The following is a 72,089-nucleotide window of genomic DNA, read 5'->3' as shown; positions in this document are numbered from 1 at the left end:
GACAAATTTGAAGCATGAGGTGTTTCTTTGATTGCCTTCCTTATGAGTGGCGGTCGGGGACGAGCGATGGTCTTTTCCTACCAATCTGTCCCCCTAGGAGCATGCGCATAGTGCTTGGTTTTTGTTGACTTGTAGATTTTTGCAATAAGTATGTGAGTTCTTTATGACTAATGTTGAGTCCATGGATTATACGCACTCTCACCCTTCCATCATTGCTAGCCTCTTCGGTACCGTGTACTGCCCTTTCTCACCTCGAGAGTTGGTGCAAACTTCGCCGGTGCATCCAAACCCCGTGATATGATACACTCTGTCACACATAAACCTCCTTATATCTTCCTCAAAACAGCCACCATACCTACCTATTGTGGCATTTCCATAGCCATTCCGAGATATATTGTCATGCAACTTTCCACCATTCCGTTCATCATGACACACATCATCATTGTCATATTGCCTTGCATGATCATGTAGTTGACATCGTATTTGTGGCAAACCCACCATGCATAATTTATCATACATGTCACTCTTGATTCATTGCCCATCCCGGTACACCGCCGGAGGCATTCATATAGAGTCATACTTTGTTCTAGTATCGAGTTGTAATCTTTGAGTTGTAAATAAATAGAAGTGTGATGATCATCATTAATAGAGCATTGTCCTGTAAAAAAGGAGAAAAAATAAAGGCCAAAAAAAGAAAGGCCAAATAAAAAATAAATAAAAGGGGACAATGCTACTATCCTTTTTTTCCACACTTGGGCTTCAAAGTAGCACCGTGATCTTCATGATAGAGAGTCTCTTATGTTATCACTTTCATATACTAAGTGGGAATTTTTCATTATAGAACTTGGCTTGTATATTCCAACAATGGGCTTCCTCAAATGCCCTAGGTCTTCGTGAGCAAGAAGGTTGGATGCACACCCACTTAGTTTCTTTTTGTTGAGCTTTCATACATTTATAGCTCTAGTGCATCCGTTGCATGGCAATCCCTACTCCATGCATTGACATCAATTGATGGGCATCTCCATAGCCCGTTGATTAGCCGTGTCAATGTGAGACTTTCTCCTTTTTTGTCTTCTCCGCACAACCCGCATCGTTATATTCTATTCCACCCATAGTGCTATGTCCATGGCTCACGCTCATGTATTGCATGAAAGTTGAAAAAAGTTTGAGATTACTAAAGTATGAAACAATTGCTTGGCTTGTCATCGGGGTTGTGCATGACGGGAGCATTTTTGTGTGACAAAAATGAAGCATAGCCAAACTATATGATTTTGTAGGGATGAGCTTTCTTTGGCTATGTTATTTTGATAAGACATAATTGCTTGGTTAGTATGCTTGAAGTATTATTGTTTTTATGTTAATATTAAACTTTTGTCTTGAATCTTTAGGATCTGAATATTCATGCACAATAAAAATAATTGCATTGATAAATATGTTAGGTAGCATTCCACATCAAAAATTCTGTTTTTAACATTCACCTACTCGAGGATGAGCAGGAATTAAGCTTGGGGATGCTTGATACGTCTCCAACATATCTATAATTTTTTATTGTTCAATACTATTATATTATCAACCTTGGATATTTTATATGCTATTTTATATGATTTTTGGGACTAACCTATTAACCTAGAGCCCAGTGCCAGTTTTTGTTTTTTCGTTCTTTGAGTATCGCAGAAAAGGGAAACCAAACGGAGTCCAATTGACCTAAAATTTCACGGAGATCTTTTTTGGACCAGAAGAAGCCCACAGAGTATCGAAGATGGTCCAGAAGAGTCCCGAGGCCACCACGAGGGTGGGGGCGCGCCCCCCTACCTCATGGCCGCCTCAGGGACCCCCCTGACTTGTTCCCGACTCCAACACCTCTTATATAACCCCAAACTTCCAGAAAGAAACCTAGATCGGGAGTTCCACCGCTGCAAGCCTCAGTAGCCACCGAAAACCAATCTAGACCCGTTCCGGCACCCTGCCGGAGGGGGGAATCCCTCTCCGGTGGCCATCTTCATCATCCCGGCGCTCTCCATGACGAGGAGGGAGTAGTTCACCCTCGGGGCTGAGGGTATGTACCAGTAGCTATGTGTTTGATCTCTCTCCCTCTATCTCATGTTCTTGATTCGCACGATCTTGATGTATCGCGAGCTTTGCTATTATAGTTGGATCTTATGATGTTTCTCCCCCGCTACTCTCTTGTAATGGATTGTGTTTTCCCTTTGAAGTTATCTTATCGGATTGAGTCTTTAAGGATTTGAGAACACTTGATGTATGTCTTGCATGTGCTTATATGTGGTGACAATGGGATATCACGTGATCCACTTGATGTATGTTTTGGTGATCAACTTGCGAGTTCTGTGACCTCATGAACTTATGCATAGGGGTTGGCACATGTTTTCGTCTTGACTCTCCGGTAGAAACTTTGGGGCACTCTGTCAAGTTCTTTGTGTTGGTTGAATAGATGAATATGAGATTGTGTGATGCATATCATATAATCATAACCACGGATACTTGAGGTGACATTGGAGTATCTAGGTGACATTAGGGTTTTGGTTGATTTGTGTCTTAAGGTGTTATTCTAGTACGAACTCTAGGATGGATCGAACGGAAAGAATAGCTTCGTGTTATTTTACTACGGACTCTTGAATAGATCGATCAGAAAGGATAACTTTGAGGTGGTTTCGTACCCTATAATAATATCTTCGTGTGTTCTCCGCTATTAGTGACTTTGGAGTGACTCTTTGTTGCATGTTGAGGGATAGTTATATGATCCAATTATGTTATTATTGTTGAGAGAACTTGCATAGTGAAAGTATGAACCCTAGGCCTTGTTTCAACGCATTGCAATACCGTTTTTGCTCACTTTTATCATTAGTTACCTTGCTGTTTTTATATTTTCAGATTACAAAAACCTATATCTACCATCCATATTGCACTTGTATCACCATCTCTTCGCCGAACTAGTGCACCTATACAATTTACCATTGTATTGGGTGTGTTGGGGACACAAGAGACTCTTTGTTATTTGGTTGCAGGGTTGTTTGAGAGAGACCATCTTCATCCTACGCCTCCCACGGATTGATAAACCTTAGGTCATCCACTTGAGGGAAATTTGCTACTGTCCTACAAACCTCTGCACTTGGAGGCCCAACAACGTCTACAAGAAGAAGGTAGTGTAGTAGACATCACTAAACAATCCACTTGTGTGTCTATGGGGTGCCCCCTCCACCGTATATAAAGGAGTGGGGGAGGGGGAGGGCCGACCCTCTCATGGCATGCCCAAGGGGGGAGTCGTACTCCTGGTGGGAGTAGGATTCCCCCTTCCCTAGTTGGAGTAGGAGAGGAAGGAAGTAGGAGAGAGGGAGAAGGAAATGGGGCCGGCCCCCCACCCCAATTCGGATTGGGCTTGGGGGGCGCCCCCACCTTGGCTGCCTCCTCCTCTCTCCCACTAAGGCCCAATAAGGCCCACACACTCCCCGAGGGGTTCCGGTACCCTCCCCCCCCCCAGTACTCCGGTAAATGCCCGAACTCACCCGAAACCATTCCGGTGCCCAAACATAGCCTTCCAATATATCGATCTTTATTTCTCATCCATTTTGAGACTCCTCGTCATGTCCGTGATCACATCCGGGACTCTGAATAACCTTCGGTACATCAAAACACATAAACTCATAATACTGATCGTCATTGAACATTAAGCGTGCGGACCCTACAGGTTCGAGAACTATGTAGACATGACCGAGACTCATCTCCGGTCAATAACCAATAGTGGAACCTGGATGCTCATATTGGTTCCTACATATTCTACGAAGATCTTTAACTGTCAAACCGCATAACAACGTACGTTGTTCCCTTTGTCATCGGTATGTTACTTGCCCAAGATTCGATCGTCGGTATCTCAATACCTAGTTCAATCTCGTTACCGGCAAGTCTCTTTATTCGTTCCGTAATGCATCATCCTGTAACTAACTCATTAGTCACATTGCTTGCAAGGCTTATAGTGATGTGCATTACCGAGAGGTAGAGATACCTCTCCGACAATCGGAGTGACAAATCCTGATCTCGATCTATGCCAACTCAACAAACACCATCGGAGACACCTGTAGAGCATCTTTATAATCACGCAGTTACATTGTGATGTTTGATGGCACACTAAGTGTTCCTCCGGTGTTCGGGAGTTGCAAAATCTTATAGTCATAGGAACATGTATAAGTTATGAAGAAAGCAATAGCAACAAACTAAACGATCATTGTGCTAAGCTAACGGATGGGTCAAGTCAATCACATCATTCTCTAATGATGTGATACCGTTAATCAAATGACAACTCTTCCATGGCTAGGAAACTTAACCATCTTTGATTAATGAGCTAGTCAAGAAGAGGCATACTAGTGATAATCATTTTGTCTATGTATTCACACATGTACTAAGTTTCCGGTTAATACAATTCTAGCATGAATAATAAACATTTACCATGATATAATGAAATATAACTAATAACTTTATTATTGCTCTGGGGCATATTTCCTTCAGGGGAAACAAATTACTATTGTGCAATTGATAGAAAAGCACATAGTTATGACATATTCATGGCAATGTTCATGTATATCAGCATCACGTCTGTGACAAGTAAATCGACTCCTGACTGCATCTACTACTATTACTCCACCGATCGATTGATATCCGGCACTCATCTATGGTATTAAGTTCATGACAACCAGAGTAACGCTTTAAGAAAGATAACATGATGTAGACAAACTAAACTCAAGCAATATGATTAAACCCCATCGTTTTACCCTTAATAGCAACAATACAATAAGTGTCTCTCTACCCCTTATGTCATTGGGTGAGGACACCGCAAAATTGAACCCATTAGAAAGCACTTCTCCCACTTAAGATAAATCAATCTAGTTGGTCAAACCAAGCGGACAGATCAGAAAGAAATACAAAGCTATAACAATCATGCATAATAAAGTTTAGAAAAGACCCAATTACTTTCAATGAATAATCTGACCATAAACTCACAATTCATCGGATCCCAACAAACACACCAGAAAAGAAGATTACATCGGATAGAACTCCAAGAAGATCGAGGAAAGATCAAAGAGAGTGAAGAATCCATCTAACTACTAGCTATGGACCTGTAGGTCTGTGGTCAACTACTCACGCACCATAGGAAGGCAGCAAGGATGATGAAGAAGCCCTCCATGATCGATCGCCTCTCCGGCTGAGTACCGGAAAAGACCTCCAGATGGAAATCGTGGAAGAACATAAGCTTGCGGCGGTGGAAAAAGTATTTCGAGTGACTCTCTTTTGGTTTGGGAATATATGTGAATTTTATAGAGAATAAATTAGGTCAAACATGCCTGCATGGGGCCCACGAGCTCGTGGGGCACGCCCTATGAGCTCGTGGCTCTCCCGTATCTCTTTTGGCCTCCTCCCAAACCTTCTAGGGTCCCTTCTGGTCCAGAAAAAATCACTGTAAAGTTTCATTATGTTTGGACTTTGTTTTGTATTGATTTTCTAAAAAGCCAAAAACAAGAAGAAAAAAACATAAACTGGCACTGGGCACTGGGTTAATAGTTAGTCCCAAAAAATGACATAAAATAGCATAAAATGCAAAGCATCCAAGATTGATAATAATAGCATGAAACAATCAAAAATTATAGATACGTTGGAGATGTATCAACATCCCCAAGCTTAATTCCTACTCATCCTCAAGTATGTAAATGGTAGAAACATAATTTTTTGCTCCAGTCAAAAAAAAGAAACATAATTCTTGATATGAAATGCTACCTAACATGTGTATCATGCAATCTCTTTACGATATAATTATTAAGAAACAATGATGTATAAATATCAACATAATAATATCCATGAATATAAGAAACATAATCATTACTTGTTCAAAATATATGATCCTTAATGAATGTTATCCCCACTCATTTTTATCATGTTAGCATGGCATGACTCCGCCTTCACCGCATAAATATAAATCATGAGCACCCCGGTGTCGAACAAGGTAATTAGATCGCACTTCTAACACGTTTCAGCATTTTCAACTCAATGCTATAGTTGAGCGTGAGCAATGAATATAGCACTATAGGTGAAATAGAATGCGAAGACACTACTGCAGGATGCTGCTAACGCGACACATGAATCAGAGACCCCTCGACCAAACTATGTGTGATGCATTAATCACAAATGGTGTTGTAATAAACTATCACCCATAAGACAAACTGTGTGCGATGGCGGAGACATCAAGTACGATTCAGATTAGAGTTGCATGTGCGATTCGTGGCATACAATTAATCCATATGAACTGTTTGCGATGAGCCGAAAATCAGAAACAGTAAGCCATATCAAGGTGTGTGCGGTAGACGGTATATATACAGTTCACTCGGATGAACTGTTTTCGATTAAGCAACACAACAGAAACGGCCTGCCAGATCAAAGCGTGTGCGATAGACGGCATATAGTTCACTTGGATGAACTGTTTGGGATGAACGAGAACAACACAAATGGTCCGCCAGATCAACGCACATGCTGTCGTGGTTGCCATGTTTCTGCGATGAAGTACCTCGCCAGATGGAACGGAGTACTGCGCGGTTCGCCAAATGAATACCTGAAGCTTTGATGGAACCTGAATTTTCCAAATCGCCGTTCATTCATTACTCTCTGATGTGGCATGTGAGGATCCAGCCCTCTCTTCTATCGATCCTTCTCTATTAAGCTTTGTTTGCATTATCATTCGATAGGCCGAGCGGGCCGTAAAAAAGCCTCGAGGTTCTTCATGGCATGCATCAAAAGGTGTGAAGAACGAAAGAACAATATCCTCCCTCCATGGTGCAGTGGCATTCTGAATGAGCTCCGCAACCATTGTTGGAGAATTTTGTACAGCAAAATCAATTGGTTTCTAGTAACTAAATTATTTTATTGACTTGAGGCGTAATTTGGTTAGAAAGGTGAAGTTTCCTAGGGCACTAATCCACCTCGGGGAGATTTACATGGTTTTGGGGGATCCCCTCTTCAACCACGAGGAGACCACCAGCCCAGTTTGGACGAGATGCCAGAGGGGAGGTCGGGGGCGGGGCGGGGGCATCCCTTTCAATTCAGCAGCGTGAAGCACGGAGACTGAGGCTGAAGGGTTGCATGTGAGAGCGAGTGAACGAGTAGAGGGTTTTCTCCCCGACCAGTCGATACAGGGGAGATACCCGGGGATGGGCCGTGGAAAGGTCAGGGTTCTTCCTCCCTCGTGCGAAACCAAACGGCGCTGTTTGCTTGCCCGGGGCGAACTCAACACGTGGTCGAGATACATGGCCTCGCGGGCTCAAAAGATTGCATCTTTCCGGCCTGGAGGTGAAGCTGAAAGATATTGCGAGCCACATCAGCTCCGGCTGCCCTGCTCTAGAGGATGTGCAGCTCGAAACATGCTGCTTCTTTCTCACCAGCAATATCAAGATCGCCTCCCCGTCACTCAAGAAATTGGTTGTCCATGGCGAGTGCACGGCGGACGAGGAGGATGAATTTGAAGTTTTCAAGTTGATTATAGACGCCCCTGCTCTTGTTTCTCCCCGCCTCCGCGCGGAGCTCCATCACATTATTGATACAGCTGAACCACATACCATGCCGTCTCTTGTCGATGCGTCGATTCATCTACGCTGGATCGAGCACGACGTTAAGCACCAATTGGGCATTCTTGGCGCGCTGTCTAATGTGACAACCTTGCACTTGTTGCATTTTGCGGTCACGGTAACTTTTATTTATTCAGTTTGTATCTTCTTAATTTATCTGGAGGCATTCAAAGATAACAAAATGACTGTACATATCTGCGTTTCAGTTGTTGTTCAATGAGAGTCATGAGAATCCTCCTCTATTCAAGTTTGAGAACCTGACAACATTGTTCCTAGATGAGTGCCGAATCAGCGACGACTTCCTCGGGCTGCAGCAATACCTAGAGAACTCATGTAACCTGCAGAAGCTCACTTTGCGCCATTGCAAGGTGCTACCACTTCTAATTTCATCAACTATTATCTTAACTCAATACATTGCGTAATATTGATTCTTTTGTGGTGTTCAACAGGTCTTGGATTTCCATCCTACAAATGAGGTGATGGAACGCTGCCAGTCATATTCCAAGGACCTGCCACATTTCAGGTGCAAGAACCTTAGGCTGTGTAAAATCATATACCGAGACGGCGATGTTTCTGTCCATCTATTGGTCAAGTTTTTTGTGGGCATGTGGAGAAATCTGCCAAACAACAAGATCGAACTTACTCCTGTCAAGGAGGAGAAACAAAAGAGTGGCGAACTCAATGAAGTCGATTAGCAGAACAGTATGGCAATACACTATGTCGTCTATCGTTTGCTGATGTATGCCCAGGTTGCATGTCTAAGCATATGTATCAACGGCTTTACTCCTTACTAGTATCTCAGCATGTGCAAATATATATATATATATATATATAAACTATGCACTTTGTATATATATATATATATATATATATATAAACTATGCACTTTGTAATAAATATACACCGAGTTGTGTCAGATAGAAGATTAATTAATTAACTATATATGTTAAGTGAGGGTTGACATAAAAAATAAATTGATGAATCCTTGGGTTTGATTGTATCAGATGGTTGGATCGTCTTGATTGACTCGTAACTTTTATACTAGTGTAGACTAGGTTCTTAGTTGAAGTGGAAGTGTGTTGTATAGCATCATCCATGTGATCTTTTTTTCTCATTTGGGATAACATTTTCTCATCTCTGGCTGGTTGTGTATGTCACTGATTCAACTTAGTTGGGAAATTCTTTTGTCCGGCCGATGATGTGCGTTCAGTAAAAAGAGACGTGATGACTTCCCCAATTTCAAAATGATGTGCCGGCTAAGTCTCTCGAAGGTGTTGTGCATGTGTGTTCATAGGGGTGAGTGTATGAGTGTATGCATGAGCATTTATATTTGTACTCTATTAAAAATGAAAAAAGATAAATGACCTGTTTAATGATTTCTTGTAAACATATGAGATCAAAAAATTCATTTATAATGTTATTGCAGAGCTGGTTTCGACGCCCCGACGTTGATACCACGCATGTTCTAGAAAAGCAGAATTTTCTTTAGATGACTCATATGTAGACGGTCCCAAAACAAAAAAATATTCTTTCGGACTGCTAAAAATCAATTAACTGAGATTTAACCAAGTCTCAGTCAACCATGCAACATTTTATGCCATTGTTTGCAACATTTTTTTCCTACCAACTGCAACATCTGTCTTGCTGGTTGTAGTATGTCGTCTGGTTCCGATGCGATACGGGCGGCAACTACGGGTCCGGTGCGACGCCACCTGTCGCCCATCGCGCAGCGCCGCCCTTCCGGCCCCGCGCGTGGACCTGCTAGGCCTGCCTGATCTGCTCCTCCTGCCCGATGGCCTCCTCCACCTCCGTCCGATGCTCCGCTCGGGCAGCGCTGGGTTCCAGTGCCAGCTTTGCCGCCGCGAGAGGCAGAGGGCAAGGGATATGGCGGGCGAATTTGGCGCATCTGCGCAGTCTGCCCGACGCCGCCGGGTGCCCGAGGAGGATGATCGTCTCCTCGAGTGGGTGTGTCGTCGGTCACTGATTGAGTTGAGGACGAATGTCCGACGGCTCCGGAGGATCAACGCTAAGCAACTCCGGCTCAACATTGAGCAATCCGAGCGGGAGGCGGCGGAGGCAGTGGCAGAGGCGACGAGGGTGGCCAAGCTTAAGCGCAAGGAAGACCACGATGTCCGACGCTTGCAAGGCTACATCGTCATCTCTGATTCCTCCGACGACGACAGGTCTGACGGCTCCAACATGGACCCGCCTCCTGCCACGGACTCCTACAGCTGCGCCGGCGACCAGAAGGGCAAAGGGCCGGCGAGGAAGTGGTGCAGCTCGCCCTCTCCTGTTTATAATCTAGTTGTTGTATGTAGTTACAATGTGCTGGATCGTTTAACTAAGACCTGCTCGTTTGGTGATCTTTTGGGTAATGTTTATGTGAATTATGCCCGCTTGGTACCAGTTTATATGTCTGTTTTTTATCGATTTTGATCGTACGTGATTTACGTACTAGTTGTATGAATTTGTATGGATATAGGATTTGGAATATGAGATATGCAGATGTGAAGATCCAGATTTAGGGAGTGCCTGATTAGTATCCGTGAACGTATAGGACCGGTTTGGCAACTTCGACTATAGATGCTCTTACGGTACTCCATCGTACTGATGCAGAGTGAGATTGAAAACGACCTTTGACCATGCCCATGCCTATGCCCAGTACCCGACGGTAGAGATCGATCTGCAACGACGCAATCGATGTCCATCCAACACGTACACGTACCATCAATTTCCATGCCATTACTCCATCTCAAAAAAAAAAATCCATATCACTCGCATGTGCGAGACCTGGCAGGCCTGTTGACCTGCACTACTTACAACCAAAATTGTTCCATTCCATTTACTTCCATCCCTCGTGCGTGTATATATGCGCACCATCGGTCATGTCTTTTGTTCTGAGGGTTACCATTGATCATGTCATGCCGTCCGAGCTACCAATATTGGACGGGAGCCCCTATCTATCTATCAATCTATATCATGTGTATGAAGAAGAAATGGGTAAACTGGTCGATAATGGCTTTCTTCTTCCTCTCATGATCTTCCTAAAACGGCCTACGGCCGTCGCCAGGCTGCCTGCTGCCGCAATCCGCTGCCCACGGTGCTCTAGCACGCGCCTCGCCACCCCTCACCACCGTCCCGACCATACCTCTAAATTTCCTTTGGAGGTTCCGATGAAGATCGGATCGATCATCAGTGAAACAGATTTATTCTCATGTATATGTATGTTTTTTTTTGCATGAACATGTATATGTATGTAGCTAGAAAAGAAGGAAAGAAAGAACGGAAGAGATCGATCAGCGACGATGCGTACACGTACGTAACACTATCATCAACTCTCTTTTTTTTTTTGAGAATCCCTATCATCAACTTCTATAACGCCGCCGCCAACCCTCCCGGCGACCACCTTATTTACCGCCTTGCCTACCCGAGCGTCGTTTGGATCTGCCGCGATTCACGTCGATCGCTGCCGCCGTTCCGCGTGAAGACGCATAGATCCCTGCCTGGTACGGTGATGACCTAAATTTTCTCTCTGTATATTTTAGGGTTTAAATGTGTGAATAGTTAATTATCTTCCACATCTGGTACGTCTCTGCATGGTTATTATTACCTAAAATTTCGATTCTAGGGTTAATCTATTTCGCATCAATTGTTTGGTGAAACATGCATCTGCTACGTACGTGCAGCGAGAGCATGTCATCGTCGAGATACAAGGGGCGGCCGGTCGCCGATGCCGACGGCGCCATCGCTAGGTACGCATGGTCGTCCAATGGAGGGTTTCAAGCTGGTTCGCCTCCCAAAGTTGTCGTCCAATCTCGTCCCAAGGAAAGATATATGCGGTCTGTTTTACCACAAGTTTCGCCTCACCAGAGGTGCTAGAGATCGTACAGCAACAGGGGGTGGAAGTGGCACCACCAAGGTCGATTGCCAAATGTCCAGCAAGCACACCCGACACCTTTTATACGTACTACCATCTGGTAGAATGTGGCCCGGAGATCCTGGTGGTCGTTCTAAGCCACAACTACAAGAAGATTTTAGTTTACAGACTAGCTGACCTTATGCTGGGAAGGTTTGTGCCAATGACATGCATCGGCGGCAACGCCCTCTTCATCGAAGGGAGGACGCTGTGCGTCAGTTCCAAAGCGTTTCCTACCATTGTGGGTGACACCATCGTCTTCCTACCATTGTGGATTTTAGTTTACCATTGTGGGTCATAATCGTTTCTTTCCAGGGAACATTTTGTGCTTCTAGGTAAGCTCATTGTTTTCCCCCTCTATGCATGTAGGAACAAGGGACAGATAGTGTTTCGGAGGAAGCAGAACAAGTGGCGGGTCAACGGAAAGTGGCGAATTGGGGTAAGTAATCTTGCATATGATGGTATGATCTTTTTCTAGAGTATGCATTTTTGGTTTGTTTACATTTACTGATTATCCCCCAAAGGGTGACTATGGCCAACTAGTTAATTCCCGGGGAAGGGACGACGCGGGGGCTCACCTATTAGTTTCCTTCTCGATAGGCCTTGCACCCATGCATGTGAAAAATCTTGCACTACTTATATTCCATAAATAATTTACATATATACAACGATCTAATATTAATGTTCTGGTGAGCAATTCAATACTTAAAACAATTTCATTTCATATGTATGTATACTAATTATGTAGACATACAATGATACAATGCATGAAAATCATAGTCAAAGTTGTTCAAGAAAGACTAGAAAGTCAACCGATGCTTTTTATTTTTGGAAGGAGGGAGTAGTTTGTTGTATTGTCCACCAAAGCAAACAAAAATAATTCATGCTGATTTCACATTTAGACCACTCTTTTTTCGCCTTTTTGCATATATAGAATTTCTTAGATTATGTATCTCAATACTTCATTGTGTATGTGTCTTCTACTATTTTATTGGTTCAGGTTTATTTTCAGTTGGTATAGTCACTGCATTGACGCCTGCTTTTTGTACTTGTATCATGCTAGGCATGAACGGCTCTTGTACCATGCATGGTGTATTGGTGGTGGTGCCTGCTGTTCCTTGTTCTTCAACAACTTTATCTCAGTGTTGAATGATTATGCCGGTGGCATTTCATATTTAGCTAGGTACTCTTTCAAGTTCAAACAAGTAATTTGGTTATTATAATTGACATGGAGCAATTTATATAAATGCCTAGCAAGGTTAACAAACAAATGGCAATGAACATGATGGTTTAGGGGCTCTGCAACTTGAAGGCATGCTCGTTGCTACTACCTCCATCCCATAATGTAATATGTTTTCGTCACCAGTGTAGTGACAAAAAAACATGTTACATTATGAGACGGAGGGAGCATATTACATCAATATGTAACTGTGGTCTTAAAATACAAATTAAGGTGGCCAGGTGTCTTGAGACAATAAGGTGTATGCATGGGAAGAGGCACGCACGCATGCAGCCAAGAACCAGAAGTGAAAGGGACTTGACAGGCGATGGAGAAGTGATATTTGACACGGACGAACCTTAATTTCGTTTGTTATTATTCTAGCAGGTCCTCTCTTTTGGAGCTACGTACGTGAGAAATCTGTTAATCTCAGTGGTCGATCATCAATTCATCGTCACATCGATGGATGGATCAGATCATGAGAGATCTACAACCATACATAGCAAAAATGAGCCCTCTCGTATGATCCGCACGGTCTAGGGTTTCCTTGCCGCCGGGTTTAAATAGCCGGATTTAGTCTCTCGAATGACGCGCTGGAGCGACGTCAAACATAAATAGCCGGATTTAGTCTCTCTCGTATGAGCCACAACTTTTTTCAGCAACACGTAGCTCTCCGCCGGTGCACATAAGGGCTGAGTATGAGGGCTCTTGGGCTGGGTTTGCCCGATTGTAAATTCCTGGTCGGGCAGGCCGCTCGAGCGTTTGGTGAAGATATGAGACGTCCGGTCCGGTCTAGATGCTCCGAGAGACCTCCAAAGTGTGCCTGTGTTCTGCGCGCTCGTCGTCATGACACGATCGATGGTACGTATGCACCAGGCCAGGGCATGCACGGACGCCTGGAGGGAAATGAACGGGATGGAACAGCGTTGGCACGTTGCGCTTGCAGTTGCAGGCGATGAGTGTGATGAGGCCGGCGGCGGTCAGCTCGCACATGCACATGTCAGCCAGAGAAATTGACGGGTGGACGGACGTCGATCGTACTCTACGTTGCAGATCCATCTCTCTGCCGTAGGCCGGCCGGGCAGCATGGGCATGGCTGCTGTGCGTCTGCCCTGCGCGCCTGCTCCAGCTCCAGCAATGGATCACTGCATGCCAATCTCTACCTACCTGCACAATTTAACGCCGCGCCGGACGTACGTACGGCCGGCCGGCGAGTGCGTGCACGCACACCGAGGCCGGCTGCTGGCAGCAAGCACCGGCCGCAGTCTGCACGATACCATTGTTATTGAATGCCCGATCGATCGATCGATCGAAATGAATCGTCTCACCAGCCAACACAAACATACTGCGACCGTACGCATCATATGTTGCCACGGTACGTAAGTGCATACGTGCACGCGGGCTCAGTCCGTACTGTTAGACTATGTATAGCTTCTGTACTTATGTACATATTGTAACACAACCATTATATATAATGAGATAAGCCATCCCTAGAGGGTTGTGCTGGTTCCCCAAAACTTATTGTCTTACATGGTATCACGCTAGGTTACGATCGCTTCCGCTTCTAAACCTAATACCCGCACCGCCGCCGCAGCCGCCGCTCCACCGATCGCGCCGCCGCCATGTCGAGCGCCGCCACCACTGGTTCCACTGCTGCGGGCTTCCTCCCGGCCTCTCTTGCGGCTCTGCTCAACCTCCCGCTCGATGCCGTCTCCGTTCCGGCTCCGATCGGGACAAGGAGCATCGGCTCCGTCTTCTCCACGCCGCCGGCGCCCTCGCTTGGGCGTGACCTCTAGTCCACACCGCGGCGCCGCCGTCCGCTGCGGACTCCGCAGGCGTCGTCCCGCCGCTCCTGCCGCAAGCGGATCACACCGCCCCGCTGGCGGGGTTGGCGGCGTCCGCCCCGGCCGCCAGCCTTGCGGCGTCCGAACCGGCCGCGAGCTTTGCGGCGCCCGCCCTGGCTGCGGTCCCGCCTCCTCCCGCATCGGCTTCGGTGCCTCTGGCTGCCTCCATGGTGTTTGCACCCCAGGCAGCCTCCTCGATGGGATCGTCTTCGCCGCCGCCGTTTCACTTCGGTCATCTCATCACCATCAAGCTCTCCGCCGACAACTACATCTTCTGGCGTGCGCAGGTTCTCCCGCTCTTGGGGAGTCACTACCTGCTAGGCTACGTCGACGGATCGCTTCCCTGCCCACCCGCGTTGGTAGACAACGTGCACGGTCCGGTCTACAATCCGGCCCATCGCGTCTGGACGGGGCAGAACCAGGCGAACCTCTCCTCCATCCAGGGGTCGCTCTCGCCGGCAGTTGCCGGCCTTGTTGTCTTCGCGAAGACGTCTCATGAGGCCTGGACCATCCTTGAGCGCACCTTTGCAGCGCAGTCTCAGGCTCGTGTCTCTGCACTCCGTCGTCAGCTTGGAGAGTGTCAGAAGCTTGACTCCACTGCCACTGAGTTCTACAACAAGGTCAAGGGCCTCGCCGACACATTGGCCTCCATTGGACAGCCCCTCACCGACTCCGAGTTCAACTCGTTTATTGTCAATGGTCTTGATGAGGAGTATGATGCCTTAGTCGAGATCATCAACGAGCGGGGCAACTCGACAGCCATGCTGGCACACGAGGTTTTCTCTCGGCTCCTTCTCACTGAGCAACGGGTCGAGACTCGCCGCACCAGGGGCACTGGCTCCCTCTCGGCCAACGCCGCCACCAAGGGTGGCCGCTCTTCTTCATCACCCCGGTCTCCCTTGGGGCTGCCACCGTCGCCCGCCTCGGCCCCCCCACCTACTGCGACCTTACCGGGGGCTGGCGGTCCACGTGTGTGTCAGCTTTGTGGCCGCGATGGGCACTGGGCCTCCAAGTGTCATAAGCGCTTCCAGCGAAGCTTCCTTGGTCTTGGCAATGACGGCAAAGATACACGCAACAATGCCCGTCAGGTCGCCATGGCTGATCGTCCCGCGCCGCAGAAGCAACAGGGACACACTCAGTCCTACTCCATCGATCCACACTGGTACATGGACTCTGGGGCGACAGAGCATCTGACCAGCGAGATGGGGAAGCTTCACACTCGTGAACCCTATCATGGCTCCGACAAGATCCACACCGCCAATGGAGCAGGTATGCACATCTCTCATATTGGTCAAGCATCTCTTCTCACTAGACATGCCAATAGGAATCTTCAGCTTCGCAATGTTCTTCGAGTTCCATCTGTGACCCGTAATCTTCTTTCAGTTCCTAAACTCACACGTGATAATAATGTGCTTTGTGAATTTCACCCTTTTGATCTTTTTATTAAGGATCGGGGCACGAGGGACATTCTTCTTAGTGGGCGGTTGTGCCAGGGCCTCTACCGTCTGGAGCATCCTGGCGTCGCTCGCGTTTTCAGTGGAGTTCGGGTCTCTCCGTCACAGTGGCATGCTCGTCTTGGTCACCCGGCCACACCTATTGTCCGTCATATTTTGCGTCGTCATGAGCTTCCTAGTTTGTCTAGTAATAAAGATGTAGCAGTGTGTGATGCTTGTCAGCAGGGGAAGAGTCATCAACTTCCTTTTTCGGAGTCCAGTCGTGAGGTGAAACATCCTTTAGAACTTGTGTTTTCAGATGTATGGGGTCCTGCTCAGACTTCTGTCAGTGGTCATAATTACTATATCAGTTTCGTTGATGCTTATAGTCGCTTTACCTGGCTTTACCTTATTAAACGCAAATCTGATGTGTTTGATATTTTTGTTCAGTTTCAAAAACATGTTGAACGTCTTCTCAAGCACAAAATTGTTCATGTCCAGTCGGATTGGGGGGGCGAGTATCGCAACCTCAACTCTTTCTTTCAGTCGCTTGGGATAGCTCATCGTTTAGCATGTCCACATACACATCAACAGAATGGTTCAGTCGAACGTAAGCATCGTCATATTGTTGAAGCTGGTCTTACTCTTTTGGCCCATGCATCTGTTCCGTTTCGGTTTTGGAGTGATGCTTTCACCACTGCATGCTTTCTCATCAACCGTACTCCTACTCGTGTTTTAAACATGAAGACTCCCATTGAGGTTCTCCTTAATGAACAACCTGATTATACCTTTCTCAAGGTATTTGGGTGTGCTTGCTGGCCGCATCTTCGTCCATATAACAAGCGCAAGCTTGAGTTTCGTTCTAAGAAGTGTGTTTTTCTTGGCTATAGCTCTCTTCATAAAGGTTACAAATGTCTTCATGTTCCCACTAATCGTGTCTATATATCTCGGGACGTCGTGTTTGATGAGCATGTTTTTCCCTTTGCCAACCTTCCTGTGTCTACTGTCGAACCACCATCCCTGCATTCATCCTCTGTTGCTTCTGACCAATTTGATGATGTTGCATACTCTCCTTTGCTGTTACCTAACCATGGTGCAGGAACCGGACGTGGAGCTCGTTTGGAGCTGTTGGAGGATTCACCATCATCATCGTCGTCTTCTGGTGGGCACGTCGATCGCCCTATGTTGCATGGCGTCGATTCGCGTGCTCATGCATGGTCACCCGACGAGCCCGTCGCGCCGAGCATCTCCACTGCTCGGTCCGCTACGCCAGCGATCGCCGAGTTTCCAGCGGCTCGGCCTTTTTCGCCAGCGGCCGCCGAGTCGCCCGCGGCTCGACCCGTCACGCCGTCTTCGCCTGCGGCTCGGCCCGTCACGCCGTCTTCGCCCGCGGCTCGGGTCCTCACGTCGCCTTCATCCGCGGATCGGCCCGCGACACCGGCCGCGCCACGGCCCACTATGCCGAGCTCGCCAACGGCCCGGTCTGTGATGCCGGAGTCGCCAGCTGCTTCGTCTGCTCTGCCGGTTTCGCCGGTGGGCCGGCCTTCTTCGTCGACCGAGTCCGAGGCTACCGTGACTGGCTCCTCGTCACCGGCTGACTCGTCAACGTCGCCGTCCTCCAGCCCGTTGCAGGCTGCTCCGTCGACCTCGGTGGTTCCTGTGTCCCGACCACATACACGCAGTCGCAGTGGCATTTTCAAACCTAAGGAACGTAAGGATGGTACGGTTGCTTGGTTGGCTGCTTGTTTGGCTGCTGCTGTTGCGGATCCATCTTCTGAGCCTCGCTCATATCAGGCTGCCCTGCGCATTCCACATTGGCGAGAGGCTATGGAGCAGGAGTTTCATGCTCTTCTTCGTAACAAGACATGGACTCTCGTTCCTCCACCACCACGGGTAAATGTTATTGACTCAAAATGGGTATTCAAAGTGAAGAAGCATTCGGATGGATCTATTGAGCGTTACAAAGCGCGACTTGTTGCTCGCGGTTTTCGGCAGCGTCATGGTCTTGACTATGAGGACACCTTCAGTCCTGTCGTCAAGCCTACCACTATTCGGCTTCTTCTCTCCATTGCTGTTTCTCGTGGTTGGTCACTTCGTCAACTTGATGTGCAGAATGCTTTTCTACATGGATTTTTGGAGGAAGAGGTTTATATGAAACAGCCGCCTGGTTTCTCTGATCCTGATCGTCCTGACTATATCTGTCGTCTTTCCAAAGCACTATATGGTTTGAAGCAAGCTCCTCGTGCCTGGCATGCCCGCCTTGCCTCTGCCCTTCGTGCTCATGGGTTTGTGCCGTCCACTGCTGACACTTCATTATTTCTTCTACAGAAGCCAGAAGTCACTATGTACCTTTTGGTATATGTCGATGATATTATCCTTGTCAGCTCTTCTCAGTATGCTGCTAATGCTCTTGTCTGCTCTCTTGGTGCTGATTTTGCGGTCAAAGATCTTGGGAAGCTTCACTACTTTCTTGGAGTTGAGGTCACTTCTCGTGCTACTGGTCTTGTCCTTACGCAGAAGAAGTACTCCTTGGAGTTGTTACAAAGAGCTGGCATGCTGAAGTGCAAACCGACCACCACACCCATGTCGTCTACCGACAAGATAACAGCTGTTGATGGTGAGCTTTTGTCTCCTGCGGATGCCACAGAGTACAGGAGCATTGTTGGTGGACTTCAGTACTTGACGATCACGAGACCAGATATCTCTTATGCTGTTAACAGGGTTTGTCAGTATCTTCAGGCTCCCAGAGATACTCATTGGGCTGCTGTTAAACGCATTCTTCGTTATGTTCAGTTCACCCTGACATTTGGTATGCATATTCGGCCGACTTCCTCTCGGGTCCTTTCGGCCTTCTCTGATGCAGATTGGGCTGGTAGCCCAGATGACAGGCGATCCACGGGGGGTTATGCAGTATTCTTTGGCTCTAATTTGATCGCCTGGAGTGCTCGGAAACAGGCTACTGTGTCACGTAGCAGTACTGAAGCTGAGTACAAGGCTGTGGCTAATGCTACTGCAGAGATTATTTGGGTGCAGTCTTTGCTTCAGGAGTTGGGTTTGTCTCAACCATAGCCTCCTATTCTTTGGTGTGATAACATCGGTGCTACATACCTTTCTGCAAATCCAGTATTTCATGCCCGAACGAAACACATTGAAGTTGACTATCACTTTGTACGGGAACGTGTATCGCAGAAGCAACTCCAGATCAAGTTTATCTCATCTAAGGATCAACTTGCAGACATCTTCACTAAGCCTTTACCGCTGCCACAGTTTGAGGCTTGTAGGCGCAATCTTACCCTTCTCAGTTCTTTAAAAAGTGGCTAAGATTGAGGGAGGGTGTTAGACTATGTATAGCTTCTGTACTTATGTACATATTGTAACACAACCATTATATATAATGAGATAAGCCACCTCTAGAGGGTTGTGCTGGTTCCCCAAAATTTATTGTCTTACACGTACGTACTTGGTACTCGCTACGACTAAGTTACAACGCTGCATGCAACACGTGCGTGCGTGCGTGCTCGCATCTTGTTTCACATCAGGATCGATCGATCAGTTATCTCTAACAACTAGGATTCATTATCTATCTTCTAAACCCGCAACTATAAATATGGACCATTCCGCATCCACTTCCTCCATCCCATTCAAATCGATCTTCCTCCTCCTCTCCCACGTACAATCTCATCTTGACAACGAAACGATGGTGCAGCACACTTCCAACGCCGAGGTCATGTCCATGGACCTGTCGCACAAGAAGCCCGCCAAGGCCTACGGCAGCGACGGCGGCGCCTACTACGACTGGTCGCCGGCCGACCTGCCCATGCTCGGCGCGGCCTCCATCGGCGCCGCCAAGCTGCACCTCTCCGCCGGCGGCCTCGCGCTCCCCAGCTACTCCGACTCGGCCAAGATCGCCTACGTGCTCCAGGGCGCCGGCGCCTGCGGCCTCGTCCTCCCCGAGGCGGCCAGCGAGAAGGTGATCCCCGTCAAGGAGGGCGACACCCTGGCGCTCCCCTTCGGCGCCGTCACCTGGTAGCACAACGCCGAGGGCGCCGCCGCGGAGCTGGTGGTGCTCTTCCTCGGCGACACCTCCAAGGGCCACACTCCCGGCCGCTTCACCAACTTCCAGCTCACCGGCGCCACCGGCATCTTCACGGGCTTCTCCACCGAGTTCGTCGCGCGCGCCTGGGACCTCGACCAGGACGCCGCCGCCAAGATCGTCTCCACCCAGCCTGGCTCCGGCATCGTCAAGATCGCCGCGGGGCACCGGATGCCGGAGCCTCGCGCCGAGGACCGCCAGGGCGTGGTGCTCAACTGCCTCGAGGCGCCGCTCGACGTGGACATCCCGGGCGGCGGCCGCGTGGTGGTGCTCAACACGGCCAACCTGCCACCGGTGAAGGACGTTGGGCTGGGCTCTGACCTCGTGAGGATCGACGGTCGCTCCATGTGCTCGCCGGGATTCTCCTGCGACTCGGCCTACCAGGTCACCTACATAGTGCGCGGCGGCGGCCGCGTCCAGGTCGTCGGCATCGACGGCACCCGTGTACTGGAGACCCGCGCCGAGGCGGGCTGCCTCTTCATCGTGCCTAGGTTCTTCGTCGTCTCCAAGATCGCAGACGACACCGGCATGGAGTGGTTCTCCATCATCACCACGCCAAAGTACGTATTTTACTCTAGTAGTTGACCAGCTAGAACTTTTGATATGCATGTGTACATCATATTTTCTAGCATTATTTTTGTTCGGTATATTATGTTTCAATTTTGCGAAATTCAAGTATATATGGCCCTAATTAGTTGCACAATTTTGTGTCATTCGTTGCCCTGTCTGACATTAAAGTTTCCTGCTACATATTCAAGTTCATTCAGTAGTTGTGGATTAAAAAATGCCACTGTATCTTTTCTGACTGCATTTTGATAGTAAAAATGTAGGTAAACATGCATGCGTATATCAGATCTGATGCATTATTTTTGTTCCACATATTCTGTTTTAGTTTTGCAACAATCAAGTATGAACTTATTTCTAGTTCCAACTAGGAAAGTTTCTTACAGACTAGATTCCTCCCGTTTGTTTAGCATTTTTGTATATGCCCTTAGTTGCACAATATTGTGGCATGTTTTGCATTTTCTCAAAATGTAATTTTCCTACATATTCAAGTTTAATCAATAGTTTTGCATTTATCTAGTTATATCGGTCGATTTGACCAACTAATGTTTGTGTTGTGCAAAACAAATGCAGCCCGATCTTGAAAGAAGTGCATATTTCAACCACGAACTCTCGCCCTGGTCTAGTTTACAACCCCAAACTCCAATGACGTCTAAATTACAACCCCCAACTCTCAAAACCGGTTAGGATTCAACCCTCTCCTCTCTGTTGACCGGTTTCGACCAGTCAACAGGTCCAGCCAGCATGCCACGTCAGCAAAAAAATTTGAATCTGTAAAATCGAAAAAAAATCCAGGAAAAGAAATAAAAAATCAAATTTGCAGGAAAAAATTAAGGAAAAATAAAAAACGAATTTCCGAAAACAAAATTATCAATATTTCCATGAAAAACCAAAAAATACTTAAAATTAAAAAAACTCCAGGGAAAAATTTAAAATTCCCAAGAAAAATATTTAAAAATGTAAAATAAAAAATTTAAAATTTCTAGAAAAAGTAATTTCCAAAAAAATTATTATTTTTATTTTTTCCTGAAAATTACAGGAAAAGTTCTTGAATTTTTTTTGCAAACTTTTTCCCCAGGAAATTTTATTTCGGATTTTTTCTCGATCTTACAGATTTTTAATTATATTTTCTTGAAATTTTGAATTTTTTTTCTGATGTGGCATGCTGATTGGACCCGATGACTGGTCAAAACTGGTCGCCCCTGGTCAAAACCAGTCAATAAGGAGGGGAGGGTTGAATCCTGACCGGTTTTGAGAGTTGAGGGTTGTAATTTAGATGGTATTGAAGTTCGGGGTTGTAAATTAGACTAGGGCAAGAGTTCGGGATTGAAAAATGCACTTCTCTCCCCGATCTTTAGCCACTTGGCTGGTAGGATGTCGGTGTGGAAGGCGATATCGCCGGAGGTGCTAGAGACGGCCTTCAACAGCACGCCAGAGATGGAAAAGATGTTCCGCTCCAAGAGGCTCGACTCTGAGATCTTCTTTGCTCCCAACTAGATCATCCGCACATCTGTCCATCTCTGGCTTGGCAACACCTTAGATTATGTTTTGATTAGGGTCGCCAAGGGTTAGTTAAATTGAAGTTTGTCGTGTTTGATGGATTATGTAATAATAAGCCTGAGATGGATTTGTCACGCTGGTTAGTTTTTATTGAAATCTGTGAGATCAGTTAATGTTTGATCAATGCAAGATGTGTATCGATATATTCCTGCAGTGGGTAATTTGTTACTGTTGTGTGTGTGTGCGGATAATCAGTCAGTGACGGGTTATAGAGAGATCAAATTCATGCAAACCAAATGAAGCTTTTCTATGTTTGGCTGATAGTGATAATAATAACACAAGAAGAAAACCTCTCTTCTGTACGAATTACATTTTAGTACTACTAGCGTGGTTCGATCAAGGTTCAAAAGAGCTCGTCACAAGAATCTGCCTCCTTATAGGTAAGTATGGTTCTCAATATATCTGATATTTGATTAGAATTAGTTGAGCCTCCTTATGAGGTACAATAGTTCGGCACCGGAAATAAATACTGACGTTTGAACGATGCTGACCAGAAGGACGTCATCAATGTACATACATACGGGTAAGACGGAATGTATTATTTTCATGGACATCTATCAAGATTATTATTCATCTGTTAGTTGGCACAAAGTTTAAGAAGAAATTTTAATGCCTTTGTCTGAAGTGCCCTTAAATAAACTCGCTTTCCCTTCCGTACCAACAGCCTCAAAGCACGCATCAGAACACCACGATCAATTCCCGCGAGTTCTGGAACAAAAGCCATAACATAAAATGAGGATTCAAACTAGCCACAATTAATATCATAAGACCACCCGCAAAAAATGATATATCATAAGACAACTTTTATTTATTATGAGCAAGGGGCATACATGGTCTTTGCTATGTGTTACTGTGTTTTCTTTTTATGAATTATATATGGCCTGTGTATGTATTACTGATGAGGTATCGCCACGAACTTATGTCACGACATAAGCTTCGGTTGCATCGTGTGTTGATACATGCAGGAGTGGGGTTTTCCGAGGATTACCTCTGGTTTATCCATTCTTCGCACAACATAGCTTATCCTTAGCTTTATATAATATCCATCCCCAAATGGAAAACTCTAACAGGAAAATTCCAATAGATTCTTATCCAAGCTAATCATCACTAAGCCTAGGCTTAGCTAGATGGTTCGTCCTGAGGCTTGTGGAGACTACAATAATTCCAACCCAAATGGCAAGGAGAGAATTCCTTATTTAACACCGTGTTTAAATTTTATGCTCTATTTGAAATTGACAAATGATTTCTTCCTTATCTAACAACCGGTCTAAATTTTATGCCTTTTACGACACTTTTGTCTATTTTAAGCCTAAATGACACCTGAAAAGATCCTTTTGCCCCTCATGTGGTATGTTTGTCCACACGTGCGTGTTATGCTGTGTGTGTGAGCGCGCACACATGTGTTCTACTAATGTTGTGTGTGCGCGCATGTGCGTATGTGTTGCTGCGTGCCTGCATGTTTGTGTGTCCGTGCGTGCGTGTGTGCTGCTGCGCATGTTGCTCGGCGTGTGCTGTTGCGTGACTGCGTGTGCGTGCGTGCGTGCAGCTGTATGTGTGTTGATGCGTGGGTGTGTTGATGTGTGCTGCGTGCGTGCGTGTTGTGTTCTTTTGTATGTGCTGATGCGTGTGTATGTGCTGCCGCTGCATGTGTATGTGTTGATGTGTGTATGTGTTGCCGCTGCGTCTGTGTGCTACTGCCCCGTACTGATGTTGTGTGTGTACTACTGTCCCGCACACACACATACCACATGTGGGGCAAAAGGATCTTTTCAAATATCATTTAGATTTAAAATGAACGAAAGTGTCATAAAGGGCATAAATTTTAGACTCGTTGTTAGATAAGGAAGAAAAAAAATTCAGTGTCAAATAAGGAAACAAAATTTAAGATAGTGTTATATAAGGAATTGTTTCAATGGCAAGTTGGGTAAACATGAAAATATTTATCCAATGGTTGAGTCTAAATCCTACATGTATATTATTGTTTCTATCTCAAATTTCTTTAAAGCAAGAAAATAAGCTTTGCGTTACAAAAAAATGAAAATGGTAAATCTAATCTCATCTCCTTCAAGTTTGTACTTACCCATCCCATGCTTCAGTTCCAGAGCGTATATCTTCGATTGTTGTTACTTCTTGCTTTACCTATAAGCATTACACAGAGAAAAATGTTTTTCGTTGATAATTTGATAACTTCGACAGAAACATGTTTAACATCATACAAACTCTTAAAAAGTTTAATATGTAGTTAGCCCAATCGTTGAATTCGCTGCCAAAGAATGAGACACTTCTCGTGACTTTTGTCAATCCACTCTACACAACCTGCTTTGAACTTGGCTTTAAGTAGTTTCAGGACACAAAGTTGAACACAGGCCACGGGTAATAAAAGCATCCACCCCAATCGCCATATTTTTGGAGCTCCCTCCATATGTAGTCTCCTCCATATCTGGAGGTTGTGGAGGTGTCATTTTGTGACGCCCCCGATTTGACTGTACACTAATCATACACACAAACGTGTACGATCAAGATCAGGGATCCACGGGAAGATATCACAACACAACTCTACAAATAAAAATAAGTCATACAAGCATCATATTACAAGCCAGGGGCCTCGAGGGCTCGAATACAAAAGCTCAATCATAGACGAGTCAGCGGAAGCAACAATATATGAGTACAGACATAAGTTAAACAAGTTTGCCTTAAGAAGGCTAGCACAAACTGGGATATAGATCGAAAGAGGCACAGGCCTCCTGCCTGGGATCCTCCTAACTACTCCTGGTCGTCGTCAGCGGGCAGCACGTAGTAGTAGGCACCTCCGGTGTAGTAGGAGTCGTCGTCGACGATGGCGTCTGGATCCTGGGCTCCAACAACTGGTTGCGACAACCGGGTAGAAGGGATAGGGGGAAAAGAGGAAGAAAGCAACCGTGAGTACTCATCCAAAGTACTCGCAAGCAAGGAGCTACACTACATATGCATGGGTAAATGTGTAAAGGGCCATATCGATGGACTGAACTGCAGAAAGCCAGAATAAGAGGGGGATAGCTAATCCTGTCGAAGACTACGCTTCTGGCCACCTCCATCTTGCAGCATGTAGAAGAGAGTAGACTGAAGTCCTCCAAGTAACATCGCATAGCATAACCCTAACCGATGATCCTCCCCTCGTCGCCCTATGAGAGAGCGACCACTGGTTGTATCTGGCACTTGGAAGGGTGTGTTTTATTAAGTATCCAGTTCTAGTTGTCATAAGGTCAAGGTACAACTCCAAGTCGTCCTGTTACCGAAGATCACGGCTATTCGAATAGATTAACTTCCCTGCAGGGGTGCACCACATAACCCAACACGCTCGATCCCATTTGGCCGGACACACTTTCCTGGGTCATGCCCGGCCTCGGAAGGTCAACACGTCGCAGCCCTACCTAGGCACAACAGAGAGGTCAGCACGTCGGTCTAAATCCTATGGCGCAGGGGTCTGGGCCCATCGCCCTTTGCACACCTGCACGTTGCGAACGCGGACGGAAGCAGAACTAGCCCCCTTAATACAAGAGCAGGCTTACGGTCCAATCCGGCGCGCGCCACTCAGTCGCTGACGTCACGAAGGCTTCGGCTGATACCACGACGTCGAGTGCCCATAACTATCCCCGCGTAGATGGTTAGTGCGTATACGCCAGTAGCCAGACTCAGATCAAATACCAAGATCTCGTTTAACGTGTTAAGTATCTGCGAACGCCGACCAGGGCGAGGCCGACCTCTCTCCTAGGTGGTTTCAACCTGCCCTGTCGCTCCGCCACAAAGTAACAGTCGGGGGCCGTCGGGAACCCAGGCCCACCACTACCTGGATGGAGCCACCTGCCCCTTCAGCCCCCATCTCCAAACAGTTTCTCCGGTAATGTAACAGTGTAAAGTATATAGTATATGCCCGTGATCACCTCCCGAGTGATCACGGCCCGATAGTATAGCATGGCAGACGGACAAGAATGTAGGGCCACTGATGATAAACTAGCATCCAATACTAAGCATTTAGGATTGCAGGTAAGATATCAACAGTAGTAGCAAGGATAGGCTATGCATCAGGATAGGATTAACGGAAAGCAGTAACAAGCTACACTACTCTAATGCAAGCAGTATAGAGAAGAGTAGGTGATATCTGGTGATCAAGGGGGGGCTTGCCTGGTTGCTCTGGCAAGAGAGAGGGGTCGTCAACTCCGTAGTCGTACTGGGTAGCAGCGGCGTCGGTCTCGGTGTCTAGCGAGAGAAGAGGGGGGAGAAACAATAAATATTTAAGCAAACAGATGCAAGACATGACAAGGCGTGATGCTAGGTGTGCCACTAACGCGGTACGAGGTGGTACCGGTGAAGGGGGAAACATCCGGGAAAGTATTTCCGGTGTTTCGCGTTTCCAGACAGATGAACCGGAGGGGGAAAGTTGCGTGTTCGCTATGCTATGGATGCGTGGCGGACGAACGGGCTGCGAATCCGGATTCGTCTCGTCGTTCTGAGAAATTTTCATGTACAAAGTATTTTCATCTGAGCTAAGAATTATTTTATATTAATTTTTAAATATTTTAAATCATTTTCTAGAAATTAGCATAATTAAATTAATTTAGAAATTGCAATTATGATGTTAGCGTGACATCAGCATGATGTCAACGTGACATCAGCATGATGTCAACGTGACATCAGCATGATGTCAGCAGGACCAAAGGTTGACTAGGTCAACCCTGCAGGTGGGTCCTGTTCACCATAGTCTCGGGTTAATTAAACATGGTTAATTCATTTAACTAAATGATTAGGTTAAATAGACATTATTAATTAAGTTAATTAATTAATTAACCAATCAAATTTTTTTCCTTTTTTTAACGTTCCACAGGGGCGGGCCCCACATGCCAGTGGCCTAGGAGGCCACTAGAGCGGGCGCTAGCGGGCGTGCTGGTGCAGGCGCCCGGACTGGGTGCGGCCTTCAGTGCCACGAGATTGGAGGACGCCGGGGCGGCGCTGGCCGGTGCCGACGTGGCAGCGGCGAGGCCGCGAGGCTGTGGTGATGCGAGCGTTGTCGGGGCGCCGGGACGGTGCGTTGGGGCGGACAAGGCGAGGCCGGGGCGTAGGCAGGGCCGCGCGCTTGCTGGAGAGCAGGGGTCGACGGAGGTGAGCAGTGACGCAAGCGGGTGCGGCGGGTGGAGCTGGCAAGGCGCGGGCGAGGTCGGGCGCTCGTGCGGTCAGCGCGGGAGACGGACAGCAGGGGCGCAGCTGTGGGCGCGTTCAGGGGCACAGGGGTGGTGCGCGTGCGCGTACGCGCGGTGGCCAGGCGCGACGAGCGGCATCACGGGACGAAGAAGAGGACGGGGCGCGAGGCAACCATGGGCGCGGGCTGGCCGTGGGAACGCGAGCGCGGTCGCGGCCTTGGCCGAAGCCGTGAATGCGAGGGGAAGAGGAGGAGAGGTCGGGGCTCACGGCGGGATGTAGGGAACTGGCAGCGGCTCGGGGAGGAGTCAGGGAAGCGAGATCCGGCGATGGGGCGGCGACACGACGGCGCGGTAGCTTCAGGGCGGCGTCGGCGATGCCGGTAGGTGGCGGTTCCTCGGGCACGGGCGCTCCGAGAGGAGGGGAGCAAACAGGGGCGCCCCTCCTCCATGCGTATGTGTGTGTGGGTGTGTGGTCTTCTACGCCGGCGAGTTGGGGCGACGGGCGGCGGGATTGGCGATGGGGACGAGGCGGCAGCGTCGTGGGGGGGCGCAGGGCGTCGGCCCGATCCCGATCCAGAACCGGATCGGGGGAAGAGGGTGGGAGCGAGTGGGGGTGTGGGTGGTTAGGGTTTCGGGGGCGGGGAGGGGATAAGGGAGGCGGGTTGGGCCTCCTGGTGGCCTGGGGGTGTGGCCGAATGGGCCGGCCTGCTGGGCCGAGGCCCAGGGGGCAGGGGGGTTCTCTTTTTTTCTTTTGTTGTTTTGTCTTTTCCTTTTATTTATTCTTTCCTGCTTTAATTTAGTTGCATTCTATTTTAGTAAAATATACACTTAGTATCTAAATTAGTATTACAACTTAGCCCATAGTCACAAAAAGTCTAGACCACAATTAACTTAGTTTGACATTTTATTAAATAATAAAAAAGTATTTAAATAATCATTTTTGCTACTGTTTTATTCATCTCATAGTATTTAAACATTTTATAATATGTGTGGTTTTTCCACCATAATTATCTATGCAATATTTGGTTCACTCAGAACATTTTAGTTTTAATATTTGAAAACTTTTATTGTTTGCCTGTTTTTTTTTGAACTTGAAGTTGAACCGGTTTCGAACTAACTCGACATTAGCAACTATAAACGAGGTGACATGGCATCATTAGCAGAGGATCACTGTAGCTTAATTACCCGGGCGTCACAATTCTCCTCCACTACAAGAAATCTCGTCCCGAGATTTAAGAGGGGAGTAAGGGAAAGATGTGGCTACGAAATTCTATGGAGACTTCTCGGTCTTGGTTGCTCTTCTCGAAGAGGTCGATCCATTATGTTGAAGTCTTTATTTGTCTGCTCCAGGTCATCATGATCAAGTCGTCATCCCTTTCTTTGGGGGTTCCATCGTACTTACGAAAGAATAAGGGGTTATTCCGGGAGAACGAACCTCTACAAGGTTGACTATCTGGTCGATAACATCGGGGAAGGTGGCGGAAGGTAACTCTCGAATTGAAACTTAAGTAAATATTGAGAGCAAGTAATGAGGTTTCATGGGAAGTTACGAGCGAGCAGGCAACCGTTCGATGCCTGAACACGGCTTGAAAGGGGCTCAAAGCAATCGGGACTAAGTATTGCGTCCGGTAACAGATTTGATGATCTCTCGGAAGGTGGCTTGTGAATTACATACGAGGCCACACGCGAGGAAGAACCTTGGGAACAGGGGGTGCAGGAGAGTCAAGTTCCGATTCTGTGGAACTGTGGGTTATGGGCCCACCATGTGGGTTAAAGGTAGGAAGGAGGGCTGACATCTTGCACGGTCACAATAGCAAGGCATGCCAGAGGGTAGCCTGTTAGTTATGTCGGCAACAACATCGATACCAAGGGCGAGGGACGAAGAGAACCATTTTCCTGCTCGTTGAACGAGGCGGACTAATAGGCAAGGTTCCCGTCCATCGGTGGTTACCGAAGTGTCATCAACAATAGTAACAGGGTCTGACTGATAAGGTGGTACACCGAGGTGTTTTCGTAAGCAGGAAAATATTACTGCTTAGATCATCTAAACCTCAAGAAAGGTTAAACCAAACAATGGAAAGGATAATATGATTATCAAATTAATCAGAACAATGGAAAGGAAAATGTGTTTAAACACATATATCAGGGGTATATCCTCCCCAAAGTCAAGCAGAGGATGATATCCAAGACAGGATATAAAGTAGAAAACCGTTTAGGTAAGGGGGGAGGAATCTCATGAAATTACCCATACAACGGTGTTAGGATAAATGATAAATAAAATTTAGCATCGTGCTTCAAATGTTCCTGTTGAAAATCGGAGTACCATTGACATGCTTCGAGATAGCATTGACATGGTCATTAGGTGAAGATCAGACTTTGTAAACACGAAGGATCCATCAGGAATAACTTGCAGCATAAGTCTTACAATTTCCTCATGGAAGAATGGATAGCCTTGCGAAAAATGAAACGGTAACAATAGGTCCTCCGGCCAGGTGTGCTAGGCACGATATCACCTTACCGGGTCATATAAAGTCCAGTGTTATGACTCTTGGAAAAGGTTCCAACCATCATATCTGACCGAGATTCAGATCTCGTTAATGTCAGGATACCTCAGACTCAGGACGCCTGAGAAGAAAAGGTGCAACACAAATAGACGAGATGACAATGTAAGATTCTCGGGAAATGAAATATGGGAGCGAGTTCCGACACAAGAGTTCATTTAAACCAAGGAGGGGATGAGGTGGCTGATGGGCTCAGGGACAATCCATCGAGATTTCCAAAAAGATGAATTTCCACAACCATGTGAACAACGAGATAACATTTGTCAAGTCAAATAACATAATGATGTATGCTCGAGGGAAACATACACAATTTAAACATTGGTTGAAAGGTGCACCCGAAATATGGGCTTAGGTAGCATGATCAGTATTAGATTGGTGATCATGATAAGTATCACTTGTATCAAGAATTCTCCAGAGGTGGTGAAATTCTCATGACAATCCTGACATAAAAGATGGTAATACCCCAAGGTAAAGAAGAATAAAGGCTGGATAGCAAGGATCTCAAGGTATAACACAAAACACGAGCAAGTTTGTGTTGGAGGGAAGACAATAAAGTGGTCGATGATATCACAAATCATCGAGGCAAGGATGGTATTTCTCATCATGAATTCAATTGATATCATGGAAAAGCTCAGAATATTGATGATGATCACGACACATTTGTCAAGAGATTTCACGAAGATGTAATCGATCGACGATGACATCAAGTCAAACAAATGATGAAGCGAAAGGTTATTGGAACCACGGTTAGGACACAAACTCGAAATCAAGTTTGTTGTTCAAGGAGAAATGATATGACGATGAAAATCGACGCAAGCTTAGCTCATCGTTGAAAGTTGTGCTCCGGGAATAAGGAACCAGGTAGCACAATTAAAATCATCATGATAATGATATAGCCAAATAGGCTAGGAATGATGTGATCAGGTACAAACTCGTAAGTAAGGCAGATTACTAAGAGTTGTTGAACCATAGTGCGGACTCGATTCAGTTATCGGGGTACTCGAGTGACTATCCACTCAAAAACCATGAAAAATTGGAATCGATGAGAATGTAGTACTTGACGAAGAACTCATAAGAAGTTATGCGGTTCTGTGATAATCTCGAGATACTAGGGCGTAATACTCGACGGTAGATCAAAGTAAAGGTTGGACTAGGGTATTGCTCTGCATAAGACAAGTGTTCAAACTTGCACGAGAAATGGAATCAAGGAGAAACATGGTGGGAACCACGATTTCAAAAGGCCAGATCCCAGATATAAGATGAACTTATACCAAAGGAATAATTAATTTAAGAGAAGCTTTAATGATAAGATCTACATCGTGTCCATGGGCATGAACACAAAGTTCAAGGTCGACTCCCACTTCTCCAATGCATAACCTTTCATTTACTTCTCGCGTTCGATGAAGTGATCGTGTTGAAATTTAATCTGGTAAAATACCAAAAGAGTATGACTCATGAAAACTTTCGAGTCCACACATATTAAGGAAGGCATAGGTTCAACCCATCGGGGCTTCTTAGAACATATACCATGAACTTCGGGAGTAAATAACACAAACTCAAAAGTAGAGTAAGGTTGTCAAAAGTAGAGGATACAATTTACCAAAGGCATTATGTATCCGGTAAAGAATCACAAGAATTTAGGTCGTCAAGGACACTGTTGGATAATAACCCGGCAATGGGTATGGGGACCAACAACGAGGCTGATGTGAGTATCGAAACTCAATCAGAGGAAGAAGGAATGCCAAGGCATCAGATTATAGAAACAACTTACTAATTCAAAGCTTAATGCAAAGATTTTTTTTGATTTCCAAATCAAGGGATCAGAAGCAGTCGTTCTGATCGAAAATGAATAAGTTAAATAGACTTAAAAGCACAACCGATCAAGGCATTGATTGGTCAAGAACTAGCTCATATCCAAATGATGTCTGAGCCGAAAGGATAATCCTAGGATTCGACTGATGATTGTGAACATTCACAACTTACTGAATCAATGGACTCAAGAATGATAGTGACAAGGGATGCCAATAGGATTACTATACTTATGGGATTAACCATAATTCAAGCAAGCAAGAATTTCAAAAGCAATAAGCTGCTAAGGATTTTCGGAAGATCGAATATTATTTTGAAGAACTTAGTGAAACACACAAACAACTAGGGATGGGCGGATACTCGGTAAGTGCAAGAAATTATCCGTAAGGGTGTGTATGTGGATAATGAACTGCAAGGTAGTAGGCACAAAGTATTGTCGGAACAATAGAGAGAATTTCCGAGGTACCTTGTAATAACAAGATCAACAGGGGATGATGGTATGAATAACAACTGCAAGTAGTTATCCATGAGGGTTGACGGTGGAAGGGGAATTGCAAACGCGATGAACACAAGTTCTCGGGTTAACAGCGGAGAGTATCTTCAGGGTCTTCACGTACAGCAGACGATCATCAGTAATAAGGGGCTCTCCAGGTGAAAGTGATAACGAGATCCTAATGTTAGATTTAGCAAAATTCATTTAACCCGAATAGAAGAGAGCTCGGAGTCCCAGAGTAAGGATCGAGGAGTAAAAGATCCTAATACCACCCAGATGGCGACGTGGGCCCGTAAGTCACACAGCCATGTTATTAAAAGTTTTGCAATGTCGAGACTCGACTTCAGCCAAGGAGTGTGGAAGGGGGATTCCTACAGGCAGTCGGCTCTGATACCAACTTGTGACGCCCCCGATTTGACCGTACACTAACCATACACACAAACGTGTACGATCAAGATCAGGGACCCACGGGAAGATATCACAACACAACTCTACAAATAAAAATAAGTCATACAAGCATCATATTACAAGCCAGGGGCCTCGAGGGCTCGAATACAAGAGCTCGATCATAGACGAGTCAGCGGAAGCAACAATATCTGAGTACAGACATAAGTTAAACAAGTTTGCCTTAAGAAGGCTAGCACAAACTGGGATATAGATCGAAAGAGGCACATGCCTCCTGCCTGGGATCCTCCTAACTACTCCTTGTCGTCGTCAGCGGGCAGCACGTAGTAGTAGGCACCTCCGGTGTAGTAGGAGTCGTCATCGACGATGGCGTCTGGATCCTGGGCTCCAACAACTGGTTGCGACAACCGGGTAGAAGGGACAGGGGGAAAAGAGGAAGAAAGCAACCGTGAGTACTCATCCAAAGTACTCGCAAGCAAGGAGCTACACTACATATGCATGGGTAAATGTGTAAAGGGCCATATCGATGGACTGAACTGCAGAAAGCCAGAATAAGAGGGGGATAGCTAATCCTGTCGAAGACTACGCTTTTGGCCACCTCCATCTTGTAGCATGTAGAAGAGAGTAGACTGAAGTCCTCCAAGTAACATCGCATAGCATAACCCTCACCGATGATCCTCCCGTCGTCGCCCTGTGAGAGAGCGACCACCAGTTGTATCTGGCACTTGGAAGGGTGTGTTTTATTAAGTATCCAGTTCTAGTTGTCATAAGGTCAAGGTACAACTCCAAGTCGTCCTGTTACCGAAGATCACGGCTATTCGAATAGATTAACTTCCCTGCAGGGGTGCACCACATAACCCAACACGCTCGATCCCATTTGGCCGGACACACTTTCCTGGGTCATGCCCGGCCTCGGAAGATCAACACGTTGCAGCCGTACCTAGGCACAACAGAGAGGTCAGCACGCCGGTCTAAATCCTATGGCGCAGGGGTCTGGGCCCATCGCCCTTTGCACACCTGCACGTTGCGAACGCGGCTGGAAGCAGAACTAGCCTCCTTAATACAAGAGCAGGCTTACGGTCCAATCCGGCGCACGCCACTCAGTCGCTGACGTCACGAAGGCTTCGGCTGATACCACGACGTCGAGTGCCCATAACTGTCCCCGCGTAGATGGTTAGTGTGTATAGGCCAGTAGCCAGACTCAGATCAAATACCAAGACCTTGTTTAACGAGTTAAGTATCTGCGAACGCCGACCAGGGCCAGGCCCACCTCTCTCCTAGGTGGTTTCAACCTGCCCTGTCGCTCCGCCACAAAGTAACAGTCGGGGGCCGTCGGGAACCCAGGCCCACCACTGGATGAAGCCACCTGCCCCTTAAGCCCCCATCTCCAAACAGTTTCTCCGGTAATGTAACAATGTAAAGTATATAGTATATGCCCGTGATCACCTCCCGAGTGATCACGGCCCGATAGTATAGCATGGCAGACGGACAAGAATGTAGGGCCACTGATGATAAACTAGCATCCAATACTAAGCATTTAGGATTGCAGGTAAGGTATCAACAGTAGTAGCAAGGACAGGCTATGCATCAGGATAGGATTAACGGAAAGCAGTAACAAGATACACTACTCTAATGCAAGCAGTATAGAGAAGAGTAGGCGATATCTGGTGATCAAGGGGGGGCTTGCCTGGTTGCTCTGGCAAGAGAGAGGGGTCGTCAACTCCGTAGTCGTACTGGGTAGCAGCGGCGTCGGTCTCGGTGTCTAGCGAGAGAAGAGGGGGGAGAAACAATAAATATTTAAGCAAACAGATGCAAAACATGACAAGGCGTGATGCTAGGTGTGCCCCTAACGCGGTACGAGGTGGTACCAGTGAAGGGGGAAACATCCGGGAAAGTATTCCCGGTGTTTCGCGTTTCGGACAGATGAACCGGAGGGGGAAAGTTGCGTGTTCGCAAAGCTAGGGATGCGTGGCGGACGAACGGGCTGCGAATCCGGATTCGTCTCGTCGTTTTGAGCAATTTTCATGTACAAAGTAGTTTCATCTGAGCTGAGAATTATTTTATATTGATTTCTAAATAGTTTAAATCATTTTCTAGAAATTAGCATAATTAAATTAATTTAGAAATTGCAATTATGATGTTAGCGTGACATCAGCATGATGTCAGCGTGACATCAACATGATGTCAGCAGGACCAAACGTTGACTAGGTCAACCCTGCAGGTGGGTCCTGTTCACCATAGTCTCAGGTTAATTAAACATGGTTAATTCATTTAACTAAATGATTAGGTTAAATAGACATTATTAATTAAGTTAATTAAATAATTAACCAATTATATTTTTTTCCTTTTTTTAACGTTCTACAGGGGCGGGCCCCACATGCCAGTGGCCTAGGAGGCCACTAGAGCGGGCGCTAGCGGGCGTGCTGGTGCGGGCGCCCGGACTGGGTGCGGCCTTCAGTGCCACGAGATGGGAGGATGCCGGGGCGGCGCCGGCCGGCGCCGACGTGGCAGCGGCGAGGCCGTGAGGCTGTGGTGATGCGGGCGTTGTCGGGGCATCGGGACGGTGCGTTGGGGCGGACGAGGCGAGGCCGGGGCGTAGGCAGGGCGGCGCGCTTGCAGGAGAGCAGGGGTCGACGGAGGTGAGCAGCGACGCAAGCGGTTGCGGCGGGTGGAGCTGGCAAGGCGCGGGCGAGGTCGGGCGCGCGTGCGGTCAGCGCGGGAGACGGACAGCAGGGGCGCAGCTGTGGGCGCGTTCAGGGGCACAGGGGTGGTGCGCGTGCGTGTACGCGCGGTGGCCAGGCGCGACGAGCGGCATCGCGGGACGAAGAAGAGGACGGGGCGCGAGGCAACCATGGGCGCGGGCTGGCCGCGGGGACGCGAGCGCGGTCGCGGCCTTGGCCGAAGCCATGAGTGCGAGGGGAAGAGGAGGAGAGGTCGGGGCTCACGGCGGGATGTAGGGAACTGGCAGCGGCTCGAGGAGGAGTCAGGGAAGCGAGATCCGGCGACGGGACGGAGACACGACGGCGCGGTAGCTTCAGGGCAGCGTCGGCGATGCTGGTAGGTGGCGGTTCCTCGGGCACGGGCGCTCCGAGAGGAGGGGAGCGAACAGGGGCGCCCCTCCTCCGTGCGTATGCGTGTGTGGGTGTGTGGTCTTCTACGCCGGCGAGTTGGGGCGACGGGCGGCGGGATTGGCGATGGGGACGGGGCGGCAGCGTCGTGGGGGGGGCGCAGGGCGTCGGCCCGATCCCGATCCAGAACCGGATCGGGGGAAGGGGGAGGGAGCGAGTGGGGGTGTGGGTGGTTAGGGTTTCGGGGGTGGGAAGGGGATAAGGGAGGCGGGTTGGGCCTCCTGGTGGCCTGGGGGTGTGGCCGAATGGGCCGGCCTGCTGGGCCGAGGCCCGGGGGCAGGGGGTTTCTCTTTTTTTCTTTTGTTGTTTTGTCTTTTCCTTTTATTTATTCTTTACTGCTTTATTTTAGTTGCATTCTATTTTAGTAAAATATACACTTAGTATCTAAATTAGTATTACAACTTAGCCCATAGTCACAAAAAGTCTAGATCCCAATTAACTTAGTTTGACATTTTATTAAATAATAAAAAAAAGTATTTAAATAATCATTTTTGCTACTGTTTTATTCATCTCATAGTATTTAAACATTTTATAATATGTGTGGTTTTTCCACCATAATTATCTATGCAATATTTGGTTCACTCAGAACATTTTAGTTTTAATATTTGAAAACTTTTATTGTTTGCCTGTTTTTTTTGAACTTGAAGTTGAACCGGTTTCGAACTAACTCGAGATTAGCAACTATAAACGAGGTGACGTGGCATCATTAGCAGAGGATCACTGTAGCTTAATTACCCGGGCGTCACACATTTGGAGCTTTCTCCAAAGTCAACTGGTAGCGGGTGATGGATATTTCATCTTCTTCCTCCTCGGTTTATAGGTGGAATTTGAAGTTGTGTGACCCCCCCCCCCCCCGCCCCATGCACCACCGCCGACGGTGGGAGACGTGACCATCAACCAAGCATCCATTAGATGGCGCGATCACTCTCTAGAATTCGCTTAGTAGACCATCGGATGACCACCACGCGACATCATCTCCTAGCTTGCTTGTGAGGTCAAGAAGCATGTGAGCAGCATGGAAATGTTTCTCATTAGAAAACGCACACCTAGATGGTTGCCTGCCGCCTATTGCCTCCCAAACTGCCCGCTTAATTGAGCCTGCGACGGCTTAAAAAATGGCGGCGATCTCTCCCTTATCCAATTCTTTCATTGATGCCTCCCAATCCCCTCTCGATCGCCTCCAATCGACCACTCCCTCATAAATGGCCCACCGGAAGGTGATCCCTCTCATCTTCAGTTTTGGGGATGAGGGGGAGCAGGAGAAGCTGGATCCACAGGCCCCTTTTCGGACTTCACGAAGTGGCCATGGACGAGCACTAGTAGAAAAACGACTTTTAGTACCGGTTCATCAGGACCTTTAGTACCGGTTCTGAAACCGGCACTAAAGGGTGGGGACTAAAGGTCCCCCCTCCCCCCTTTAGTCCCGGTCAACATGAACCGGGACCAAAGGCCCACCACATGGCACGAGGCACACCGTGGTCTGGGGGACCTTTAGTCCCGGTTTTGTTTTTGATTTTCTTTTTTTGAAATAAAGCAAAAACAGCCCGCCTACTGGGCCGACACGGCCTGCATACGACTAGAAACCCAACATCTAGTTGGCCAGGATGCAGGCCCGTACGGCCCAGTAGGCCCCACAGGGCAGAAGACTTGCAATAGGTCCACAAAGGCCTGCTTAGAGAGGAGCTCGACACGGTAGCCGCGGCGGGCCTTATAAACCGGTGCTAGCTCCTCTCAACTAGCGAGGTGGGACTAAACATTGTGCACTACGGGTGGCAGCGCATCACCTTTAATACCGGTTGGTGGCTCCAACCGATACTAAAGGGGAGGTCTTTAGTGCCGGTTGGAGCCACCAACCCGTACTAAAGGCCACCACCTTTAGTACCGGTTGGTGGCTCCAACCGGTACTAAAGGGGGGGTCTTTAGTACCGGTTGGAGCCACCAACCTGTACTAAAGGCCACTGATAACCCACAAGTATAGGGGATCACAACAGTTTTCGAAGGTAGAGTATTCAACCCAAATTTATTGATTCGACACAATGGAAGCCAAAGAATATTCCCAAGTATTAGCAACTGAGTTGTCAATTCAACCACACCTAGAAACTTAATATCTGCAGCAAGGTATTTAGTAGCAAAGTAATATAACAGTAGTGGGAGCGGTAGCAAAAGTAATATTTTTGGTTTTATAATGATTGTAACAGTAGCAACGGAAAAGTAAATAAGCGAAGAACAATATAAGAAAAGCTCGTAGGCATTGTATCAGTGATGGATAATTATGTCGGATGCGATCAATCATGCAACAGTTATAACATAGGGTAACACAGAACTAGCTTCAGTTCATCAATGTAATGTAGGCATGTATTCCGAATATAGTCATACGTGCTTATGGAAAAGAACTTGCATGACTTCTTTTGTCCTACCCTCCCGTGGCAGCATCGTCCTATTGGAAACTAAGGGATATTAAGGCCTCCTTTTAATAGAGTACCGGACCAAAGCATTAACACTTAGTGAATACATGAACTCCTCAAATTACGGTCATCACCGGTAAGTATCCCGATTATTGTCACTTCGGGGTTAACGGATCATAACACATAATAGGTGACTATAGACTTGCAAGATAGGATCAAGAACTCACATATATTCATGAAAACATAATAGGTTCAGATCTGAAATCATGGCACTCGGGCCCTAGTGACAAGCATTAAGCATAGCAAAGTCATAGCAACATCAATCTCAGAACATAGTGGATACTAGGGATCAAACCCTAACAAAACTAACTCGATTACATGATAAATCTCATCCAACCCATCACCGTCCAGCAAGCCTATAATGGAATTACTCACGCACGTCGGTGAGCATCATAAAATTTGTGATGGAGGAAGGTTGATGATGACGATGGCGAGGAATTTCCCTCTCCGGAGCCCCGAACGGACTCCAGATCAGCCCTCCCGGGAAAGTTTAGGGCTTGGCGGCGGCTCTGTATCGTAAAACGCGATGAATCCTTCTCTCTTATTTTTTTCTCCCTGAACACGAATATATAGAGTAGGAGTTGAGGTCGGAGGAGCACCAGGGGGCCCACGAGGCAGGGGCGCGCCCAGGGGGGTAGGCGCGCCCCCGACCCTCGTGGACAGGGTGTGGGCCCCCTGATGTGGATTCTTCCGCCAGTATTTTTTTATATATTCCAAAAATAATCTCCGTTGATTTTCAAGTCATTCCAAAAACTTTTATTTCTGCACAAAAAAATAACACCATGGCAATTCTGCTAAAAACAGTGTCAGTCCGGGTTAGTTCCATTCAAATCATGCAAGTTAGAGTCCAAAATAAGGGTAAAAGTGTTTTTCAAAGTAGATACGACGGAGACGTATCAGCCACCTCCTCTTTAGTACCGGTTCGTGGCACGAACCGGTACTAAAGGTTCACCACGAACCGGTACTAATGAGCGCCGCCAGCCTAGTCGTTGGAACCGGCACTATTGGTCACATTAGTGCCGGCTCAAATACAAACCGGGACTAATGAGCTAAACATTTGACCCTTTTTCTACTAGTGGAGGGTCGGAAGCAAGACGTCGAAAGAAAGAGAGGGATTTGGGACCGCGTACCTGCCCCTACCGATGCATGGTGGGCCTGGGACAAGAGCGCCGATGCCCTTTTTCGGGCATTGAGATTCGCAATGTCGCCGCCGTCCAGGCAAGTTTCCAGGCTATCAGGGCCCAAGTTGCCGCATTTCTCACCAATCCCGCCCCAGCCACCGTATTCATGGCCACAGCTAGTTAGTGTTGTAGTGCGACTAATTTACTACCCTATTTATAGGGATGGAATCGATGCTTCTTTATGTGTTCTTTAGAAATTTGGATTATTGCCGAAGAATCTATGACCCAATGACATGTGGGCTTTACTTGGGGGAATTTATGCATGTTGATTTATGGTGACTATGTGTTTGCGCACAGCCTCCGTAGCCTCCTAAACATTATGTAGCGTGCTCCATATGTGTTACAAAGGCTGCCAATATGATAACTCTGCTAGAGTTGCTCTTAGCTGCGACTTGGGGGTGAACGAGCGCTCAAAAGGAAAGGCGGCGAGAAGGAGGTGGGAAGTCATTAGGGGCCAAGAAATCGGTGTAGGTAAATGGCAAAAAAAAACAACGTATAATGTAAAAACAGTAATAAAAGCTAGAAATGGGGAGGATGTGCGATGTCAGTTTGAAAAAAAAAACGGTGTGGGTAAGGAGACCGTGTGAGGTAGTAGAGGGCCTGGAGGCAACAAAAACAAATATACCAACTGTGTTAAGTTTACTCTTAATGCTTGGCTCTTATTAGCATGTTTGCATAGGCAAAATGATGATATGGCATTGTAGTTATGGAAAAGAAAAAGGAGTGTTGTATGGGTCACTCTCAATGCTTTCCTCTTAGCATGTTCTAATGGGCAAAATGATGGCATGACACTGTAATTATGGAAAACAGGAAGGCGTATTGTATGTTGGTGGAGGTAAGGCTCTTGGGCTTGTTTCCCTATGAAGTGTAATTAGTGCTCTGATAATTTCTCGCTTATCTCCCTACTATTTTTCTCTTCTTCCCTTCTATCTATAACTAGGCCACAATACTAAGATTCAAAAAGATACCTACACTAATTAAATGCAATATTATCTAGATACCACATTAAGAGACAATGCATTGAAGTGGTCGTCTCTAAGAAAAAGGATTGCTACATATGAGGACACATTAAGAGATAATGCATTGGGAGTGCGCTAATACATATTCTATAACATTTACAATAACAAATGTATATGATACGGAAAAATAATCAATGATGAATCTAATAGTATTGGTTTGGTATTGTATATGTTAATAACTATTTTATAAAACTTTGATTAATAAATGTGACTTTAGGCAAAACTAATACGCAGAGTACTTAAAAATGGAAGGAGATAATGATTGACGGGCGCAAAATCCGCCAGTGATCAATTTCCTTAGTAATTATTGAACTTCAGTATAAGTAATGTCCAAAAAAGGCCTCCGGTTTTCCTGTGACCAGGAGGGAGATAATGTATTCAGTTCTTTCTAATGTATAAGTTGAAAAAATTCCATAAGAACAAGAGGCCTATTAGCTCAGCTGGTTAGAGCGTCGTGCTAACCAAATACACCACGAAACCTTTATGCCTCTAAATTTTACGACAGCTATGTGTTCAGTAATCTTCCAATACATCACAGAAATTTGAAAAAGAAGTTTTCAGTGGATTGTAATTGAGACCTGGGAGCAGCCACACCTTTCCCCTCTTCACTCTCAAGTTCATGGTGGATGTCCAAGTATTCCAAAGCATTGACACCTGCACTCTGAACATAAGCATAAAACAATAAAAAATCAGAGTCTCACGCATAGCGGAGTTCCCAGACCAATAAAACAAATATTGTCGAAGCACAAAATCATTCCGACCGGCGAGCTCCTCCTCTAAATCGACAGAACAACCCAAAATCGGAGCTTCCTGCCGCTTGATTCGTAGTCGTACCCGAGGCCCGACACAGAGCTGTCGTCCCACGAGTGGTGCGACACCATCCTCGGTGCTGCGTCAGATCGATTTTTTCAACGTTGGCAAGGGTCAAACAGCGTGTCCAACTTACATCAGGGGCCCACTACTTACCTGGATGTTTCAAGCAGGTAGATGAATCAACGCTTCATGCTACTTGACTTGTTTCCAATAATTCTGCTGCTCCTCCTAATAGCCCTAGCCCAACCATCAAATCAATATATTCATGTGGGGGAAACTCCCCCCCCCCCCCCCCCCCGGTGAACATTCAAAAAAAAATCTGCTGCTCCTAAAAGCATCTCCAGCCGTTGGCCCCCCAGGGGGCGTCTAAAAGCGCCGTCTGGGGATGAGCCGACGAAAAATGGCCCTATGGGCGAGTCGGTCCCCAGCCGTCGGCCCCCAGGGCCGCCCCAGGCGCGTATTAAAATAAAAAAAGAAGAACCGTTTAGTGAAGTTATGATAAAAACTAGTTAAATTTCGGCCAAACATGGCAAATTTCGATGAAATTCGCGCATTTTCATTACATTAACCTAATCTAAAAAAGAAAGGGGCTGAAGTCGTCGCCGCCGTCGCCGCCATCGTCGTCGTCGGCCTTCTCCTCCTTGACGCGGGCGCCCCTGCTGGACCCCTGCCCGGCGTCGCCATGGCGGACTGGCGGCGGCGCGTCGTCGTCGTCGTCGCTGTCGCATAAGACGGCGACCCCGTCTTCATCGCGGCCGCGTCGGCGCTCCTCGAAGCGGCGCAGGGTGGCGCGCTGGCGCTCCTTCTCCTTCTCCCGGCGCGCCTTCTCCATCGCAATGGAGTTCTGGCGCGCCCATTCTAGGGCAGCGTCGTCGTTGTCGAACTCCGCCTTCACCAGCGCCAGCCCCGGCTCCATCTTTGGCTTGACGAAGCGCGGAGAAGCCGACGAGGAGGAGGCACGCCGGCCACCCTCGTTGATGACGATGCCGACGCTGCGAGTGCGCCGACCGATTGGCGTCTCCGTCGCGGGCTCGGCCTTGACGCCGAGAAGCGCCGGAGAACCGGAGGAATGGGAAGATGAGCGAGAGGAGGAAGACGAGGAGGAGGCGAACCTCCTTGGCGCCCATGCGCGTCGGTGTTGCGACGGGGCGGCCCCCGTCGCAGGATAGGTCAACGGCGGGTTGTTGTCGCCGTCGAGGTACGCCAGCACGCCATCCAGCGTGCGATCGGGGACGCCCCACCACAGGTAATTTATACTATCTGCTCCTGCCGAACGGAGACAGCCTGAATTAAGGCCTCTTTGATTCATATGATTTTATTGTCATGACATCTTTAATCCTACAAGATTGTACTCCCTTCGTTCCAAATTACTTGTCGTGGTCTTAGTTCAAATTTCGTCGTGGTTTTAGTTCAAACACGACGAGTAATTTGGAACGGAGGGAGTAGCTAGTAGGAATCAGCAAGTAATGTTTGATGCATCATAGGGAAGTCGCAGAAATTTGAAAAAGAAGTTTTGAGTGGATTGTAATTCGAGACTGGATTTCCTACTCCCGGGAGCAGCCACACCTCTCCCCCTCTTCAATCTCAAGTTGATGGTGGATGTCCAAGTACTCCAAAGCATTAACGACTGCACTCTGAACATAAGCATAAAACTATAAAAATTCAGAATCTCACGCATAGCGGAGTTCCCAGACCAATAAAACAAAGGATTGTCGAAGCACAACCCAAATCATTCCGAGCTCCTCCTCTAAATCAACAGAACAACCCTAAATCGATGCTCCCTGCTGCTTCAAGGTGAGTATCGTGTCGTTGCTTAATGTTTATCTTGATGTGGCGAGGTGAGATGGGATCGATGTATCCACAAATGGATCATGTTATGAACAAATATTTTGTTATTGCAGCCTGCCGGCCACTATCTGTTTTAATTTGCTGGGACGTGAAACTGAACACCTGATCTGTATCGAAGCAGGCTCCATGCCTCCATGAACTGATCGACCAAGCAATTTAAAGGTACAATAAGGATAGATTTGAAAATCTAACACAAGGGGCGGTGGCGCAGTTGGCTAGCGCGTAGGTCTCATAGCTAAAGCGAGTGATCCTGAGGTCGAGAGTTCGAGCCTCTCTCGCCCCAAACTTTTTGAAGTTTCCCTTTTATTGAGTTTTTTTATTTAAACTTTTTTCCTCCAACCATCCTTTCTTCTGAAATAAAAATTTCCGCTCGCTGAATTTTGTAAACCTGTAGCAGGTTGAAATTTTCCTTTTTTGGACATTTTTTATTTATTTTTTTTCCTGCAACCAACCTTTCTTCTGGAATAAAAATTTTCCAGTCGCTGAATTTTCTAAACCTGTAGCAGGTTGAAATTTTCCCTTTTTGGACATTTTTTATTTAATTTTTTTCCTGCAACCAACCTTTCTTCTGGTTCTGGAATAAAAAGATTTCACTCGCTGATTTTTCTAAACCTGTAGCAGGTCTGGTGCTTGTTCGTGTGTAATTGCACGAATCTCGCACCATTCATGCTGCTCTGTAGCAGGGCGAGTCTTTTCCTTGCAAACTGAAGCTGGCAAGACAACACCTGCACCCCCTCAGGCAGGCCTCAGGTCTTGACAACCAAATTGAAACCTCCAGAATGCAGGTTGGCAACCTGGCAAGAACACCGATTGATTCGCCTCGCTCTGCTTGTTTAACTCTAGAACATGTGCTCCTTCTTTCTCATGGAAAGATTATCGTGTTTTTCAATCGCAAAGACATCATTAGAGGGGAGAAAACGATGACGGGAAGGGCTAGAGCATTGGGTCTTGATACATATGGGGCATCCCTTCTCTTCAGAATCAAACCGAGCACAACAACATATACAATGCATAATTTTTCAAAATACATACACACATGGTAAGACTTTGAGCGCCACATGACACATCAGTATATGATCAAAAATCAATGTAAGGGATTTTTTTTTTGTAACAACTCTCAGTTGTAGATGGCATGCTAGCGGGCTCATCACCGCCAGAGAAACAAAAATGAAATTAAGAAAGGAATCTTGTGTATTTGTTTTCTTTTTGTATAATAATATATGGCTTTATTATTATGTGATGGTTGCATAATGATTTGCGCACACATCACATTAAAATAAAAAACAGTGACAAAAAAGATTCCAACAAAGACAAAAATTCACAAGCATGGGCAATGAAATGGGAAACAAGACAAGGACGAAGATTTATTGCTATATTTTGTAGATGGCTCCTACAAGCAAATATGATTCTCCTACTTGCTCCCTCCGGTGATTTTTCTTTTGGTTCATCCTCTTAATTTTTTCTTCTCATCATAAGATCGATATAATTGTTTTTATCCCCATGCATACGTCCATGATTTTAAACGGCGCAAACAAAAAATTGACATGATGATGGTCGATTAAGTGAGGTGACCAGTATTCCATATAGTGTCTTGGGTGCTCCATGCCAGCCGTTATATTCCTGTCCAGGAATACAAATGGAGAAATACCGCGAAAAAGGTTGCTCTTCTTCCATAAAAGTGTACTTAGTCAAAAAATAATAATAATGCAATTTGGCTATGTGCATCGTGTGATGCAGAAGTCGAGAATTATTATTTTCTGTTGAATCACTTATAGTGGGTATATATAGTTGCTTTTATCACTACGTAGCTGTTCCAAGATGATTTGCATACCCATCCCATCACAAAAACAATGACAAAAATGCCACAACAGCTAGGAATACTTACAAACGTGGGCAGTGAAAATGGGAATCTAGATAGCCAATGGCCAAGATTTGTTTTTGCGTTACGCAGATCGGTTTGGATCAAAGATGTTTTCTTTCCTGGTGATTCATAAGATCCCAAAAGAGTCTCTAGTGATTTTCTTACTCCCTTCTTCTCACCACGGTGGTGTACGAGTTTTACTCAGGTTATACAAATATAAATGTCTACAAGTAATGTATAATATGGGCCTTGAATAAAATTTAAAGGAGCAAAAGGCCTATTAGCTCAGCTGGTTAGAGCGTCGTGCTAATAACGCGAAGGTCACAGGTTCGAGACCTGTATGGGCCATTAATTTTTTTTTTGTTTTCTCTTTTTTTGTGCACAATGAAAAAAAACAAAAAAAAAGACTTGATGGCTTCGCCCGGGTTCGAACCGGAGACCTTCAGTGTGTTAGACTGACGTGATAACCAACTACACCACGAAACCATAATGATCAGGTAATTAAGTTCCCCTAGAAGGTCATACAACTGATATATACGATGCTCAAATAATGCTCCACTGGTTCATAAGAAGAAAAAAATATACGATGCCAAGAAAATTAGTTTCACACAAGTATCACAGCCCAACCAGAAATTTATATATAGTTGGCCAACTGGTCATTGAACTATTGTTTTTTTCCAAGCAAACTCTTCCCGTTTACAGTGATCCAAAGAATTTTCTGTCAGACATAATGGCACGCAGAGAAGCCGAATTCCACACTCCGCCCATCCACAACCAACCGATTTATTCAAATTGTAGCATCCATCGTGTAGCATGTCTATTACGTACATGGGTGAGATTGTACCCTACATTTTTCACTCTACATCTATACAACTTATCTAGAACTATAAGTAACAACTTAATATGTCTCTTTTCTTTTCAATTTTTTGGTGTCATCAAGTTGAAAAGATGATGCTGTCGCTGCAAAATAAGAAAGGGACTTTACCTGGCCTCGTTAGATCTAATATAGCCAGTGTTCTGGACACAAATATAACATTGGTTGAAAAAAAAACACTAAGGCTCTACTGTTAGATGGAGAGGGGGGGAATGGTTCAAAAGAGGTCGTCACAAGAATCTGCTGCAATGCGCAAGAAATTCACATGTATTCCCAGATTCTTCCACATATGACGCGTGCTCTCTTGATAAGTTTCCGTTTTTTGTTCAAATTCGAACAAACCCTAATATATCAAACATCAGTTGGTTCTGAATATATCTGAAATTTGATTATGATTGGAGGCACTAGTTGAGCCCCCTTATGAGACACACAACATGTGGTTTTATAGGTATATATGCTGCTCAAGAAATGAATCAAAGGCTGGCTAATTACAACAGCCCGGGAAGATAAATAAAATATTGACTGACATTTGAACGATGCCGGCCAGATGTCATCAGTGTACGTACATACGGGTAAGAGGGGATGTATCATTCAAGGACACCCAGCAAGATTATTATCCATCTGTTAGTTGGCACAAAGTTTAAACAGAAAATTTGACGCCTTCATCGTCCGCTGAAGTGCCCTTAAAGATAACCGCCTTTCCCTTTTGTTCCAACAGCCTCAAAGCTCGCATCAGGACACCGCGATCAATCCCCGCAAGTTCTGCAACACATGCCACAGGATAAAATGAGGATTCAAACTAGCCACAATTAATACCATAAGACAAATTTTATTTATTATGAGCAAGGGGCAGGCATGGCCTATGCTATGTATCACTCCTCTTTTTTGCACATTATGTATGGCCTATGCATTACTGACGAGGCACTGCCGCCAACTTATGTTATGGCATAAGCTTCGGTTGCATCGTGGCGTGATACAAGCAGGAATAGGGTTTTCACAGGATAACCTCTGGTTTATTCGTTCTTCTTATAACACAGATTATCCCTGGCTTTATAGAACAGTCATACCTAAAAGGAAAACTGTAACTGCATAATTCCAATAGATTCTTGTCAAATTAACCAACCAGGGAATCAGAAAAAAAAATAACTTATCACTAAGACTAGGATTAGCTAGACGGCTCCTCCCGAGGCTGGTGGCGGCTACAATAATGCGAAATCCACATGACAAGTTGGGTAAACATTAAAATATTTATCCAACAACTAAGTCTATATCCTATATGTATATTACCGTTTCTACCGCAAATTGCTTTCATCAAGCAAAACCATTAGCATAACAAAAATATTAAAAATGGTAAATCTAATCTCATCACCATCAAGTTTGTATACTTACCGGTCCCATGTGTTTCAATTCCAGAACGTATATCTTCAATTGTTGTTACTTCCAACCCATTTTCCTTGACCTACAAGCATATAACACAGAGACAAATATTAAGTCACTGCCACTATTCATTGATAACCTGATAGCTTCGAAAGGAGCATGTTTAATAGCATACAAAGTCTTACAAAGTCTAATATGTAGTTAGCCCAATCTTGAATCCGCAGCCAAAGGATGAGACACTTCTTGTGACCTTTGTCCATCCACTCTGCGCGACCTGCAGGTTGAACTTAGCGTTAAGTAGTTTCACAACACAAAACTAAACACAGGCCAGGGATAATAAAAGCATCCCTCATCTAGAAAAACAAAACTACACACAGCTAAAACAATAACTAAAAGATTTCATGTTGTGCAGAATAAACCTTCACTAACAAGAGCTGCAAGGAAAGCTTCCTTTGCTTCATAGCTTAGAGATCCTGAATAATATAAAGCATGTAAGTTCAGTGCAACGTCAATAGAAATGTCCGAATGCATAATAAACTAGTCGAGTAAATTAAATTTTCATGTATACACTAGTCCGCCATGCTCAAAAGGCTCCATGGTAGGCCTTAGGAACACATTACCATCATGCCAGATCACTATGACATAACATTTTTAGCACAGCAAGACATTTTGTTTCTGAAATGCAGAAGAGTAGTAGTCAAAACACAAGGTTCAGATAAATACGACTTACTCTCAATCTTTGTATTGGAGAACAACGGAAAATCTTCTTCCAGGGAGATTATATACATCTTTTGACTTCTACAGTAATCAAGTATCAGCTCTTTCCATAGCTGCACTTGCTTTTCACGTGTTTCTCTCACAGGCTGCAAACTGGTAACAAATATTGTCATGATATTATTATCAGCCCATGTACATATCTAAATAAGTGTTTAACAGAAGCTTTCAGAGTTAGTTTTAAGATGACATACACAAAAGATCCCTTACATTACTCAACCAAATGTAAGAATAAGTAAAGCAAGGAAATGCTTCAACTGTTACACATACTGTTGGGATATGAAAGAACGATGCCAGGTCTCACACTTTGAACCTGATACTGTGTTATAATGGGATGCTATAAAGTAGAGATTTGTGAAGAGAGACAATTGAGATTTAAGCAAAGGCAGATTTTGAAGAAACAAGTGCTTAAGCAGGGACAGAGCCAGTGGGGGGCGTGTTAGATTGTTAGTTCCAAGTGCTTTAAATTTATATGTTTGGCCCCGCTCAACATTTTATATCTTCCATTGCCCCCCTCGAGTAAGATTGCTGGTTTGTTCCCTGTGCTTAAGCTTACTAACATAGTTCCTTTAGTGATCCTGATGTACAAATCCTTCATACATATTCAGTTCTTCACTTACAAAATAACATTAACCACCCCGTGTTTTTCATTTCGAATCTATAAAGTGCCATTTTATGCCTTATTAACAAGGTAGCTCAGAATAAAACAAGGGAAGAGATTAAAGGAAGTTCACATGATTTAGAATGTGCTCACATGGTTTTATGATATATCTGAAGTAGGAATAAATAATTTTAACAAACAAAAGGGCACGTATATACCAAAATCACCAACCACTTTATTGTACAATTTGTCCAATAAATCATTGTCAAACAAATAATTCACTAAAAAGTAATTTCATTACTAGCATAGCACTTGGAGCAGAAGCTGACTGCCCAACTTTGTCACCAGAATCTCCTACTCCTATATGGCTATACATACTGCAGAACCGCAAAACATGCAAAATGTTCAAACATGTGACAGTACTGCTGGAGGAGGGGGAGTGAGATTACGTAAAGTATGGCGGGTAGTTGAAAAAGTGGGGGAGCTTGAAATCCACCGGCCTCTGCATCTCCGCTGAAGTGCGGCTTATGGAGCGGTCGGATGGACGGCACAGCAAAGTAGAAACTTAATATGCCGGCCTGCCTGCCTGCCTCCGTGCCTCGCTTGCTGGCTCCTGACTAGCCTGCCTGTCTCTGTGCCTCACTTGATGGCTGCTGACTAGCCTGCTGCTTGAGACAATGGTGGATCTAAGAATTTAAAACGTGGTGGTCCACCTGAAAAAATTGACAACAAATATGACATGTGAACATGCTCATTATTTAACCAAACAGATAAATAAATCAATATGTTCTTACAGGCACATTAAAGTTCTCAATTAAGCCTCAGTTTTGCATAAAAGAAGCCTACATAGTAGTACATACATACCAATTCTTCAACAAGTCTACTAGAAAAAAAATTACACTCTAGCAGTCACGGTATTCTATCGAGTCAATCATCATTGAACAACAGAAAATGAATCGATCAATATAAGGGTTGAATCAGAAACTGGGGTGTTTGGTAGCTTCTGTAGCGCAGGGCAAGGTGCACGCCTGCACACCGGCGGGCGGCCGCGGGGGGGGGGGGGGGGGGGGGGGGGGGGGGGGGGACTGGGCGGCTGGGCGCGGTGGATCGGCGCGTCCAGCGTGCGGGGAAGGGCAGGGCAAGGCACGGATCCAGGCGGGAGGATTCGACGGCGATTAACCGGCGAGGCACGGAGCACGGAGGCAGGCGGGAGGCGGCCGGCGGCGAGTTCAGATCGGGAGCAGAGGGGGATCGGGGTGCGGGAATGCACTGGGACAGGGCGAATGATGGTGGGCCGGGACGCCATGGCAGCTTCCTTGTGGGCCGGGACGACATGCTGGTTTTTTTCCACCTGCAGCCCATCTACTATTATTCTTCCTTGTCTCAATTTTTTTTTACCATTATTCTTCTTTTTTGCAGATCCATCTATTATTCTTCAGAATCTCGAAAAAGAAAACACTATTGTTCTAGGCAATATAGAACGAAGCTCGGCAGAGAAAACTGGATCGAGGAAGAAACTTCGGTGGCACAGTAGTCGAAGCATAATCAATAGACTTCCATTTGACACATTTAGGTACCCTCTAAACTCGACGTTTTTGTATGAAGGCTTGCAAGGCAACCAATACCCTGTGGGGTTTTGTTAAATCACAGGAAGATGGCAACAACGGAGACTTGCACGTTGTGCGCGGCTAGGGATAGTTGGAGGTACGCTCTACTCTCATGCCCGAAGGCGAGGAGCGCCTGGGCACTCGCTCCAGAACACATTGTTGAACTGATGTGCGCCCACACCGAGGAGAGCGCGAAGGATTGGTTGTTTGCAATACATGAGATAATACCACCTAGTACAATTTTGTCTGCATTGTGATCACTCTAAGGGCAATCTGGGGAGCAAGGGGAAAGGCTATTCATGAAGACATATTTCAGTCGCCGCATACAATACATGGTTTTATCAACTCATACCTATTAGGGTTGGTGATCAATGCGAGACATCCAGTAGTACCCGCTAATCCGGTGATTCCAAATGTAGCACACTGGGTCCAACCTGCATTGGACTGTTCGAAACTAAATGTGGACGCGGTAGTGTCTCGTCATGGTTTTGGTGCGATAGGAGCGATCTGCAGGGACCAAGGAGGAGCTTTCTTAGGCACATATGCTATTATTTTCAGGCACATCTCAGACCCAACAACACTTGAAGCATTTGTTGTCGGAGGGGCTCTGGCCCTAGCGGACGATCTTTATATACAAAGAATACATATTGCATCAGATTGCAAGGTGGTGGTCAATGACATTCAGCAGCGAAATCGTAGGACCGACCCAGGAGGCAGGCGTGCGTGTGTTCGCTCGTGCAGTCCTCAAAATTGGGAGATAATTTCACTTCTCTCGACTATCAAGCTTGTCCCTCATGTATATTTTTATGAATACCCAAAAGAATATCTTAACGTGCGATCCCATCACGCGCCAAGCTTGGTCCTCAAAAACGTAAAATGTAAAAAGAAAACGCATCACATTTCAATTCTAAAAATTGCACCCAGGTTATCAGAATGCACAACAGCAAGCCTACTAGTAAGCCAAGTCGACTTAATGTGCAATCTATCTATCACGTTCTCACTCTGTCCCATAAATAAACACGGCACCTGCAGGGTTCGGGGCGGGTAATGCTTGCCCAAACCCGCACCCGTCTCAATATTTTTTGCCCAAACCCATACCCGTACCCGCACCCTGGGTTTCATATTGTTCCCGTACCCGACGGGTAATGCCCGCGGGTAAAAATACCCATCTCGATGATCTTTCAATTCATATTTTTTCATGTATAATTTCAGCATTTTAGTATGTAAAACACAACATTTCGGCATTTCAACACATATATACTACATTCTAGCATTTCAGCACATATATTTCAGCAGTTAAATGTATATATATATTTCAGCATTTCACCACATATACACAACATCACGACATTTTAGCACATATATTGCAACACATAAACATGTCACATTTTAACATTTCAGCACCCACACATAGTCATTTCAGCAATTTAAAGTTTGACACACAAATAAATCAACAAACATATAACTTAGAGACCACAAATAGGTTCAACATAGAAATGACAAATTGGTTCATGACACAAATAAGCATACAGGTATGCGGGCACACGGATATTGGTATTGCCTTCCCATACCCATACCCGGCTTACGTATAATTTTTTTCCATTTATAAATCCATGGGTAATTATTTTTCCAAACCCTTACCCTAATAAGGTTTTTACCTGTCGGGTTCGCGGGTAGTTGGTAACCATTGCCGTGCTGACATAATACTATAAGAGTATTTTTTTACACTGTATTAATGTCAAAAATATTTTTATATTATAAAACGGAGGGAGTACATACGGTTTATCCTGTGATGCATAGTGTGCATCATCGACGCATCGCTCAACTTCGAAATCAAACGCAAATTCAAGGTTGGTGAGGGAGCCGTGGCCGCCGGCGGAAAGCCTCGGACAGTCACGTATGAGTTGGTGATTCATATATATATACGTGGTGCAAGCGTCATGCTGAGTTGTTATACCGTACGAATCTATATCTATACTACTATATAGTGTACCAGTTTTGAATTTTTTGTGTGGAATTTTTTGAATTTTTTGAATTTTTTGTGTGTACGAATCTAAGCCGTGGCCGCCGGCGGAAAGCCTCGGACAGTCAGGAATATTTTTTATATTTACATTTAATATTTGCCAAATACATGATTAACATTATATACCCTTATAAGATTTCCAAATATAAAATATATTTTTTGATGTCTACTTTTTTCCATACACATTGTATTTTTTGTGTGCATCAGGGAAAAATTATATACATGTTTTAAAAAATTCAAATACATAGTTATCAGATTTGAACACATATATTTATTTATGCCTACTTTTCCCATAAATATTCTATATTTCTTGTATAAGTCATGAAAAAAAATTATATACACGTTAGTTTTTGTTGAAATACACGACTACATTTTTTTCATATATATTTTTGATGTCTATTATTTTCATACACATTATACAATTTTGGTGTATGTTACAAATATTTTTTTCTATACACGTTTAACATTTTCTAATGCAGGATTAACTTTTTTCAACTATTGCATATGAAGTTATTTTATAATAGATATATTCAGAATATTTTGAAATATAAATGAAAGTTAAAAATAAAACAAAATGAAATACAAAAAATATGTAAATGAATTAAGAAAGCATCGAAGTCCTGTCCGCGCAGGGCCGGCCCAATCGGATGGCTGTCTGAAGCGAGGCATCCTACTGGCTTGCGTCAGGCGAGACATAGGTCCGCCCATATAGAACAACCCAAAAGTCAAGTGTGGGCCACGGCGTATCATGTCTACCCTGGAGATTTGCCCCTAGGTTGTGAGGACCAGAGGGCTGAGGGTGGAGTCGGGGAATGGGGAAAGAACTGAGGAAGGAGAGGAGAAACCTGTAGGAGCTCGCTGTCGGCCTGCTATCAGCGGGTCAAAGGCGATCATGAGGAGCGGAGCAGAGGGAACAACGGTGTTCTAGTGGATGCCGTTAGAGGGGAGCGTAGCAGTCGTGGTCTGATATGGAAGCCAAAGGAGGAGAGCAACGGCGCAGTGGTCCGGTAGAGGCTGACAAAGGGGAGCGACACGATGGTGGTCTGGTGGAGGCCGGAGTGAGCGAGTCTGGGAAATGGCTCATGATGGTGCAGCCGAAGATGGGTGATACGTCCATTTTGCATCATGCTTATATGCTATTGCATTATGGGCCGTTATTACACAATTAGATCACAATACTTATGCCTTTTCTCTCTTATTTTATAAGGTTTACATGAAGAGGGAGAATGCCGGCAGCTGGAATTCTGGACTGGAAAATGAGAAAATATTAGAGACCTATTCTGCACAACTCCAAAAGTCCTAAAACCTCACGGAGAATAGTTTTGGAATATATAAAAAATATTGTGCGAAGAAAGTACCCGAGGGGGGCCACCAGCCAGCCACAAGGGTGGAGCGCGGGCCCTACCCCCTGGGCGTGCACCCCGTCCTTGTGGGTCCCCTAGCAGGCCTTCGATGCCCATTTTCTGCTATATGGTGTGTTTTGACATGGAAAAAATCAGAAGGAAGCTTTCAGGATGAAGTGCCGCCATCTTGAGGCAGAACCTGGGCAGAACCAATCTAGGGCTCCGGCAGAGCTGTTCTGCCGGGGAAACTTCCCTCCCGGAGGGGGAAATCATCGCCATCATCATCACCAATGATCCTCTCATCGAGATGGGGTCAATCTCATCAACATCTTCACCAGTACCATCTCCTCTCAAACCCTAGTTCATCTCTTGTATCCGATCTTTATCTCAAAACCTCAGATTGGTACCTATGGGTTGCTAGTAGTGTTGATCACTCCTTGTAGTTGATGCTAGTTGGTTTATCCGGTGGAAGATTATATTTTTAGATCCTTAATGATAATTAATACTCCTCTGATCTTGATCACGAATATGCTTTGTGAGTAGTTACATTTGTTCCTGAGGACATGGGAGAAGTCTTGTTATAAGTAATCATGTGAATTTGGTAGTTTGATATTTTGATGAGATGTATGTTGTCTTTCCTTTAGTGGTGTTATGTGAACATCGACTACATGACACTTCATCATTGTTTGGGCCTAGGGGAAGGCATTGGGAAGTAATAAGTAGATGATGGGTTGCTAGAGTGACAGAAGCTTAAATCCTAGTTTATGTGTTGCTTTGTAAGGGGCTGATTTGGATCCATATGTTTCTGCCTATGGTTAGGTTTACCTTAATACTTCTTTCGTAGTTGTGGATGCTTGCGAGAGGGGTTAATCATAAGTGGAAGGATTGTCCAAGGAAGGGTAGCACCCAAGCACCGGTCCACCCACATACCAAATTATCAAAGGAACGAACGCGAATCATATTAGCATGATGAAAACTAGCTTGACTACAATTTCCATGTGTCCTCGGGAGTGCTTTGCTTTTATATAAGAGTTCATCCAGGCTTGTCCTTTGCTACAAAAAGGATTGGGCCACCTTGCTGCACCTTGTTTACTTTTATTACTTGTTACCCGTTACGATTTATCTTATCACACAACTATCTGTTACTGATAATTTCAGTGCTTGCAGAGAATACTTTGCTGAAAACCGCTTGCGATTTCGTTCTGCTCCTTGTTGGGTTCGAACTTATCAAAAGGACTATGATAGATCCCCTATACTTGGGTCATCAATGGGCTAGGATGACCGTGAGTGAAAAGTTTTGATGGGCTAACTGATATAAATTTATTTGTTTTCTGCGTGGCGTAGCGGGATGGCTGCAATTACTACTAGTAAGGGCGCTCAAAGACGGGCACCTCCGGGCATGCCCACATGTCACTTTCTAATGGACACCATGGTACACGGGTATCAAATGCTCGATGCCTAGGGTTGCTTAGTAACATGGGCTGAGGCATATAAAAAAATGTATTGAAGAGGTATCCATCATGCACCTCTAATAAAAAGAGTTCTTTTTTTCATTTAATCATCTATACTATTTGCGTATTGAAGGCATGTCAGAGCCAAATCAGTATTCAATACGGTATCCCATACAAACAAGCATGGTTTGAGAGGGACATATCCATTTTTAGTTGATATATTCAAAGTAGAAATAAAGTAAGTTTAACTAACAAAAGGACAAGTATATAGTGCAATCATTAACCACATTATTGTACAATTTGTCCAGTAAATCATTGTCAAACAAACAATTTACTAGAAAGTAATTTCATTAGTAACATAATACCTGGAGAAGAAGTATACTTCCCAACATTGTCACATTAAGAATCTCCTACTCCTCCTATACGGCTGTACATGCTGTAGAATCTCAAAATTATGCAAATTTTTCAAACATGTGACACTACTAGTGGAGGAGGGGAGGAGAAAGTTTACATAAAGTAGGGCTGGCTAGTAGTGTAAAAAGTGGGGGAGGAGATACAACTGTTAGCTAATTTAACTATGTAGTATAATTAATGCAATATTACTCCCCCTCTTCCATTTATAGGTCACACACCTATCCCTAAATTGTTAATTTTATTAGTTCAAAAAAATATAACATTTGAAGTTTGTAATGGTGTTTTTTTTGTGATACAGAACTCATATTTAGGATTGTTACATTGTCGACTTACGGATATGCGTGAGCCTTTTAATCCATAGGGAAGGTAGTGTGACACAAATAAACAATGCCTTGGATTGACATAATAGTAATGCTATAATAGTACGCTAGAAAATCATATAACTTTATAAGCTAAAGTGCACTGACATAAGTTAATCGGCGACCGTGCTAACTAATATGAGCATGGTGACCTACTGCTCCTCTACCACCGACATCACCGCTCTGGCTCCCTCTCCCCTTAGCCACCACCACCACCATCTGGTCTTGCCATTTTAGTACAGATTGCAGACCAAGTCACCTGTCCATGGGGCTTTGTTTAAATGAAACACATGTTAGCACGCATGATGTGACATTCTTTTTGCGGCTTTTCTTGTAGCCGGAGAAGGCAACTTTTGAATCTTTCAAAATACTCCCTCCGTTCCTAAATATAAGTCTTTTTAAAGATTTCAAATGGACTACAACATATGGATTATGTATGTAGATATATATTTTAGAGTGTAGATTCACTCATTTTGCTCCGTATGTGGTCACTTATTGGAAGAGAAGTGCATGGATGAACCCGGATACATATGAACCCACTTTGGAAAACACATTTTGCAATGTCAAAAAATTCTGAAAAAAGGTGCGCGCAGACATCTCCATATTCTATGTGTGTGCATAAAGTTTCAAAAAAAAACAACTTTTTTGTAGCCTGTGCAAGAAAGACAAAATTTTATACCATGAAACGCTATTTAGAAGCATTAAAATTTATCTTTTTTACTGAAACAAAACAAAAATATTTTTTTACACAAAACTTTGTGCCGTGGACATACCTTTGCCAATATGTATGCATAATTTTTTTAGAATTTTTGAACATTACAAAACGTGTAAAAAGTACATTTTTAAAAAGCGGGTGCAGATGCCCCCGTATGCAGATCATCCACTCTCCTTGTTGGAATCTCTAGAAAGACATATATTTGGGAACGAAGGGAGTATATAAAAACTTGTCACATCCCAAAATTCTAAATTTTGGAATGTTATAATAAATAGATAGATTTGATTGATTAACTGAAAGTGAGTGAATTCGAACTTTTTGAAAGTTAAATGAGAGGGAATAAAAGGACTTTCCCAAACTTTCATTTTTGCATTTATGATCTCCGTGAATTCAAATTCTTTTCACCACAAAACCCTGGAGAGAAGATGACATGACTTCTTCCATTTATTTAAATGAAAAGGGTTTCGAAAAGATTTGAATTTCATTCGGAAATTTTTCCAATTCATAAACTTCATGCAACTCGATGATTTTCACGAAAGAAGATAATATGAATTCTTCAAAATATATGAAATATGAGTTGGAAGTTTTAAAAGAATTAAATTCAAAGTCCTTTTGAAATTATTTTCAATTTGAAGTTATTCGAGTTTTATTCAAATTATTTTTCTCCAAAAATAAAATATATGGAAAATAGCGTAACATGATTCCCTACAGTAGAAAATCGGAGAGAAATAAATTTGATTTCATTTTGGTATTTTTAAAATGATTTTTGTTGGATCTTATTAGAGCAGGAGCACTGTTCGAATTATTAGAATTTGTGTGTATTTTATTTAATTCTAGAAAAATGATGATGTCGTTGAAAATCTTTTTCTAGAAATTTTGATATGTAATATGCCTAAAGAAAAGTGTTATTTTATTTTTGTTATTCGATTTTCCTTCCGATTCTATATAAAAACTGTACGTGTGGCCCATATTTATTTATCGCCTACATGCGTAGTATAATAGCTTCTGGTGCCCATTGTTTTTTTCTCTCTTAAATGGGCCAGCCCAGCCAGCCTTTTTATTTTTTTTCTTTCTTAAGCCAATTTTGTTTAAAAAAAAAGCCGCAGCAGCAGCGTGCGCGTGCGGCCGGCCGAAGGCCTTTATGCCCATCTGCCTCTTTTCTTCTCTGTTTCGTATATTTTTGTCTATGTTTAGTCCACACTGCCTAGTTTTTGATCCCTAAGCTTTTTTTCCACCAATAAGTATAGACCCATAGAGCCTCCGAAAATCATCCGATTCCGGTTAAATCAATATTTTGGTTAGACTAGATTCATTTAAGAAAAATATTTTTCTTCTCTCCGGCGCGACTTCTGGAAATTGTCTCTTCTCTCCAAAGTCGTTTTTTCTCTGCCTTATAAAGGTATCTTTCTTTGTTTCTTTCTTCTTCAGTTTATTATTTTTTAGACTAATACGATAGAATAATTAGATTATCAATTAGTCTACGTATTTATACGGTAGACCTTAACCGTAGCTATTTTTCTTCTGTAAAACAGTTTGGTCCTGATTTTTCAAATAGCCATAACTTTTCACTCTTTTATTCAAATTAGATGAAACCAACGCCTATAGCTTTGTCTCGTTTTCACCTATCCAGTGAACCTGTCACATCAACTTTTGAAATTTTCAAATTTCGAATTTTGATCAAATTCATATTCAAACTTCTTTTGAACATAACTTGAGTTACGTAAATCCGATTTAGTTGATTCTTTTTGCAAATCGAAGCTCTTGACCTAAACTTTCTGATAAGGCCAAATTCACTTAATTTTGGTAATGTTAGAAATTGTTTTATGTTGCAAGAGTTATTTGCTTGGTTTTGACGTTTTTTGAATTGTCTTCTTCGTTCTTCCCGATCTTTTGAGCGATTGCTTATGTGTGGTTACTATTGCTTGCTTACGATAGATTAACCGGAGTGTGGCGAGTAGAACTATCAGGAGTTTTGAGTGCAAATCATCTTCACCAACATTGCAGTCAAGTTCACACTTTGATCATACCCCTTTATCACCTAATTTTTATGGATTAGTTCCAATCCTCAAACATTGCATGGTTAGGATGTGATTTTAACATGTGGGTTGGGAACTAGCTGATGAGGTAGAACCTATTGCTCTGTTACATTCAAACCCTTGGGAGTTACTTATCCGAATTGCTTATATTGCTATGCTATGCTCGTAGACGTGGTTTGGGTGAGAGAAATCCATGACAGATGTGAGATTGTTAATTAATGGTTCAACTTAAGGTGGCAACTTAAATACACACCTGGGTGGATTGAGACACCTGGGTATTCCAGCGATTGCCTGTTTAGGCACCTGGGTATTCCAGGATTGCCTGTTTTTTTATGGACCGCCACCCAGGCTCAAAGGGATCATGAGATTATTCATACTAGAAACTTCCGTGTGCAGCCACAAGCTATTATGGGCTCTAACATAGTTGATTAAGTCGTGTGAACTATTACAGTGGTAGACTAGCAGATGTAGGGGTTGTAGGTGGTACGGTCTACCCATCGTAAGGTGCAAACACTTCTGAAAGACTATGTCTCGGTCATCCATTTCTCAAACACCATGTAGTGCGAGAAATCCAACGGAGGAGATCGAGTCTTGTGGGGAAAAGTGTGCAAACCTCTGCAGAGTGTATAAACTAATCATGATTAGCCATGTCCCCGGTTATGGATGTTTTGAGTATCTAGTACTTGGATTATCATGTGAATCTCATCACGTTACTTTAAATTAATTTTGTTGGGTTTAATGATGTTACTTAATTGGGATTGAGAATGCTGTCAACCATTCTCAATGTTTAACAACCACCATGATAGTTAAATAAAATTTATTCCTTTGTAGTAGGGAAAAATTGGCTTTTCGCAAAAACCTTATAACCATAGAGCTTTTCCACCAGCCAAATATGCATGTAGTGATAGCCTTTATTCATCATTCTCTATGGTGTGAATTTGCCAGTACATTCAATGTACTGACCCTCTGTGGCTGCAACATCTCATGTTGCAGGATTTCTTACGACGAGTAAGTGATACGTTAGGGTTACGATTTCTACACTCAACTTTGCCGTTGGTGTTGATGGGAATCCACAACCTTGTTACTTCCACTTTTTGGATTGAGGTAATAGTATTTACGTTACTTTACACATGTGATTTACCCCTGTTATAAATCCTCGAGTACTGTGTGTGTCAACATACCGATCCAGGGATGACACTTAAGCACAGAGACTTGATCCATTCGGGTCAGGTCGCTACAATACTGCACTTGCCCATGCATGTCCCATCATTACGTCTATATATTTATTTGTTCATCAGTTGTTGTTCTATAGAAAAAGATTGCAAATCACATAAAGCAGGGGTGAGAGGGAACCAAGTGGTGATGCCAATATATCCTTTGTCACCCTGCATGTGGAAATCTCCATCTATGACAATGCACTTATTGACTTGCTTCTTACAGAAGCGGGTGATACGTCTCCAACGTATCTATACTTTTTGATTGTTCCATGCTATATTATATTCTGTTTTGGACATTATTGGGCTTTATTATACACTTTTATATTATTTTTGGGACTAACCTATTAACCGGAGGCCCAACCTAGAATTGATGTTTTTTGCCTATTTCAGAGTTTCGCAAAAAAAGAATATCAAATGGAGTCCAAATGGAATGAAACCTCCGGGAACGTGATTTTCGGAACGAACGTGATCCAGAGGACTTGGACCCAACGCCAAGAAAGCAACCAGGAAGGCACGAGGTAGGAGGGCGCGCCTACCCCCCCAAGCGCGCCCTCCACCCTCGTGGGGCCCACGTTGCTCCACCGACGTACTTCCTCCTATATATACCTACGTACCCCCAAACTACCAGATACGGAGCAAAAACCCTAATTCCACCGCCGCAACCTTCTATACCCATGAGATCCCATCTTGGGGCCTTTTCCGGAGCTCCACCAGAGGGGGCATCGATCACGGAGGGCTTCTACATCAACACCATAGCCTCTCCGATGATGTGTGAGTAGTTTATTTCAGACCTTCGGGTCCATAGTAATTAGCTAGATGGCTTCTTCTCTCTTTTTGGATCTCAATACAATGTTCTCCCCCTCTCTTGTGGAGATCTATTCGATGTAATCTTCTTTTGCGGTGTGTTTGTTGAGACCGATGAATTGTGGGTTTATGATCAAGTTTATCTATGAACAATATTTGAATCTTCTCTGAATTCTTTTATGTATGATTGGTTATATTTGCAAGTCTCTTCGAATTATCAGTTTGGTTTGGCCTACTAGATTGATCTTTCTTGCAATTGGAGAAGTGCTTAGCTTTGGGTTTGATCTTGCAGTGTCCTTTCCAAGTGACAGTAGGGGCAGCAAGGAACGTATTGTATTGTTGCCATCGAGGATAACAAGATGGGGTTTATATCATATTGCATGAGTTTATCCGTCTACATCATGTCATCTTGCTTAAAGCGTTACTCTGTTCTTTTGAACTTAATACTCTAGATGCATGCTGGATAGCGGTCGATGTGTGGAGTAATAGTAGTAGATGCAGGCAGGAGTCGGTCTACTTGTGTTGGATGTGATGCCTATATACATGATCATACCTAGATATTCTCATAACTATGCTCAATTCTGTCAATTGCTCAACAGTAATTTGTTTACCCACCGTAATACTTATGCTCTCGAGAGAAGCTACTAGTGAAACCTATGGCCCCCGGGTCTATTTTGCACCATATTAATCTTCCATCAACAAGCTATTTCTTTTGCCGTTTTTATTTTGCTTTATTTACTTTGCATCTTTATCATAAAAATACCAAAAATATTATCTTATCATATCTATTAGATCTCACTTTCGTAAGTGATCGTGAAGGGATTGACAACCCCTTTATTGCGTTGGTTGCGAGGATTTTATTTGTTTGTGTAGGTGCAAGGGACTCGCGCGTGGCCTCCTACTGGATTGATACCTTGGTTCTCAAAAACTGAGGGAAATACTTACGCTACTTTGCTGCATCACCCTTTCCTCTTCAAGGGAAAACCAACGCAGTGCTCAAGAGGTAGCAAGAAGGATTTCTAGCGCCGTTGCCGGGGAGTCTATGCAAAAGTCAACATACCAAGTGAAGGAAATATGCCCTAGAGGCAATAATAAAGTTATTTCCTTATAATCATGATAAATGTTTATTATTCATGCTAGAATTGTATTAACCGGAAACATAATACATGTGTGAATACATAGACAAACAAGTGTCACTAGTATGCCTCTACTTGACTAGCTCGTTAATCAAAGATGGTTATGTTTCCTAACCATGAACAATAAGTTGTTATTTGATTAATGGGATCACATCATTAAGAGAATGATCTGATTGACATGACCCGTTCCATTAGCTTAGCACCCGATCGTTTAGTATGTTGCTATTGCTTTCTTCATGACTTATACATGTTCCTATAACTATGAGATTATGCAACTCCCGTTTACCGGAGGAACACTTTGGGTACTACCAAACGTCACAACGTAACTGGGTGATTATAAAGGAGTACTACAGGTGTCTCCTAAGGTACATGTTGGGTTGGCGTATTTCGAGATTAGGTTTTGTCACTCCGATTGTGGGAGAGGTATCTCTGGGCCCTCTCGGTAATGCACATCACATAAGCCTTGCAAGCATTGCAACTAATGAGTTAGTCGCGGGATGATGTATTATAGAACGAGTAAAGAGACCTGCCGGTAACGAGATTGAACTAGGTATTGGATACCGATGATCGAATCTCGGGTAAGTAACATACCGATGACAAAGGGAACAACGTATGTTGTTATGCGGTCTGACCGATAAAGATCTTTGTAGAATATGTAGGAGCCAATATGGGCATCCATGTCCCGCTATTGGTTATTGACCGGAGACGTGTCTCGGTCATGTCTACATTGTTCTCGAACCCGTAGGGTCCGCACGCTTAAGGTTACGATGACAGTTATATTATGAGTTTATACATTTTGATGTACCGAAGGTTGTTTGGAGTCCCGGATGAGATCACGGACATGACGAGGAGTCTCGAAATGGTCGAGACATAAAGATTGATATATTGGAAGCCTATATTTGGACATCGGAAGTGTTCCGGGTGAAATCGGGATTTTACCGGAGTACCGGGAGGTTACCGGAACCCCCCGGGAGCCATATGGGCCTTAATGGGCTTTAGTGGAAAGGAGAAAGGGGCAGCCCAAGGTGGCTGCACGCCTCCCCCCTCCCCTAGTCCTATTAGGACTAGGAGAGGTGGCCGGCCCCCCTCTCCCTCTTTCCCCCTCGGGGAATCCTAGTCCAACTAGGATTGGGGGGGGGGGGGGAGTCCTACTCCCGGAAGGAGTAGGACTCCTCCTGCGCACTCCTCCTGGCCGGCGCCCCCCTTCCCCTTGGCTCCTTTATATACTGAGGCAGAGGCACCCTAGAAACACACAAGTTGATCCACGTGATCTATTCCTTAGCCGTGTGCGGTGCCCCCAGCCACCATAGTCCTCGATAATACTGTAGCGGAGTTTAGGCGAAGCCCTGCTGCTGTAGTACATCAAGATCGTCACCACGCCGTCGTGCTGACGGAACTCTTCCCCGACACTTTGCTGGATTGGAGTCCGGGGATCGTCATCGAGTTGAACGTGTGCTCGAACTCGGAGGTGCCGTAGTTTCGGTGCTTGATCGGTTGGATCGTGAAGACGTACGACTACTTCCTCTACGTTGTGTCAGCGCTTCCGCAGTCGGTCTGCGTGGGTACGTAGACAGCACTCTCCCCTTTCGTTGCTATGCATCACATGATCTTGCGTGTGCGTAGGAAATTTTTTGAAATTACTACGAAACCCAACAGTGGCATCCGAGCCTAGGTTATTTATGTTGATGTTATATGCACGAGTAGAACACAAGTGAGTTGTGGGCGATATAAGTCATACTGCCTACCAGCATGTCATACTTTGGTTCGGCGGCATTGTTGGTTGAGACGACCCGGACCAACACTACGCGTATGCTTACGCGAGACCGGTTCCCCCGACGTGCTTCGCACATAGGTGGCTTGCGGGCGACTGTCTATCCAACTTTAGTTGAACCAAGTATGGCTACGCCCGGTCCTTGCGAAGGTTAAAACGGAGTTTATTTGACAAACTATCATTGTGGTTTTGATGCGTAGGTGAGATTGGTTCTTGCTTAAGCCCGTAGCAGCCACGTAAAACTTGCAACAACAAGTAGAAGACGTCTAACTTGTTTTTGCAGGGCATGTTGTGATGTGATATGGTCAAGACATGATGCTGAATTTTATTGTATGAGATGATCATGTTTTGTAACCGAGTTATCGGCAACTGGCAGGAGCCTTATGGTTGTCGTTTTATTGTATGCAATGAAATCGCGATGTAATGCTTTACTTTATTACTAAGCGGTAGTGATAGTCGTGGAAGCACAAGCTTGGCGAGACGACAACGATGCTACGATGGAGATCAAGGTGTCACGCCAGTGACGATGGTGATCACGAAGGTGCTTCGGAGATGGAGATCACAAGCACAAGATGATGATGGCCATATCATATCACTTATATTGATTGCATGTGATGTTTATCCTTTCATGCATCTTATCTTGCTTTGATTGACGGTAACATTATAAGATGATCTCTCACTAAATTATCAAGAAGTGTTCTCCCTGAGTATGCACCGTTGCGAAAGTTCTTCGTGCTGAGACACCACGTGATGATCGGGTGTGATAGGTTCTATGTTCAAATACAACGGGTGCAAAACAGTTGCACACGCGGAATACTCAGGTTATACTTGACGAGCCAAGCATATACAGATATGGCCTCGGAACACGGAGAACGAAAGGTCGAGCGTGAATGATCGGTTATGGTTTAGTTGATTTGGATCACGTAATCACTTAGAGGATTAGAGGGATGTCTATCTAAGTGGGAGTTCTTTAATTAATTTGATCAACTGAACTTAAATTTATCATGAAACTTAGTACCTGATTAGTATCTTGCTTGTTTATGTTTGATTGTAGCTAGATGGCTCGTGCTGTTGTTCCGTTGAATTTTAATGCGTTCCTTGAGAAAGCAAAGTTGAAAGATGATGGTAGCAATTACACGGACTGGGTCCGTAACTTGAGGATTATCCTCATTGCTGCACAGAAGAATTACGTCCTGGAAGCAGCGCTGGGTGCCAGGCCTGCTGCAGGAGCAACGCCGGATGTTATGAACGTCTGGCAGAGCAAAGCTGATGACTACTCGATAGTTCAGTGTGCCATGCTTTACGGCTTAGAATCGGGACTTCAACGACGTTTTGAACGTCATGGAGCATATGAGATGTTCCAGGAGTTGAAGTTAATATTTCAAGCAAATGCCCGGATTGAGAGATATGAAGTCTCCAATAAGTTCTATAGCTGCAAGATGGAGGAGAACAGTTCTGTCAGTGAGCATATACTCAAAATGTCTGGGTATAATAATCACTTGATTCAATTGGGAGTTAATCTGCCAGATGATTGCGTCATTGACAGAATTCTTCAATCACTGCCACCAAGCTACAAGAGCTTCGTGATGAACTATAATATGCAAGGGATGAACAAGACTATTCCCGAGCTCTTCGCAATGCTGAAAGCTGCGGAGGTAGAAATCAAGAAGGAGCATCAAGTGTTGATGGTCAACAAGACCACTAGTTTCAAGAAAAAGGGCAAAGGGAAGAAGAAGGGGAACTTCAAAAAGAACGGCAAGCAAGTTGCTACTCAAGAGAAGAAACCCAAACCTAGACCTAAGCCTGAAACTGAGTGCTTCTATTGCAAGCAGACTGGTCACTGGAAGCGGAACTGCCCCAAGTATTTGGCGGATAAGAAGGATGGCAAGGTGAACAAAGGTATATGGGATATACATGTTATTGATGTGTACCTTACTAATGCTCGCAGTAGCACCTGGGTATTTGATACTGGTTCTGTTGCTAATATTTGCAACTCGAAATAGGGACTACGGATTAAGCGAAGATTGGTTAAGGACGAGGTGACGATGCGCGTGGGAAACGGTTCCAAAGTCGATGTGATCGCAGTCGGCACACTACCTCTACATCTACCTTCGGGATTAGTATTAGACCTAAATAATTGTTATTTGGTGCCAGCGTTAAGCATGAACATTATATCTGGATCTTGTTTGATGCGAGACGGTTATTCATTTAGATCAGAGAATAATGGTTGTTCTATTTATATGAGTAATATCTTTTATGGTCATGCACCCTTGAAGAGTGATCTATTCTTGTTGAATCTCGATAGTAGTAACACACATATTCATAATGTTGAAGCCAAAAGATGCAGAGTTGATAATGAGAGTGCAACTTATTTGTGGCACTGCCGTTTAGGTCATATCGGTGTAAAGCGCATGAAGAAACTCCATTCTGATGGACTTTTGGAACCACTTGATTATGAATCACTTGGTACTTGCGAACCGTGCCTCATGGGCAAGATGACTAAAACACCGTTCTCCGGAACTATGGAGAGAGCAACAGATTTGTTGGAGATCATACATACAGATGTATGTGGTCCGATGAATATTGAGGCTCGTGGCGGATATCGTTATTTTCTCACCTTCACAGATGATTTAAGCAGATATGGGTATATCTACTTAATGAAACATAAGTCTGAAACATTTGAAAAGTTCAAAGAATTTCAGAGTGAAGTTGAAAATCATCGTAACAAGAAAATAAAGTTTCTACGATCTGATCGTGGAGGAGAATATTTGAGTTACGAGTTTGGTGTACATTTGAAAAATTGTGGAATAGTTTCGCAACTCACGCCACCCGGAACACCACAGCGAAATGGTGTGTCCAAACGTCGTAATCGTACTTTACTAGATATGGTGCGATCTATGATGTCTCTTACTGATTTACCGCTATCATTTTGGGGTTATGCTTTAGAGACGGCCGCATTCACGTTAAATAGGGCACCATAAAAATCCGTTGAGACGACGCCTTATGAACTGTGGTTTGGCAAGAACCAAAGTTGTCGTTTCTTAAAGTTTGGGGCTGCGATGCTTATGTGAAAAAGCTTCAACCTGATAAGCTCGAACCCAAATCGGAAAAATGTGTCTTCATAGGATACCCAAAGGAGACTGTTGGGTACACCTTCTATCACAGATCCGAAGGCAAGACATTCGTTGCTAAGAATGGATCCTTTCTAGAGAAGGAGTTTCTCTCGAAAGAAGTGAGTGGGAGGAAAATAGAACTTGATGAGGTAACTGTACCTGCTCCCTTATTGGAAAGTAGTACATCACAGAAAACTGTTTCAGTGACACCTACACCAGTTAGTGAGGAAGCTAATGATAATGATCATGAAACTTCAGATCAAGATACTACTGAACCTCGTAGATCAACCAGAGTGAGATCCGCGCCAGAGTGGTACGGTAATCCTGTTCTGGAAGTCATGCTACTAGATCATGATGAACCTACGAACTATGAAGAAGCAATGGTGAGCCCAGATTCCGCAAAATGGCTTGAAGCCATGAAATCTGAGATGGGATCCATGTATGAGAACAAAGTATGGACTTTGGTTGACTTGCCCGATGATCGGCAAGCAATTGAGAATAAATGGATCTTCAAGAAGAAGACTGACGCTGACGGTAATGTTACCGTCTACAAAGCTCGACTTGTCGCGAAAGGTTTTCGGCAAGTTCAAGGGATTGACTACGATGAGACCTTCTCACCTGTAGCGATGCTTAAGTCTGTCCGAATCATGTTAGCAATTGTTGCATTTTATGATTATGAAATTTGGCAAATGGATGTCAAAACTGCATTCCTGAATGGATTTCTGGAAGAAGAGTTGTATATGATGCAACCAGAAGGTTTTGTCGATCCAAAGGGAGCTAACAAAATGTGCAAGCTCCAGCGATCCATTTATGGACTGGTGCAAGCCTCTCGGAGTTGGAATAAACGTTTTGATAGTGTGATCAAAGCATTTGGTTTTATACAGACTTTTGGATAAGCCTGTATTTACAAGAAAGTGAGTGGGAGCTCTGTAGCATTTCTGATATTATATGTGGATGACATATTGTTAATTGGAAATGATATAGAATTTCTGGATAGCATAAAGGGATACTTGAATAAGAGTTTTTCAATGAAAGACCTCGGTGAAGCTGCTTACATATTAGGCATTAAGATCTATAGAGACAGATCAAGACACTTGATTGGACTTTCACAAACAACATACCTTGACAAAATTTTGAAGAAGTTCAAAATGGATCAAGCAAAGAAAGGATTCTTGCCTGTGTTACAAGGTGTGAAGTTGAGTAAGACTCAATGCCCGACCACTGCAGAAGATAGAGAGAATATGAAAGATGTTCCCTATGCATCAGCCATAGGCTATCATGTATGCAATGCTGTGTACCAGACCCGATGTGTGCCTTGTTATAAGTCTAGCAGGGAGGTACCAAAGTAATCTAGGAGTGGATCACTGGACAGCGGTCAAGAACATCCTGAAATACCTGAAAAGGACTAAGGATATGTTTCTCATATATGGAGGTGACAAAGAGCTCATCGTAAAAGGTTACGTTGATGCAAGCTTTGACACTCATCCGGACGATTCTAAATCTCAAACCGGATACGTTTACAATAAACGGTGGAGCTGTCAGTTGGTGCAGTTCTAAACAAAGCGTCGTAGCAGGATCTACATGTGAAGCGGAGTACATAGCTGCTTCGGAAGCAGCAAACGAAGGAGTCTGGATGAAGGAGTTCATATCCGATCTAGGTGTCATACCTAGTGCATCGGCTCCAATGAAAATCTTTTGTGACAATACTGGTGCAATTGCCTTGGCAAAGGAATCCAGATTTCACAAGAGAACCAAGCACATCAAGAGACGCTTCAATTCCATCCGCGATCTAGTCCAGGTGGGAGACATAGAAATTTGCAAGATACATACGGATCTGAATGTTGCAGACCCGTTGACTAAGCCTCTTCCACGAGCAAAACATGATCAGCACCAAGGCTCCATGGGTGTTAGAATCATTACGGTGTAATCTAGATTATTGACTCTAGTGCAAGTGGGAGACTGAAGGAAATATGCCCTAGAGGCAATAATAAAGTTATTTCCTTATAATCATGATAAATGTTTATTATTCATGCTAGAATTGTATTAACCGGAAACATAATACATGTGTGAATACATAGACAAACAAAGTGTCACTAGTATGCCTCTACTTGACTAGCTCGTTAATCAAAGATGGTTATGTTTCCTAACCATGAACAATGAGTTGTTATTTGATTAACGGGATCACATCATTAAGAGAATGATCTGATTGACATGACACGTTCCATTAGCTTAGCACCCGATCGTTTAGTATGTTGCTATTGCTTTCTTCATGACTTATACATGTTCCTATAACTATGAGATTATGCAACTCCCGTTTACCGGAGGAACACTTTGGGTACTACCAAATGTCACAACGCAACTGGGTGATTATAAAGGAGTACTATAGGTGTCTCCAAAGGTACATGTTGGGTTGGCGTATTTCGAGATTAGGTTTTGTCACTCCAATTGTGGGAGAGGTATCTCTGGGCCCTCTCAGTAATGCACATCACATAAGCCTTGCAAGCATTGCAACTAATGAGTTAGTCGCGGGATGATGTATTACAGAACGAGTAAAGAGACTTGCCGGTAACGAGATTGAACTAGGTATTGGATACCGACGATCGAATCCCGGGCAAGTAACATACCGATGACAAAGGGAACAACGTATGTTGTTATGCGGTCTGACCGATAAAGATCTTCGTAGAATATGTAGGAGCCAATATGGGCATCCAGGTCCCGCTATTGGTTATTGACTGGAGACGTGTCTCGGTCATGTCTACATTGTTCTCGAACCCGTAGGGTCCGCACGCTTAAGGTTACAATGACAGTTATATTATGAGTTTATACATTTTGATGTACCGAAGGTTGTTCGGAGTCCCGGATGAGATCACGGACATGACGAGGAGTCTCGAAATGGTCGAGAAATAAAGATTGATATATTGGAAGCCTATATTTGGACATCGGAAGTGTTCCGGGTGAAATCGGGATTTTACCGGAGTACCGGGAGGTTACCGGAACCCCCCGGGAGCCATATGGGCCTTAATGGGCTTTAGTGGAAAGGAGAAAGGGGCAGCCCAAGGTGGCTGCACGCCTCCCCCCTCCCCTAGTCCTATCAGGACTAGGAGAGGTGGCCGGCCCCCCTCTCCCTCTTTCCCCCTCGGGGAATCCTAGTCCAACTAGGATTGGGGGGGGGGAGTCCTACTCCCGGAAGGAGTAGGACTCCTCCTGCGCACTCCTCCTGGCCGGCGCCCCCTTTCCCTTGGCTCCTTTATATACTGAGGCAGAGGCACCCCAAAAACACACAAGTTGATCCACGTGATCTATTCCTTAGCCGTGTGCGGTGCCCCCAGCCACCATAGTCCTCGATAATACTGTAGCGGAGTTTAGGCGAAGCCCTGCTGCTGTAGTACATCAAGATCGTCACCACGCTGTCGTGCTGACGGAACTCTTCCCCGACACTTTGCTGGATCGGAGTCCGGGGATCGTCATCGAGCTGAACGTGTGCTCGAACTCGGAGGTGCCGTAGTTTCGGTGCTTGATCGGTTGGATCGTGAAGACGTACGACTACTTCCTCTACATTGTGTCAGCGCTTCCGCAGTCGGTCTGCGTGGGTACGTAGACAGCAGTCTCCCCTCTCGTTGCTATGCATCACATGATCTTGCGTGTGCGTAGGAATTTTTTTGAAATTACTACGAATCCCAACACCAAGTACCCATCACAAACCCTTATCTCCTGCATTACATAATTTGCCATTTGCATCTCGTTTTCCTCTCCCTCACTTCACCCTTGCCGTTTTATTTGCTCTCTCTCTCTCCGTCCTCCTTCTTTTTCCCTATTTGCCTCTTTTTTGCCCTTTTCTTGCTTGCTTGTGTGTTGGATTGCTTGCCTGTCACGATGGCTCAAGATAATACCAAATTGTGTGACTTTACTAATACCAACAACAATGATTTTATTAGTACTCTGATTGCTCCTCTTACCGATGCTGAATCTTGTGAAATTAATGCTGCTTTGCTGAATATTGTCATGAAAGACCCGTTTTCCGGCCTTCCTAGTGAAGATGCCGCTACCCATCTAAACAAATTTGTTGATTTGTGTGATATGCAAAAGAAGAAAGATGTGGACAATGATATTGTTAAATTGAAGCTATTTCCTTTTTTGCTTAGAGATCGTGCTAAAGCTTGGTTTTCGTCTTTGCCTAAAAATAGTATTGATTCATGGAATAAGTGCAAAGATGCTTTTATCTCTAAGTATTTTCCTCCCGGTAAGATCATCTCTCTTAGAAACGATATTACGAATTTTAAGCAACTTGATCATGAACATGTTGCACAAGCTTAGGAGAGGATGAAATTTGTGGATGATTATACAAAAAATTTATGCCAGATTGAATTTTGCTTCTAGAAATCTTTTAGATTCGGCCGCGGGAGGCACTTTTATGGAAATCACTTTAGGAGAAGCTACTAAACTCCTAGATAATATTATGGTTAATTATTCTCAATGACACACTGAAAGATCTACTAATAAGAAAGTGCATGCGATAGAAGAAATTAATGTTTTGAGTGGAAAGATGGATGAACTTATGAAATTATTTGCTAATAAAAGTGTTTCTTCTGATCCTAATGATATGCCTTTGTCTACTTTGATTGAGAATAATAATGAATCTATGGATGTGAATTTTGTTGGTAGGAATAATTTTGGTAACAACGCGTATAGAGGTAATTTTAATCCTAGGCCGTATCCTAGTAATTCCTCTAATAATTATGGTAATTCCTACAACAATTCTTATGGAAATTTTAATAATATGCCCTCTGAATTTGAGACTAGTGTTAAGGAGTTTATGAATTCGCAAAAGAATTTCAATGCTTTGCTTGAAGAAATATTGCTTAAGATTAATGAATTGGCTAGGAACGTTGATAGAATTTCTCTTGATGTTGATTCTTTGAAACTTAGATCTATTCCACCTAAGCATGATATCAATGAGTCTCTCAAATCCATGAGAATTTCCATTGATGAGTGCAAAGAAAGAACCACTAGGATGCGTGCTAAGAAAGATTGTTTTATGAAAGCGTGTTCTTCTAGTTTTCATGAAAATAAAGATGAAGATCTAAAAGTTATTGATGTGTCCACTATTAAATCTTTGTTTTGCAATATGAATCTTGATAATGATGGGACTGAATATGATCCACCTTTACCTAGAAGGCGTTCCAAAAATTCTGAGTCTTTAGATCTTGATGCTAAAATTGTTAAAAGTGGGATTGAAGAGGTCAAAACTTTAAATATCAATGAACCCACTATTTTGGATTTCAAGGAATTTAATTATGATAATTGCTCTTTGATAGATTTCATTTCCTTGTTACAATCTGTGCTAAATTCTCCACATGCTTATAGTCAAAATAAAGCTTTTAGTAAACATATCGTTGATGCTTTGATGCAATCTTATGAAGAAGAACTTGAGTTGGAAGTTTCTATCCCTAGAAAACTTTATGATGAGTG

The 72,089-nt window shown here is 44.6% G+C and overlaps 1 protein-coding gene, 3 non-coding genes and 1 pseudogene across 5 annotated transcripts; 3 read left to right on the top strand and 2 right to left on the bottom strand.

Annotated features, from left to right (window-relative positions):
- Positions 1-19,714: 19,714 nt before the first annotated feature.
- On the top strand, positions 19,715-22,322 carry LOC123059687 (11S globulin seed storage protein 2-like; annotated as a pseudogene).
- Positions 22,323-43,340: 21,018 nt separating this feature from the next.
- Positions 43,341-43,427, top strand: TRNAM-CAU (transfer RNA methionine (anticodon CAU)). The gene is given in 2 exon segments: positions 43,341-43,378; positions 43,392-43,427. It is a non-coding gene; the product is annotated as a tRNA-Met (tRNA).
- Positions 43,428-45,279: 1,852 nt separating this feature from the next.
- TRNAI-AAU (transfer RNA isoleucine (anticodon AAU)) lies at positions 45,280-45,353 on the top strand. The gene has a single exon. It is a non-coding gene; the product is annotated as a tRNA-Ile (tRNA).
- A 64-nt stretch (positions 45,354-45,417) lies between these two features.
- On the bottom strand, positions 45,418-45,491 carry TRNAV-AAC (transfer RNA valine (anticodon AAC)). The gene has a single exon. It is a non-coding gene; the product is annotated as a tRNA-Val (tRNA).
- An 857-nt stretch (positions 45,492-46,348) lies between these two features.
- LOC123063708 (vacuolar protein sorting-associated protein 25) lies at positions 46,349-49,914 on the bottom strand. 2 transcript variants are annotated; one of them, XM_044487605.1, is made up of 6 exons: positions 49,081-49,914; positions 47,987-48,126; positions 47,676-47,729; positions 47,442-47,530; positions 47,269-47,338; positions 46,349-46,641 (listed from the first exon to the last, which is right to left on the bottom strand). In XM_044487605.1, the coding sequence occupies exons 1-6, from the start codon at positions 49,137-49,139 to the stop codon at positions 46,520-46,522; spliced, it is 534 nt and encodes a 177-aa protein (XP_044343540.1). In that variant the 5' UTR covers positions 49,140-49,914; the 3' UTR covers positions 46,349-46,519. The 2 variants fall into 2 exon arrangements, with proteins under 2 accessions (XP_044343540.1, XP_044343541.1); XM_044487606.1 differs by lacking the exon at positions 47,676-47,729.
- Between the last annotated feature and the right edge of the window lie 22,175 nt (positions 49,915-72,089).

The sequence above is a fragment of the Triticum aestivum genome, chromosome 3A (assembly GCF_018294505.1).
Source record: "Triticum aestivum cultivar Chinese Spring chromosome 3A, IWGSC CS RefSeq v2.1, whole genome shotgun sequence".
NCBI classification, from domain to species: domain Eukaryota; kingdom Viridiplantae; phylum Streptophyta; class Magnoliopsida; order Poales; family Poaceae; genus Triticum; species Triticum aestivum.
Note: the sequence above shows the minus strand (reverse complement) of the source record. Positions and strands in the feature narration are given on the sequence as shown.

Bases quoted from the DNA above. Each gene is read 5' to 3' on its own strand.
- LOC123063708 (XM_044487605.1), bottom strand. From the start codon at position 49,139: ATGCAGAGGCCGGTGGATTTCAAGCTCCCCCACTTTTTCAACTACCCG. The intron at 48,127-49,080 runs GTAATCTCACTC...ATTTGTTACCAG, and splicing joins AACTACCCGCCATACTTTAC to TTTGCAGCCTGTGAGAGAAA. The intron at 47,339-47,441 runs GTAAGACTTTGT...ATATGCTTGTAG, and splicing joins CTAACTACATATTAGACTTT to GTCAAGGAAAATGGGTTGGA.